At 35.5% G+C, this 72,089-nt stretch overlaps 3 protein-coding genes, 1 long non-coding RNA gene and 1 other non-coding gene across 6 annotated transcripts; 4 read left to right on the forward strand and 1 right to left on the reverse strand.

Annotated features, from left to right (window-relative positions):
• The first annotated feature begins 440 nt into the window (after positions 1-440).
• On the forward strand, positions 441-947 carry LOC129279313 (uncharacterized). The gene has a single exon (XM_054915405.2). It carries the CDS (start codon positions 441-443, stop codon positions 945-947), a length of 507 nt encoding a protein of 168 aa, XP_054771380.2.
• Positions 948-2,429: 1,482 nt separating this feature from the next.
• LOC129271610 (uncharacterized) lies at positions 2,430-11,068 on the forward strand. The gene is made up of 3 exons (XR_008585676.2): positions 2,430-3,029; positions 3,204-3,349; positions 7,776-11,068. It is a non-coding gene; the product is annotated as an uncharacterized LOC129271610 (long non-coding RNA).
• A 5,744-nt stretch (positions 11,069-16,812) lies between these two features.
• Positions 16,813-31,489, forward strand: LOC135153123 (uncharacterized). Its single transcript, XM_064094855.1, has 6 exons — positions 16,813-17,358; positions 22,042-22,119; positions 25,254-25,422; positions 25,873-25,940; positions 26,690-26,803; positions 28,091-31,489. The coding sequence occupies exons 1-6, from the start codon at positions 17,155-17,157 to the stop codon at positions 28,235-28,237; spliced, it is 780 nt and encodes a 259-aa protein (XP_063950925.1). The 5' UTR covers positions 16,813-17,154; the 3' UTR covers positions 28,238-31,489.
• On the forward strand, positions 30,088-30,158 carry TRNAA-AGC (transfer RNA alanine (anticodon AGC)). The gene has a single exon. It is a non-coding gene; the product is annotated as a tRNA-Ala (tRNA).
• Positions 31,490-34,698: 3,209 nt separating the features above from the next.
• LOC129254217 (protein NipSnap homolog 3A-like) lies at positions 34,699-51,805 on the reverse strand. Of its 2 annotated transcripts, none has more exons than XM_064094856.1 (6): positions 51,754-51,805; positions 48,745-49,027; positions 46,157-46,321; positions 45,071-45,220; positions 41,678-41,764; positions 34,699-37,639 (listed from the first exon to the last, which is right to left on the reverse strand). In XM_064094856.1, the coding sequence occupies exons 2-6, from the start codon at positions 48,920-48,922 to the stop codon at positions 37,566-37,568; spliced, it is 654 nt and encodes a 217-aa protein (XP_063950926.1). In that variant the 5' UTR covers positions 48,923-49,027; positions 51,754-51,805; the 3' UTR covers positions 34,699-37,565. The 2 variants fall into 2 exon arrangements, with proteins under 2 accessions (XP_063950926.1, XP_063950928.1); XM_064094858.1 differs by lacking the exon at positions 51,754-51,805 and adding an exon at positions 50,114-50,454.
• Positions 51,806-72,089: the final 20,284 nt, after the last annotated feature.

The following is a 72,089-nucleotide window of genomic DNA, read 5'->3' on the forward strand; positions in this document are numbered from 1 at the left end:
CTACTGTTTGCAACTAGAGATTCCCCTAATGAGTCCATGGGTTTCAGTCCATTTGAATTGGTCTATGGTCATGAGGTTAGGGGCCCCCTAAAGCTGATCAAAGAGAGGTTTATGGTTCAGGTTGATGATGTAAACCTTTTAGACTATGTGTCAAAGTTTAGAGAAAGGCTCTCAAAAGCTTGTGATGTGGCTAAGGAACACTTGAAAGTGTCGCAGGGAAAAATGAAAGCTCAAGCTGACAAAAATGCAAAAGAGCGAAGTTTCAAGCCTGGAGACAAAGTGTTAGTGTTGTTGCCTTTGCAAAGTGATCCCTTGAAAGCTAGGTTTAGTGGTCCCCACATAGTCAAAAACCCCACATAGTCAAAAAGAAACTGAATGACGTCAACTATGTGATCAGTACCCCTGATCGAAGAAATTCTCAAAGACTTTGTCATGTAAACATGTTGAAAGAATACTTTGAGCGAGAAGCTAGTCAGCCAATAGGTACAACACAGGTCAAAGAAGAAGAAAAGCATGTAGATGTTCATGAAGATGAATGCTATGGAAAGACAGATAATGAATTGTCTTATACAGATGTATCGAAGAACGAACCATGTGGTGTAAAGTTGTCTAACTCAGAGATGTTAAGAAATATGGACGAGGCATTAAAACACCTGCCTGAAGATCAGAGAAATGATATATCTGGCCTGTTAAAAGACTATGAAACTGTATGTAAAGACAAACCAGGTCGTACGCCTTTAACTGTACATGATGTAGACGTAGATGATGTACGACCTATCAAACAGAATCCTTGTAGGCTCAAGCCTAGCAAGTTGGAAATGGTGAATAAGGAAATACAGTTTATGTTAGATAATGACATAATCGAACCGAGTCATAGTAGTTGGAGTTCTCCTATTGTAATGGTTCCAAAGCCAGACGGCTCTCAGACATTTTGCATTGATTACTGAAATGTACATGCAGTAACTAAGACTGACTCGTATCCAATTCCTAGGTTAGAAGATTGTATTGATAGAGTTGGAAATTCTGCCTATATCACAAAGATAGACTTGCTTAAAGGATATTGGCAAGTGCTACTGACTGACCGAGCCAAAGAGATATCAGCCTTTGTCACACCTGAAGGCTTATTTCAATGCAAAGTCATGCCTTTTGGAATGAAAAATGCACCAGCAACCTTCCAAAGGTTAACAAATCAAGTGATTGCTGGGCTTGACAATTGTGTTGTATACATAGACGACATCCTAGTGTACAGTGATACTTGGAATGATCATCTGAATCATTTGAGAGCACTGTTTGACAGGCTGGATAAAGCCAACCTAGAAGTGAATCTGATGAAGAGTGAATTTGCCAAGGCAAAGGTCACATATCTTGGTCATGTGGTTGGTCAGGGGCAAGCGCTGCCAAGAGAAGCCAAGATACAAGCTATCTTAGACTTCCCAATTCCCACAACTAAGAAAGAATTGCTCAAATTTTAAGGTATGATTGGCTTCTACAGGAAATTTGTTCCAAATTACAGTACAGTGGTTAGCCCTCTGACAAACCTGCTGAGGGCAAAAGTGAAGTTTGTTTGGTCTGACGAATGTCAGAGATCATTTGAGAAATTAAAGGTTATTTTGGTGAATGAGCCTGTTTTGGCAGCTCCAAACTTCACAAAGCCGTTCAAAGTATCTATTGATGCATGTGATGTTGGAGTAGGAGCAGTATTGCTCCAAGAAGATGAAGAAGGCATCAAAAAGCAGTGTGCTACTTCTCTAAGAAACTCAATCGGATTCAGAAGAAGTATTCAACTATTGAAAAAGAGGCCCTGAGTGTCGAACTTGCCCTTCAGCAGTTTGAGGTGTATCTAACCAATGGAGAGATTACAGTCTATACAGACCACAATCCTTTTGTGTTTTTGGAGAAATTCAAAACAAAGTATTAACAACTATAAATAGAGCCTTGTGCTCCAACCATTCCCACTGAAAATTGTACACATAAAAGGAAAGAATAATGTAATTGCTGATGCTCTTTCAAGAGTATACAAAGTGAAATTATTCATGCTTTTGACCGAGTGTGTCATTAGAAGAAAATGTCTTTCATGTTCATTTATTCAAACATGTGTGTTAGTACTATACCTTTGCACACGATAATGTAAATGATTTATCAAGATGACTTTGAAAGAAACCTTTACTACGGTAAAGCTTTCTTTTCCCCAGTGGGGGAGGTGTTATATATAAGAATTGTAAGAGCAATTACATTCATTTGTTTAATTATTTTCTCTTTAAGGATATTCATAGCTTAGAATGATTAAGAATATTCCAGAATGTCTCGGTAAAGCTTTGTTAGGCATGTCTATTTAATAGGCTGAATAATTTTTGTTATTTCTGGAATGCACAAAGAGACAATAATAGACTACAACACAATAGACTAGTGGCAGTGAAAAGGACAATGGGATTAGCTATGTTGTTTACATTGTTAATTTCACTGAGGTCATTCAAGAGTCTTCTAAAATTAGACTGCTCTAGAAATTGGCAGAATGTTCTTTTTGTAGACAATACTTGCAGAAAAGTGAATACTAGAAGCTTCCAGAATAGTGAATAATTTATATATATAAGCTGGCAGTTTCTTCAAGGAGATCATCAGATCAGTACTTAGAGTTTCACACCAAACTTTAAGTCAGAGCATAGTTTATTTCCAACTGGAATACAATATTTATCTTCTGTGGAATTATTTGCACGCCATCAATGAACTGTTTGCAGTTTCTTTGAGAGAGGAATTCTCAGTTCTCATCGAGATAATCAAACTGTTTTAATAAACACTGTTCAAACCATGGATTGCTGAAATTGACTGTTAATCATTCTCAACATCGTCTTCATGGACATTTCAACTGGTTACAGTGACTCTTGTTATTCATCGTGCTTCAACATCAATTTCATCATCGCCATCATTGTGAACTTTAATTTAAGGAAACTTCGCCAACCAACTTGGATTTTATCTGGATTAAATACTGGACTATCATAACTTTGGATTGCACATCTGACACTTCAGGAGATGTAAGATTATTATTATTTTTTATTTATTTGTGTATGGTTAATTATTTCCTGTAAATAAAAAATAAAGGAAATCAAATTTAAAACTAAATTTTCATTGTTATTTGTTGCAGTATCGTAATAACATGTTTTATTATAAATTATATTAATGATTAAGTCATGCTGATTTTCTTTCAGAGTCTCAAGATCATTCTTTTGGCAGTGTCTCTGGGAAGCACAGAGAGTTTGGTAGAACACCCTGCTTCAATGACACACGGTAGTTATTACATGACAGAAGAAGAAAGATTGGCTGGAGGAATAACAGATGGACTCATTAGAATCAGGTATTAAGGGATATCAGAAGGAAGGGAGAAGGGGAAAAGAGAGACAAGGGGAGGGGTAAGCGAGAGGTATTGGTGTATGAGAGGGAGTGTGTGAAGTGAGAGAGAAGGTGAGAAAAGGGGATAAATACAGAGATGAAAGATGGCATATTGTAAGTCTTACAAAGAAGATATTGCGAGTAATAATTGAGCATGAATAATCTAACCGGTATGATTTTAGAGGCATATTCTTCCACAATGACGAGGTAGTGGGAAATAACCTACCTGAAACAACGTGATAGCTCAGGGGTTTCAAATTCTGGTGTTACTTGGCGTACTAGTGCCCTTTTTGTAAGACATTTTATCCCCTTTACCAGGTCCTTCCAAGAGGACCTTAACCCTAATTTAATGAGACTATTCTAGACTATTTCAGACTGACCCCCCCCCCCCCCCATCGGATCTTGGCTGCTGATCACACGATCGGTGTGAAAATTTGCATGCACGTAGAGCCGGATGTAAACTACAAGTCTGTGTTGTAAAATTTTCAAAAAGACTATTGTTTATATTTTTCAGTATAATTAAATGCAAGTTAGTGTATGAAATTTAGTTTTTACCTTTAACTCACTTTAAATAGCTGGTAGAATGCTTATGGTTGGTGAGAATATCAATTTTGAAATTTGTTACAAAAATCTACAAAAAATTTGGCAAAACATAATTGATTTCTTATGTATTTTATTGTTTTGCAAATTTCTTATTTATTTCTTTTTTTCTAACTTTTGTTTTTCATTGATTTTTCGATGAACTTTGTCTGGGACTCTTTTGCACTCATAAATAGCATAAAATAAATCGGTTTAATCCGGCAAAAATAAAAAATTCATACTTTTATGATTTTTGGTTGAAAACAATATTTGCATTGACTTTGTACATGTTTTTAGCAATTTTTTGGTCTGACATACACTTACAAACTTTTAAAAATTTCAGAACCACGTACTCGGGCATCGCAAATGTGATCTCAAAAGATGCGCAAGACTTGAAAGTAAAAATTCATTGAGCTCTGCGGTAAGAGAAATTGCATGGTGGCATTGTCACTAAATTCGTCGAGAGGGAGTCAAATTTGACCTCCAACCCCCACCCTTAAATTAGAGTTTAGCCTTTGGTCCTTTGCTTGCTTGCTTACAAGCATACATGCTTCCTTCGAAATCAGGTTTTAAAATACCATAATTAATCATTTCAAGAAACATTAAGGGATTATAGTTCGGAAATCCCTAGATTGTTGCATTAAATTATCAGATATTGTATAATGGATTGATAGGCTTTGAGTAGTAAACTACCGGTAGTAAAAAACACTTGACACCTCACAATTCCCATTTTAAGGAAAAAAATATGTCATGAACACATAATCATTATATACAGTATCTTCTCCCAATTAATTTGATACCATATTCATGTGGTATGTCTTCACGCTTAGATAATCAGTAGGTATTCTTTGCAGTGATGTAAATTTTGATTTGCGCCAAAGTAAGGCATGACTGCAATGAATGAATCCAGATGCAAATGATTTTATAATCCTACATGAGTTAGAAAACATATTTGGAAATCCCTTTTCAATGAAATTAACTCGAGAATCAATACTAAAAAGTGTTTATTTAACAATTATAATTTAAATTATTGAAAATGTGCTTTGAAATGGATGTTAATGCAATCGTAGTAGGATAATGACATTCAAATCTGGATTCATTCATTGCAGTCATACCTTACTCTGGCGCAAATCAAAATTTACATCACTGCAAAGAATACCTCCTGATGATCCAAGCGTTAACACATACCACATAAATATGGTATCAAATTATTTGGGAAAACATACTCTTTCCAGCCAAATATAATGATTAAGCGTTTATGACATATTTATTCCTTGAAATGGAGATTTGTGAGGAGTCAAGTTTTTTTTTACTCAGACGGTATAATACACAGTATATATAACACGCTTTTCCAAATGGTCCAAAGCGCTCACAATTTCAATTTACCTAATGTATATAAAAACAAATATATGTACACAATGACAAACATATGATAACAGTTGCCTAAAAACAAAAAAGTTTTTAGGGACTTCTTGAATTATTCAATTGTTGGGGATTGTCTTAATGTGAGAGGGAATTAGTTCCATTCCATTGAGGATGCAACAGTATTAAAAGTTTCTTTCTCAGGTCAGTTTTCGTTAGATATGTCAACTTAAGTGGGTCTTCACAGGATCTATTGTGGCAGCCCTCTGTCTTAGAACGGATGCTGGAGGGCCGACCTGTCCCTTGGCTCTATCACCTTCATCCAAGGATGAACTAACCATCCTTTATGCAAGCAGTTTCCTTATAGTTGTATACATGACATTAAGTAGAGACCCAGGCATGTTCCATTTTCCCAAAATACATGGGGGTGGAGAGTTAAGAGGTATAACTGTGAACAGGCGAATTATAGAATATGTAATTTCTATTGGAGCCAGGCGCGTAGCCAGGGTGGGGGCGAACTGTGAACAGGTGAATTATAGAATAAGTAATTTCTATTGGAGCCAGGCGCGTAGCCAGGTGGGGGCAGTTGCCCCCCCCAAAAAAAAAACCTCCCCAAAAAGAAAAAAAAAAGAAGGGAAAAAAGAGAGGAGAAAAGGAAAAGGGAAGGGAGGAAAGATAGCTTTGTGTTTTTTTTTTCTTTTTATTCTTTTTTTTTTCTCTAAAGAGAAACTCCTTCACTCTTGCTCTAAATTTATATATGAATTTTCCTTTGCTGCGCCCGGTTAAATGACAATATTGAAGTTCTCCATTGTTTCCCCCACCCTTTCTCTAACCCTGTTTTTCCACCTCAGCTATATGTGTTTCTTGCTATTTAAAGTTCAAATGTATATATATTAGGGCATGGAATTAGAGTTAGGTTGGGCCGAAGTATATGAAGTTATCTTCTTTTTTTTTTATTGATCGCGCAACTTCTGGTCAGGTTGGCTCCGGGCGGGTAAAATCTTCATATCAAATTTCACCTCCATAAAGTCAACTTCTCCCGCTTTTCAGCTCATTACTAAACAACCATAATTTTGGGGCAAACAGGTTCCTAATTTAAAAAGAGGAAGGTATAAAATTTGTGACGTATTAAATAAAAAGGTACAATATTTTTTATCAAATTCTATCAAGCTTCATGTCATGTCCCTGCACATTCATCTCCTGTCCTGTTTTGCGCCCTCAGTTTGAAATTTTGAATGACACTTAAGTTTCTTTATAATTCAAAATTAAGCACTTCAGGATAAGTCAAAGAAATTAGGCATCCTTTTTCATATAATTTCAATAAATCACAGAAGTTTCAACTATTTGCGCACTATTTTCCTTGTAATGAAGTTCAATAGTCTTAGAAAATCAATTGAATTAGAGCCGATGGGGTATTAGAGATATCTGCATTTGATGAAACGTCCGCCCTTTGAAATTTCAGAGTTTCATTGCTCTGCGCGGGGAGGAATATCATCCTCACGGCATATACACTTCTCCTCTGTTTTGCGAGTTAAAGATATGCACTGTCGCTAAATTGTTTGTAATCAAATCTGATCTTTCCAAGGGAAGTATTCAATATATCTCTGAGAATACCCTTTTCTCGGGACCCTTTTCATGGCAAAAAAATTTGATAAAACGCTTTAGCTTCTGCGCTTCAGGCAGGGTTATTTTAATTTCCTCCATTGTATTCCTTGTTTGTGCGTTCACAATCACTTTTGAAAACAAGGTTCAAAATCACAATATAGTCAACTGAATTGGAGCTGATATAGGTACTAGAGACAAGAGAGACGGCTCCTTTTCATTTTGATATATGAAACACCAAAAGCTTCGCGCGGGAGGGAAAAACTCCCCCTCCCTGCACCCACCCCCTAGGGAGCGCGCGAAGCGCGCTCCGCAAGTGTTGGCACGCTTTGCGTGCATTTACCGCCCCCTCCAAAATGAAATCCTGGCTACGCGGTTGATTGGAGCTGTATAAACTCTATGGGGTGGCTTATAGTGTAGTAGTCAATTGAGATTCTATTTATTACAGTTTGGAGCCAATGACTTAACAATTGTCATAGTTTAATTATAATATATATCGTCAGTCAACATCTCATTCAAATTGTCATAATTATAACCTACACCAATTATCTGAAATCATTTCTGCAGTAGAAATTAAGCAAGCAATATTGGATCCAATCCTTTTTGTGATTCAGTCCAGTTGGAGAGGAGCAGGGAGGTTGTCCTCCGAGTTTGACCTGAGCCAGCGTTGAAGTGACGATATCACAGAGAAACTCTGTATAATCTCCGAGAGCTGCCTTATGCAGTGTGTTGCGTCTGTAATTAAGCTCTTGTGCACCAAAAGCGCCCTCTGTGATTAATGCAAGATAACCAAAACCATAACAGGCTAGTTGGTTCACTATTCTATTTGATTTTCTATTACTTTTCAGTGTCGGAATTGAGAACATTGATGACATCATACAGGACATTGAGCAAGCATTGGCTAAGGTTTAAAGAACCAACTCAAAGAGGATCATGAAACAACCTTCGATGCTATTCAATTCTTAATTGAATTACTGAGAGATTGAACCAGTGACAGAAATACTGGGTATACAGGAATAGATGCTAAAAATCCACAATAATTTTGAATACTGCCAAACTATAATGCTGCAATAACTCAGAAAACTATGTTGTATTGTATGTAGCCTTGCTGCAATACAATATTGTTTTCTTATCAAAGACTTTAACTTTATTTGATTTCAGTTGTAAGTTAGGCAATTTTTTATAATGAAGAAAGGAGCAAAGCTACTTGATTATCCATGCACTACCGAGTATCAAATATAATTTTATTTCAAGTAATTTTGACTTTATATTTCATATTGCATTGTACATAGTAGAGCAATAGGGTATATCCTCGTGTAAACAAATTCCTTAGGAATAATGGCTTCTAACATAATGATTATGATTCATATAATTTTAAGCTTCTGAATACCTACATGTTGGGTATAGTATGCCCCCCCAAAAAAAAAAAATAATAATAATAATGAATAAATAGATATATAATAATGATAAATTTGATAAAATAGAAAAATATTATCCAAGTAGAAAACATATGTCAAATGCCTCTGGCAGTCTCGCCTGCATTATGTGAATCAATATGACAGCAGTGCTGACTTTAAAATAAACTTTTGAATAATTATTCACAAAAAAATGCATATTTCATTGTTCAGTGTTTTTATCAGTGATTAAATTATACAATTAGTAGTATTAAAATTAGTAACTGTTCCCTTTTGATAACTTAGAATATTTTAGTTGAAATATTTGTTTATTTATGTTACTAAGTATTATTATCTTTGACTTAGATTTTGACTTTATTTTCATGTATGATATGATGATTTATGTTGTTCTTTAAGTTTTCATCAGGTCATTGATGAAAAACAGTTTTGTGCTGATCTTTTGAACCTGAATAAATATGTTCTAATAAATAAATAAATAAATAAATATGATATTGATAATAAAATAGTATGTTCATTTACCAATAATGACCTTGATCATGCATTTGTCATATTCCATCACTAGGCTTGTTTTGTCATGGATCAAAAGTAACTTGGAAGATAAATGTGACTTCTTAGCATAGCCCATTACTTACCTTAGAAAAAAAGTTTGATCATTGTTTTAGTGCTTTGGACCAATTACAGTTCATCATTATACTATGCTTGAATAGTATTGCTTTGTGATCCATCTTGAATGAAATTATATATTTCACCATGATGTGCACCATGATTTCACTTTGTATCCTTTCATATTCATTGATATAAATGTATTGATTATCTTGATTATTATGGTATATTAGCCTTCTACGAATTTGGTTGCATGTCTGTTTGGTTAGAAATTACGTCTTTTTATGTCTCCGTTTAAGTAGGTGGTGCCAGGTTGCCCATCCTTCCATCTGTTCTGTTTTTGTGATAACTCAAAAAACCATTTGACAGATTGACTTAATATTTGGATAATTTATGCATGTGGGAGTGGACTGATTAGTTTTGGAAGTATGGAGGTCAGAGATTAAAGGTTACAGAGGTCATGTACATCTTAAATGCTTTGTTCTCTCAAGAACAAAGCATTCTCAAGAACCGATATACATATCAGCTTCATTATGTATTCATATTAGAGTGATCTTTTGCAGGTCGCAAGGTCAAGGTTCGAGGTCAATTTGGTATAAAGTATGCAATAAAATTCTGATCTGGCAATGACAGAAACTAAATTTTGAGCGTGTGCAATCGAGAATCCATGTAGTTTAAATTTGTTTCTTGAAATGCTTTCAGATTTTGTTAAAATTGCATGTACTATATTACCATAGCAATGTGGTACCATAGCAATGTCTATATTACCATGTCTATATTACCATAGCAATGTCTTTCATCAACCCTACTTTGAATGATAGCCTTGCATAATGGCAGTTTGGTTTGTCCCATTTCAGTAAGAGTTCATCACCATGATAAAACTGAATTCATGTAGACTAATATACATTATATTCAAGTTCAGTGTTTAATTGTGATATTTTTGTTCTACAAAGTAGAAAGTGAAAAAAGAATATTTGAAACTGAAATATCTTTTATAATTTCCTTTTTCAGTGTCCACATGCTGGAATTTGAAATCTTCACAAATTGAATGTTATTTCATGTTTTTTGTTCCTTGCAAGATCTCTGTTTAGCTTTCTTCATGCAATTGGGAATTAGTTTCAGATTGTTCTCTATATTCTAGTGATAAGACTAAAGTACATTAACTCTTTGCCAGCAACTGACAGGATCGCTCCGCCACATTAACCCGAAAAGGACTGGGCTATTTGAGATGTATCGAGGACTGGCGAGGACCTTCTGATCTCGGCCGTTGAAATTTTCATGCACATTCTTTACCACATAAACTACAAGCTAGTATAAAAAAAATTCTGAAAATAATTATTTTTTATTTATTATGAATAAAATATGTAAATTTATTCATGGAAAACTTTATTTGCCTAATAACACCAAATTTCACTGCAAATTATTATTCTTTTTTGCAGATGTTATCTTTGTAATCTAATATAAAGGTTTCCACATAGAAAAATTGCGAAAGCCAATGTTTCCTTATGTATTTCTTTGTTTTTAGAATTTATGTATTTCTTTGTTTTTTCATCTTTTGTTTTTCAATGTTTTTTTCAATGGAAAGTATTCCAGACCATTTAACAACTAAACTTGACCCTAAATTAATAAAGCAGACCAATTAGAACGAAAAATAACAGTCCGGCAGCCCAGGAGATTTATTCAACCGAAAGCAGGACAAGCAAATGACCCCATAGCTGGATGGCATGGACCCTGAAGTTTACAAAAATGCATTGCTGCCGGGTTTTATCCGTGGTCTTCATGCCGAAATGACGTAATCTATGTCGTCACTATAAAATGGCCCTATTTCACCATTTCTTGGGAATTAGTTTCAGATTGTTCTCTATATTCTAGTGATAAGACTAAAGTACATTAACTCTTTGCCAGCCACTGACAGGATCCCTCCGCCACATTAACCCGAAAAGGACTGGGCTATTTGAGATATATCGAGGACTGGCGAGGACCTTCTGATCTCGGCCGTTGAAATTTTCATGCACATTCTTTACCACATAAACTACAAGCTAGTATAAAAAAAATTCTGAAAATAATTATTTTTTATTTATTATGAATATAATATGTAAATTTATTCATGGAAAACTTTATTTGCCTAACAACACCAAATTTCACTGCAAATTATTATTCTTTTTTGCAGATGTTATCTTTGTAATCAAATATAAAGGTTTCCACATAGAAAAATTGCGAAAGCCAATTTTTCCTTATGTATTTCTTTGTTTTTAGAATTTATGTATTTCTTTGTTTTTTCATCTTTTGTTTTTCATTGTTTTTTTCAATGGAAAGTATTCCAGACCATTTAACAACTAAACTTGACCCTAAATTAATAAAGCAGACCAATTAGAACGAAAAATAACAGTCCGGCAGCCCAGGAGATTTATTCAACCGAAAGCCGGACAAGCAAATGACCCCATAGCTGGATGGCATGGACCCTGAAGTTTACAAAAATGCATTGCTGCCGGGTTTTATCCCTGGTCTTCCCGCCGAAAGGACGTAATCTATGTCGTCACTATAAAATGGCCCTATTTCACAATTTTTTAGGACATTCTACACATAACATGAAGTCAAGGGAGAATATCTCAGCCAAACCATGCTTGTTTTGTATGAAACTTTCAAAATTTATTGTTCAAGTAGTGCAATAAAAGACATGCAAAATTTCATGAACATAAATTATTGTTTACATATGCAAATTATGTCATGAAATTTGCATACCGTATCATTAGTTTGGGAGATTTCTTGCTTAGAAAATTGTCGAAAATCGATTTAGAAATTTATTTTCTTGTTTAGTGAACTTTCTTTTATATATTTCCTGTCAAGCATAATATCGTTCTCTTTATCTATATCTCTACTTTTAGAAAATATATGTCAGTAATTGAAAATGACATTATAGACTGTGAATTCAGCCCCCTTTTCAATATGGTACGTACATAGAAATTGTTGGTTTGGGCCTATTTTCACCATATAGCTGAGGTGTGCGAACGATATGCCTACTTTATTGATGTTTCCTGTATTTTACATGATATTAAATCTTCCAGACAGCATATTTTCATCTTCATTATGTCTCTACAGATAAATAAATTATTTCAGCAAAGATTATAGGGCAGTCTATAGGCTACATTTTCAGCCTAGTTTTCAACAATGAACCTATACCATGTATGACTGCATTATTGTAGCAGAGTCGGAAATGGGGGTTCCTGTGCACCATCAAAATATATTTTCAATCAACGTTTTTGTATTGCCTGAAGTGTCTAGTTAATGAATCTTGATGCTCCCTTTGCAAAATCGTGTCCCACGGGGTTCAAAATTGATATCTTCGGCGGCCCTCTTGGATTTTTTAAATGAATTTTTTTTGCACAGAGTCTGACAATGGGACAATTTTAAATGAATCCGCATTTCACTATAATTTGGATAGTAGAAATCGTTTTCTGGATAGTCCGGTTAATATATTTTGAAGAATTCATCCAAAAATTTTGGTCCAAAATGTCCATGTGCATTGACATCTATCTGTTTTATCTTGCATCGCCTTTGTTGATGTGCTTAACACGCAGAAATGCATGTAGCGATAGAAAGTTGTATATTGTATGAGGGTAAAAGGCGTTTTCTACACAAAGCAACTTTTATAATAATGAAACCTCTTGAAAAAGTTTGAGGATCGAGGCATTGCTCTGCATTTTCATTTTGCATGCAATTACTTTCGGGCACCAAAGCATAGTCCCACAAGAGCCTGTAGAAGGTACCCCACCCTTATCTGTAGCTTGACTATTAAGATATCATGCTTTTCGGAGCCCCCAATGTTGCAAAATGTTGTTTTGGGTATGTGTTTTTTTTTCTTTTAAATCACTTAGTCACAAAAGAGTAGGCTTTTCTCTATCAGCTACATATAAAGAAGTTAGGGCATGGCAAAGCCTACCCCCTCAGGGGGCTGCCAAAGTCACCCAATCCCTTTTTCGGATTTTGCCCATTTCTCTGAAAATTCACCATTTTCGAGAACCATTGAGGCAAAAGGTGTTTCTGCTTTGCAGTAAAGCCACTTTTATTGTTTTGTAACCACATGGAGATGACAAAGAAGGATCTTCTTTATCAGCTTCATATAAAGATGTGCTGGAACACCGAAGCCTTCCCCCTTCAGGGGCTCCCGAACTCTCCCCACCTTTTTTGCCTATGTTCCCTCTTTATTGAAAAAAATGCAGTGTTCGAGCCCCCATTCAGGCAAAAGGGCATTTCTGCTATATAGTAAAGCTAGCTTTGATTTTGGAAACCACTTGGAAATGAAAGAATAGGCTTTTTTTCTATCAGCTACATGTAAAAAAGTGCTGGCACATCGACTTCTACCCTCTTCAGAGGCTCCAAAATTGGCAGAATTTCCCATATATTGGAAAAATACGGAAAAGGGGTCGGTGACTTTGTGAACTCGCTGAGGGGGATAGGCTTTGCTGCGCAATGCCGCAAGCACTTATTAACATCAGATAAAGGAAAGTCTACTCCTTTGTCTCCTAGTAGTTTCAAAACAATAAAACTGGCTTTACTACATAGCAGAAACACTTTTTGCCTCAATGGGGGCTCCAAACTTGCATATTTTCCCATAAACAGGTAAAATATGGAATAGGGGTGGGTGATTTCGGCGATCCCCTAAGGGGGGGTATGCTTCAATATGCCAAGACACTTTATAATGTAGCAGATAGAGGAAACTACTCTTTTTGTCTTCACATAGTTTTAAAGCAAAAGTGGCTTTACTACAAAGCAGAAACACTTTTTGCCTCAATGGGGGCTCAAAAATGGCATATTTTTACATAAATAGGTAAAATACGTAAAAGGGGTGGGTAGCTTCGGCAGTCCCCAGAGGGGATAGGCTTTGCTGCACCAGCACTTCTTTATATGTAGCAGATAGAGGAAATTCAACTCTTTCGTCTCCATGTAGTTTCAAAACAATAAAAGTGGCTTTACTACATTGCAGAAACACATTTTGCCTCAAAGGGGGCTCGAAAATGGCATATTTTCACATAAATGGGTAAAATATGGAAAAGGGGTGGGGGATTTCGGCAGAAACGCTTTTTGCCTCAATGAGAGCTCCAAATTGCATATTTTGCCATAATTGGGTAAAATATGGAAAAGGGGTGGGTGATTTCGGCGACCCCCTAATGGGGTATACTTCAATATGCCAGCACTTCTTTATACGTAGCAGATAGAGGAAACTCTACTCTTTTGTATCCATATAGTTTCAAAACAATAAAAGTGGCTTTTCTACATAGCAGAAACGCTTTTTGCCTCAATGGGGGCTCCAAAATGGCATATTTTCCCATAAATAGGTAAAATACGTAAAAGGGGTGGGTAGCTTCGGCAGTCCCTAGAGGCTTTGATGTATCAGCACTACTTTATATGTAGCAGATAGAGGAAATTCTACTCTTTTGTATCCATATAGTTTCAAAACAATAAAAATGGCTTTTCTACATAGCAGAAACGCTTTTTGCCTCAATGGGGGCTCCAAAATGGCATATTTTCCCATAAATAGATAAAATACGTAAAAGGGGTGGGTAGCTTCGGCAGTCCCTAGAGGCTTTGATGTATCAGCACTACTTTATATGTAGCAGATAGAGGAAATTCTACTCTTTTGTATCCATATAGTTTCAAAACAATAAAAATGGCTTTTCTACATAGCAGAAACGCTTTTTGCCTCAATGGGAGCTCCAAATTGCATATTTTGCCATATTGGGTAAAATACGGAAAAGGGGTGGGTGATTTCGGCGACCCCCTAATGGGGTATACTTCAATATGCCAGCACTTCTTTATACGTAGCAGATAAAGGAAACTCTTTTGTATCCATATAGTTTCAAAACAATAAAAGTGGCTGTTCTACATAGCAGAAACGCTTTTTGCCTCAATGGGGGCTCCAAAATGGCATATTTTCCCATAAATAGGTAAAATACGTAAAAGGGGTGGGTAGCTTCGGCAGTCCCCAGAGGCTTTGATGTATCAGCACTTCTTTATATGTAGCAGATAGAGGAAATTCAACTCTTTCGTCTCCATGTAGTTTCAAAACAATAAGTGGCTTTACTACATAGCAGAAACACTTTTGCCTCAATGGGGGCTCCAAAATGGCATATTTTCACATAAATGGGTAAAATACATAAAAGGGGTGGGTAGCTTCGGCAGTCCCCAGAGGGGATAGGCTTTGCTGTACCAGCACTTCTTTATATGTAGCAGATAGAGGAAATTCAACTCTTTCGTCTCCATGTAGTTTCAAAACAATAAAAGTGGCTTTACTCGATGCAGAAACACATTTTGCCGCAATGGGGGTTCGAAAATGGCATATTTTCACATAAATGGGTAAAATATGGAAAAGGGGTGGATGATTTCGGCGACCCCTTCAGGGGGTATGCTTCAATATGCCAGCACTTCTTTATATTTAGCAGATAGAGAAAATAGTTTCAAAACAAAAGTGGCTTTTCTACATAGAAACGCTTTTTGCCTCAATGGGGGCTCCAAAATGGCATATTTTGCCATAAATGTGTAAAATACGTAAAAGGGGTGGGTAACTTCGGCAGTCCCCAGAGTGCTGTATCAGCACTTCTTTATATGTACCAGATATGAAACTCTACACTTTCGTCTCCATATAGTTTAACAAAATAAAAGTGGCCTTTAATACTACATAGCAAAAACGCTTTTTGCCTCAATGGGGGCTCCAAAATGGCATATTTTCCCATAAATAGGTAAAATACAAAAAAGGGTGACTTCTGCAGCACCCTGAGTGTTTAGGCTTCGCTGTGCCAGCACTTCCCTATATATAGCAGATAGAGGAAAGTCTACTTTGACATTTCAGTTTTATTTGCCCAAAAAATTCTTTCAGGAGCGGATGTGAAATGATTTGTATGTTGATATTCTTAGGGTACAATGAAAACCATTTTCATTTCTTTTTTTAAAGAAAATGACATTTCATTTTTATTTTTTATTACACCATATGTGGGAAAACTGCTCGCAAATGACGTCACCGTTAAAATGTAAAATTCTAGTAGCTTTTAAAATCTTTGATGGATTCCCTAAAACCCCCACCAATATCAGTTTAATTAGTTGCTGCAATTTCTACAATAAACTTTGTAAGTGTGAATTTCCCCTGTAATGAATTAAGTATAATACTTGGGATCTAAAATGTGCTTCAAATATGAATATTAGAAGAACGATTTAACATGAGAAGGCCGTGCATGTAAGTCCAGGAAAAAAATAAGAAATACCCCTTGTAAAAAAGTACTGCGATTACCGCGGTACTACTGCGGTACTACCACAGTACTACTGCGGTACAATTGAAGTACTTGTAGTACCGCGGTACTACCGCGGTACTACCGTGGTACTTATGCAGTAGTACCGCAGTACAATTGAAGTACTTGTAGAACCGTGGTACTATCGTGGTACTACCGTGGTACTTATGCAGTAGTACCGCAGTACAATTGAAGTACTTGTAGAACCGTGGTACTATCGTGGTACTACCGTGGTACTTCCGTGGTACTTATGCAGTAGTACCGCAGTACAATTGAAGTACTTGTAGAACCGTGGTACTATCGTGGTACTACCGTGGTACTCTTGCAATAGTACCGCGGTACAATTGAAGTACTTGTAGAACCGTGGTACTATCGTGGTACTACCGTGGTACTACCGTGGTACTCCTAATCACTAAATATGGCTCAGAATATGCTTATTATCTGTATCAACATCCATTTTTACTAAATAAACTGGTTTTTAACATTACAAATTGTGATAGCCAACAAATTCCTCATGTATTTCTTGGTTTTTAATTTCTTATGTATTTGTTTGATATTATATTTTTTTTGTTTTTCTTTTTATGGAAAAAATATTGAACATTATTCAACAACTTTTAGCCCCAAATCAAATGATTGCAGTGATGAAAAAGAAAAATAATGAGGGTTTTGACTATTCTTTGAAAAAAAAAACAATTCCCACAGGATTTGTACACAAATTTATATAGGCTAATTAATCTTTACATGCAATATGGACATTGAACAGTAAAATCATGCGATGTAATATGTACGCGATTGTTTGACAATCGTGATCACCTGAAGGACGCATGCGCGTATCTCGAAAAATCACGTGACGCGCGTGCACCTTTTTTATTGGATCGTAGAAAGGCGCGCGCGATCGTCTATTTTTCATTCAAGATCTCAGCTTCACTATGCCGCCACCAGCTTCAGACGAGTTCTTCTGTCTTTTTGAATTTGAAAGCGATGACAGCGTCGAAATTGGACCATTTTCTTGGATATTAGACACGGACAAGGATGTGGATCCTGAAAGCTATGTCGATCAAGCTGTTGAAGTTATGTGGGTCAGTGGCAGCAAAACGGAGAAGTATCGAGCAACAGTGTTGGCTGTAAATATAGTAAGTCCGTACGGTGTACCCTAGACCAAAAGCTTCGGTCTCTGTTATGTTGGTTGTTCAGCTGAACTCCGTTGGCTTCACTCACCAAATACAGAGACCGAAGTTCTAGCGCGATCTGTACAGGGGACTCAATGGCCATATGTTTATGTACTTAAGATCGGATAAAACGGGGAAGTGAATTTGCGCGACAGCCGAGGTAAGTCACTGTTTTTGTTCCTTTTAACTCGATTTTTCTCCGTTTCTTGGCAATTAATGCCAAGAGGGAATATCAATTTGCATTTTGGTCGCATTAATTTTCAAAATTTTTATTGATTAAAGACAAAAATTGAAGAGCCCCGACGGGGGGATTTTGCATTGCAAGTCCCCTAATGGTGGCTGCACGCTAGCGAGCCGTCTGTGTATGAGGAGAACTTAAAAAAAAAAATGTTAAAAAACTCCTCAAAACAGACGGCTGCCAGCTGTCTAGGTGTACCCATGCAACTCAGTCCCATGCATCATGCATGCATTACTGGTCATACATATTTACAATGACGTACATGTCAACGAATAATGTCAAAAATACATATTCTCGATCTGCATAAAATCAAATTGAAAATTATATGATCGGCTGCACAATCTCATAATGAACACATCTGATGTCATACAATATTTAAGTCTAAAGAATTTAACGTAGGCCTAGGCCCTACATATTTTTCTTCAAGTTCAAATCGACTTTCAAAATCAAATAGATCTAAACCTTCCAAAAAGAAACTGCGTCTGCGAAGCCGAAGACAAACGTGTGCATGGCCATGGGAATGTAACATTATTGTTGACATGCTCACTCACTGCCACCATTCCTAATCCTATATATTCTTGTCATATGTGTAAAACACCTTGTGTATGTTAGTAGATCTACTTGTGACTCATTAACCCATCAAGGACGAGAGCTATTTAAAGCCTAAAGGCTAAAGGCCAAATTGATCATTGTTTTCCTCTACAAATTGGCAACTCGTATTTGTCGTAAATTTTGTTGGCCATTATTCGTTAAAATATCACTACCATCCCACAAATATGCGGGGCTTAGCCTTAGGCACTGATGGGTTAACAGTCAATTGACATGGTCCATTGACTTGTACCACTACCAGTATTACAGTCAATGTACTATTAATTAGATCTATATTGATTCAAATTGTTATTTTGGTAAAAAAAGGTCTACAATTGCACACCCCCCTGGCATTTCAACAAATATTTGGCCGATTGAAATTTGCACAAATTGATGCTCTAACTAATAATGATTGATATGTGACAAAAATTTCAAAGAAATTAGAAGGCGGGAACTCACGATATCGCCTTATCGGTGTCAACATGGCAATGGCTGCGATTGCGATGCCGATGGAGAGTAGTTGTTGCCTCCGATCGTACAACCAATTGTGATGGATCACAAACAATTATAACGCTGTGAGTGTGATAACATTAACAAGACTTTTTACATTTTTTTCTGTTATTTTTTCCCTTATAATTTATATTCATAATGGAAAAAAGTTTATCACATGTTATGATCAGCGTTATTATTGTTTGGGATTGATCACAATTGGTTGTACGATCGGAGGCAACAACTACTCTCCATTGCGATCGCATTGGATGTCGATGCCGATATCGTAATGTATTAATCATTATTAGAGCATCAATTTGTGCAAATTTCATCTCAATCGGCCATACACTTTTGAAATGCCAGGGGGGTGTGCAATTGTAGACCTTTAGGCTTTACCGTTATTTTTGTTAACTGAATTTGACTTTGTATTTGAATGTTCTACTAGCTACTCTTCTATATTATAAACATTGTCTGTGATTTATGTTCTGATGTTCGTACATTGCCATGATGTTGGTATATTGCAGTGAGTGCGATGTAAACAGTGGCACTGACCACATGATCACGTAGTACTAGTAAATTTCCAAGACCAAGCCTCACAACCGGCTCACATGCATTATCAACATGTCTGTTATTAGCATGATCGGTTAAGGGTTAGCATTGAGGTGAAAAAAAATTTTAAAGGTATTTCTATCAAAATTGCTTTTAAATTAATCTTTGATATCTCAGGTTTCAAAGAACTTAGTTTCATGAAGATTGATGATTCCGAAAGTACTGGAATAGTCCATTTTATTCATGGGGGTGCTGTTACCTCTCATCACGGACGGACATTTTTACTCAAATTAAATTCACTCTAGTTTTGTTGTTTTTAAAGTTACTCTAATTTGGTTTGGATGTTCTTGCACTCTGAACATTAATCTATTATCAAACATAAATTAGTAGGAAAAAAATATTGGGAACTAATTTTTTTTGGTAGGTGTTAACATTTCCATTTTGAAATTTCCGTCCGTGATGAAAAAAAAAATGAAAAGTTTTTTTATTCTTTATCAGAATAGAAATAAAAAATAAAAAGGTGTAGAGGTATCTCACTAAACACTGTACATCATTTTATTTGAACATAGCTGAAATCCATACATTTTATCCATATCATAAACTCAATCCAAAATGATCACGGACGGACATTAATTTCATCACGGACGGACAAAGTAAATTTACTCAAATTCAATTCACTCTAGTTTTGTTGTTTTCAAAGTTAAGTCCAATTTGGTTTGGATTTTCTTGCACTCTTAACATTAATCTATCATCAAACATAAATTGGTAGAAAAAAAATAAAGGAAGTAAATTTTTCTGGTAGATGTGTCCGTGATGAAATTAATGTCCGTCCATGATCAGTTTTTGACGGATAATATGTATGGATTCAGCTTTTTATTCTTTATCAAAATAGATACAAACATAAAAGTGTGTAGAAGTATTTCACTAGACACTGTACATCATTTTATTTGAACATAGCTAAAATCCATACATTTTACGCATATCATGAATCAATAAGAAATGATCACGGACGGACAAGTGAGCAATATACGCAAATACTGCTAATACTGTGGAATGATCCATGCAAATGGGAAACTTTGCTGAGCAGATTATGAATTTGACTTTAGTTTCAATTTGCAGTGAAAAATGTCACTGAGAATTATTCAGAACTCAAATGGATGGAAACCTACAACTCTTTCACAATTCTTTTGTGGTATCTTTGTTTGGATGTTATTGGGGCTAAATTGTTGTCAGGAAAAATTGTTAAACATAATTGGAATGCAGATAGAGTTGGAAAGGTACATGTGTGTCAAAAAAGCAGGAAATAAAATATGGCAAGAACAAGTCCAAAGCTGTAGATTTAATCTATTCAAGCTTGCAGAAAGTGATGGAAAAGAAGAAAGTAGAATGCATAATCTAAATCATTAAAGTAGAAAAATCTTCAATTTTTCCATGTACAAACCTATGGATTCACAATGCTTCTAACAGAACATGACATCACGGTCATGAGGCTTGTGAAAAGGACAAGAATACCTTTTTTCGAAGTCCATTTTGGAGCTAACTTTATTAAAGCAAATTGCTTATCTGGTAAATTGTTAAAATGCATACTATTTTAAAGCTTGCACTGCAGTGTTTAGAAGCATAATAAGCTTTTGATTGGTATATGAATTATCAATTTCAATTTTGGATTCGGTCAGAGCCTAAATACATGAGGGCTGTTGATGTTATGGGGTGTCTCCACTTTAATATGGACAAAAGATGAATTTGAAGAGAGCCTCTGACAAGTGTTGTGGTCATACTTGATCCACCAAACAAGCATAAGGATCAGCAACCTTTGAATCTTTTGGATTTAGTTAATGAACCTAAAAACATCTTTGCTCTTGGAAAATTAATGCCTAAAAATTTATTAACATGTATCATCATGATATATCATAAAAATAGTTGTATCAATATGATCATTGATCAACTAGATGTTGATTTGGTACCTACTAGTATTCTATAATTTGAAAAGAAGACCATATGCATTAGGACATTCTTTACATTTGATTTTGACAAGAGCTGTGTTGAAAGCAATCATATGTCTAGATTATACTGTGCGTCTAGCATAGAAATCAAGTTGCTACAACTTAAATCAAGTTGTAGCAACTTGATTGTGCAACTAATACTGTTTAATCATATTAAAAAATGTACAAATCATCAATAAAATAGCATTTATTCCCCAAAAAAAGTAATAAGAACTTCTTACAAGGTACTTCCAATGTATTTTAATTGTGTCCGTCCGTGATGTCCGTCCGAGATGTCCGTCCTTGATGGAAAATATTTGCAATTCTCTCAGAAGTTTGATATTGGTTAAGAATTCAATATGCTGAACATAGAAGCTAACATACCTGAGTGTTAGTTGCATTAACAATCATTGGTCAATGTTAAGCTGTTTACAAACTCATCAACAAACATAGTCAATAAATCCTTTACAGTTTACAGAAATAACATTGTTGGCTTTGTTTCAATATTATGCAGCTCAATCATATTTATAAACAAATGTTCTGGTTAAAATGTATAAGGAGGGATATTTGTTTTCAATTTGTAGAAACAGAATAACATGTTTTTGCTCTTTTTTTAAATTTCTTGGGTGCTTAATACAGATGGTTCTAAGCGTCTACATATTGCTAAATTTTTCTTCATGAAGTAACTGCAATCGCCAATGGTTGTGTAACTTGTGTGCCTAGACAATTCCCAAGATGCTAAACAGTACTATTTAAAAAAAATCATTAAATTGTTTTTACTTCTATCTTTTCCTTTTTCAGAAATCAAAATCAAAAATTTCACAGTGCAATGAGATGGCCAGGGATCTCAGGAAGCAAATGTTTGGTGCCAATGAAACGGTATGTGCAGCTATTTAAACACCTTGGAATTGCAACTTGCAAGCGTGATTAATCTAAGGTACCTGTTGATGCATAGTAAGCTATAAGTTTGTTCACATATGCAAAGTGTCCTAAAATCACTGTTATATGACAATTAACTAAATGCTCAGTCCTGGGCAAGTCCAAGATAACGCGCGTGTTACGTATGGGACATTTCAGAGGCTTTTATTTCCAGAAAAATGGTGTAAAGGAACTTTGATTGCATTGAATTTAACCATGGTGATTGATATCCAGGAGAAGTGTATTCATGTAAAAAATTGTGAGAAATGACCTTGACAATGAGATTTTAGAAGAGAAAATGTGTGCTGTTACGTATGGGACCAGAAGAAAAGAGATTTTTTTAATTTCTTTTTCAAGTTGAAATTGCTCAGAAAGTATTTCATTTAAAACCTTGAAACTCACTGTGATAAAAGTCACAGCACTCAAGTTTACCAAGGATAAATTTCATGTAAAAAGGCAGAAAGCTCTAAGTACAGGCTCTGATTAAAGACAGATATGACGTGTTACGTATGGGACATTTTTTCCCCTATTCGTTTAGTGTGTGGAAAGCGTATATTGGATTTTTGGTCTGGTTACCAAAGTGAAATAAGCTGTAATTAATCAGATTTGTTTGCAAATTGTCAGGAAAATGAAATTCCAATAAAATTTACAACCATAATCATATTTGATTATATTTTTCATTTTTATCTATTTTGTTTCATACGGGCATGCTGCTAATCAACCACTAACTGATTTGAACATGTATTTACTAGTGCTAATTATTATAGAAGTTTTGATGATATTTTTTTGTTTTTTTTATTTGGGGGTGGGGGCAATTTTTATACATTCACTGGGCTTTTAAGTTGTATAATTAAACTGTGTGAAAATGCCTTTTCTATTGTTCAAGAAGAACCACTTGAGTAATACCAGCTATAGATCTACAAACAAGTATGATCATTCTGTGCGAATATAATGAACCACCGTGCACCGTTCTTGGTCTATATTAGTGTATTTTCCCTAAATATGAAATGCCATGAAACAGTTGCATGATTTCTAAAATGAAAGCATACACACCCTTGCTTTTATCAAATACATCTTTACTACCTGTAGATTTAATCTTGAACAGGGGGGCCACAATATGAAATAATACACAGTTAAAATTCTTGATGTTGTCACAGTTTCTAACAAAACTTTTCTGAAAGGCTATTTTTTATGGGCATCTTCTGCATCATCACATAATTTTTGTAAAATTTGTTCTTTTTTGTTTTTTTGTTATCCCTCTTCACTGTATTTATCTTACTCAGTAGCTACACTTTCCTCTGTAAAGATGTGAATTTCTTGATTGGTAGTAACTGGTGGAGGTAAAAAAAAAAAATCTGTCTCTGGTTCATTAGCAAAGCTGAACTTTGTTTTTCAAGACTTGTTTTCTTCCTCATGATTCCGAGGCTGACAGTAATGGCAACTGTCTGATTGTCATATATTTTCACCTTTCTTACAAATTAATAAATAAGAGGGTATTTTTTAATCAAATTATAGCATTCTTTCAATCTGAATCAGGTTCTTCTGGATGGCTTAATGTTGTTGCATTTCTTGAAGAACAAATGTGCTCCTTCATATTCAGATTGTTCTCAAATGAAGTGATGACTTCTGTATGGATTATGCTCTACCTAAATTAATATATTTTACACATTTCATGCTGATTTATTTTACCTACCTCTCCCCATTTAGAATGCAGCAGTCTAGTATTGTCTCAAGACAGTGGCTGCAAGATTGGGATGCATGCTGCAGGCTCATTGACCATTCATGTACTGAGAAACTATTGATGCCTGCTGCATGTACATTCGCATGCAATATATATGGGGATGTCCCATACGTAACACATTGTCACATACGTAACATTATTTCATTTGCTAATTAAAAATGGGTCTAATTGTTATTTCTTTTCTTTCTAACCAGTATCTAACTTCTTAACACAATAAATTAGAACTTCCCAGAATAGCACTGCAATAACTTTTACAAATTCAGAAATAAACTAAAAAAATGTCCTCAATTTGTTACGTATGGGACAATCGCTGATAGGACGCGACCTAATTTGCATAATTAATTGCGTCGTGCATAAATTTTCATACCAAATTAAAATAGATGAACCTCTTAGGTCCACATATTAATAAAATTTCAATTGTGTTCCTTTAAAGGTGTAGATCAGTAGTGGTTTAGGAACTCGAAATGTATTTGAAATCAGGTTAATGGGTATTTATATAAAGAAAACATCATTAAAGAACTATCGTGGAATTTTGGACACCTAATTTTACTTCTGTGTGATTTTATGAATGAAAAAAGGTTGATCTTGTATCCATCGAAGAGCGAAAATTCGTTCGTAAAATTCAAATATCAATACACACGGCCGTTATCGACTTTTGTACGTGGGCCACGTACAAAAGTAAATATCTGTTTTCTTTGATATTTCAGCCATTTCTGAACCGATTTTGATCAAATAAACGTGACATTTGTTTAAAATTAATGATCTTACTTCAGTATTTTTAGTTATTTTCATTCCAGCTCCCAAAATAGTTAAATGGTTCCAACGCCCTCTCGCCCACTACTGATCTTCCTCTTTAAATAATAATGATTTTTTATATTTGTCCCATACGTAACACAGCATTTCTAATTTATGCAAATTAAGTCACTGAAATTTGCATAAATTTGCATGATACAATTTATTCCTTCACAGAATTTTAAATTTCAACTATCATGCTTCAAAATGACACCAAACATTTCAATGTTGAGCAAAGATGAAATTTTGTCTTCTCAGGGGACCTTATCTTGGACTTGCCCTCCTATTGATTGCTACAATTTTAACACATTTGAATGAATCCTTTAAAATTTTCATTGAACATATTTAGCTAAGTAATTAAACATTATAAATGTACAAAGTCAATATATTTAGTTAGATAAGTATGCTAATTGCCATGTAAAATCTTACAAATCCTAATTCACAGTGAAACCTTGTTATTGGTCAAAATTAACTAAATCCTGTTATGACGAGGTTTTTGCGCTGGTTCACATTCATAAACCATACTTTTTAACTAGTGTCCGATTTGTTATCATTCTGACAGAAAAAATCAAATGGACGTACGGCAACGGGAAGTGGAACAAGTGGTGAGATAATTGACCTGAAAAAGCAGTTGGAGAAATCAAGGAGAGAGACTGAGGATCTGCAGGTGAAGCTGACTAAGGAGAAGGCAGTTAGGGAAAAGATACAGCAACAGCTGTTGTTTTTGCAAGGTACAGTATTTCCTCCCATTATTTAGTATTCAAATGCTTGGACAATACCTCATAGTCATATACCTCACATATTCGTTAAACAAACCTTTAGTTTATGGTGCCCTTTTGAGCCCATTTAAATAATTCATGTTGAATAGTTGGTAAAAAAAAAAGTTGGAATGAGGGGACTTGTTCCATATGTTAACAACTCTGTATAAGCCTTCTGAACTTTGTGAAATTCATGGAGTGGCTTCTTTTTCTGAGGTATCCCAATCTCTCAAAGAAGTTTTCTACTTTTTTTTATCTGTGTCATGATCTTATGTTTGTATTAAATCTCCAGCTCTCTTCTCCATTCTAGAGTATTCAGCTTCGGTTTGGCAAATTTTTCTTCATATAATACCTTCATAGTTTTAAATAGTTCAATTTTTAGTGGTATGAATAAATATCTATGTTATTTTGTTTTTGTTCAAGGAGTGCCTAAATTCATCGAAACCTTTAAAGGGTTCATAGTGGATATGGAGGAGATGTCGAGACTCAAGGTATGTTGTGAATCTTAAGGGGTGGTCACACTGGACATGACTATACCCACGAATTTGCTGTATGCATGTGGTACGAACTAGTGCTCTATGTCTACTGTTCACATATTTGCCAATGCCATGAGAAAGCAGTAAGAATCCGATAACACTTCCATCAAGAATGGAGAAGAACCAGTACGATGTCTTGCGAACTCAGTATGATTGCAGTAAGAATGGTGGACAATACCTATGACATTCTTACTGCAATTGTACCAAGTGTGTAACCCTCGTACTGGTTCTTCTTTCTTGATGGAAGAGTATCGCATATTTACTGCTGTCTCACTGCATTCTTGTGGCATTCGCAAATATGCATACAGTATGCATTGAGCATATGTAGGTATGGTCGATACATGGCGAACTACGATCGTACAGGTTAATACCGCAGGCAAATGTGTACAGCATTTGTGGGTATAGTCATGACTGTGTGATCACTCCTTTAGGCAAAGCGATTCCAGGCCAGCGTGCATTTGTGTTTATGATGAATTACTCTGGATGGATCGTTATATTGTATAGGTCTATGAAAACTGAATCAGTGGGAATTAGTAACTATTTAGAAGTCATTTTTTAGAGGAGGAAACATGCATGCAAATCTCTTATGCTATTTGCTATTTTCTGTTTGCTTTTGTTTCCTTTGATTGCTTGACCTACTTTGCAGTAAAATCTTGGTAAATATTTGATGGTATGAAATATGGATTTTTCGTTTTCATTGGCAGGCTGATCATGAAGAGATGCACTGTCCATCAGGAGGGTCATCTACATCATCCTCGCCCGCTCGTTCCTCCACCCAGTCCTCCACCCAATCCTCGCCATCATCAGCACGACCACAGGTAATTACTTCATGTATAAATATTTTAGTTCGACTAAGTGGCCCAGATTCAAAAAGAAAATTTGTACATAACCATGATTAACATTGATTACTGCTCGTATACAAGATAACAATTTCTAATTATATGATGGTTCGAGCTTGCAAATCGGCAAAATATTTCAGAAACATTTATTTGTTGCATTAAGTGTGTACTGTCAATATTGTTAACAGTATTTAGTCCTCACCAGGCCAGGTTAGTCTATAGCCCGCACCCCCCCCCCCCACAAGAAATCTCGGCCCCTTATAACGAGGTGTTTGGGACCATCGATTTTACCTTGTCATAAGCGGTATCTCGTTATAAACGGCAGATTCAATAACACATATAGAAACACATTTACAATTGGGACCAAAGGATTCTCCTCGTTATAAGCGGTACAGGGAAACCCCGTTATAACGAACTCGCTTATAACGAGGGGAATCCTTTGGTCCCGATCGTAAATCTGTGTTTTATATGTATTATTAAATCTGCCGTTTATAACGAAGTACCGCTTAATATAACGAGGTAAATTTGATGGTCCCGACCACCTTGTTAAAACAGGGTTACCTGTACTTCATTATAAGCGAGCTCGTTATAACAGGGTTTCCCAATATCATGATCACTTCTGACAGATGTACCCGTCCATTATGTAATTTTTACTCAGATTACAAAGCTACCAGCAATTTTGATTTGATAATATTTTCTTCATTCATTGTTCGTTTATAGTGGAAAATGTGTGCCATCATGGACATTACATATTTGGGCAAATTATGTAATGGATCCTGATGGTACACATTTTATGAAATAGCTGAACATTTGATGAGCCAAATGTTTGTAAACTTGTAGTGTATAAACTTGTTCATAGCTTTGTATTCAAAGTACAAGTTACATCCTTTAAATTGTGCGATAGCGGAAGCAGGATTTTTTATAGTTCGCAATCGAAGATCCATCTAGTTCATATTTGTAATGTCTTTGACTCTGGAATAGCCCGTATCAGCCTACTTATTATAAAAAGATATCACTGCCCAATCTATGCAGGGCTAGTGCTTAGCTTTTTATTTACAGGTGAACATAACACATTAAATATATTTGATCATAGACTTGTGTGTTGTAGAACCTAACAAGTTTGTGGCTAATACAGAGCTTCTTTCTTATTTCTAGTGGCCAAATAAAATTTCAAGTGGCCATTGGCACCCAAGTCGTGCTATGATTCTCATTTACCTACCTTGACTATAATCTTTTTTTTGTTGTTTTTTACGTGTTCCTTTGCAGGTCATGTCAAGTCAAAGTTCCCAGGAGTGTCATCATCGGAAATCCGCATCGTTATGCGGAACAAAGTTGGCAACGAAATTAAGTTGGCCAAACGTAGATCTCAACCGAAAGAGAACCAAGCCAAAGAAAACCAAGCCAAAGAATTAAACCAAGAACCACAAGATGAGACCGAATGAAGCACTTTGTCAAGATGACTAATTAATTAATAATGAGCTAAGTCTTGTTACTTACTAATTATCCCCTGTTCACTGTCCAGAGGAGGCAAATTTCCGCGACCTGCCACATTCTTCGCACCATTCAGTGACGAGGTCAGTAACATGGGCCTGCCGAACACTGCCAGCATCAGAGGACTTAACAAGCACATGCATATTCTGTTCCAAATATAATTTAGTATGATCATCATGATGCGACCTATCCGAGTATGCCATGTTTGGTACGTTTCTGGCACTTCTGAATCGCCCGTCGCTCCTGTGTATTTTTTTGGTTGATTGGAATATGTTTTAGACCACAGGCATTGCTATAATGCTTGCTACAGACCAACATTAAAAAAAATAATAATAATGTTTTAATAGGGGCCAGAATTATCCTTATCTGATATATTAAAGGTGCTCCTGCATCGTTTATCATACACACAGTGCCATCTTGCGCACAAACTAGCCTAGTTCAAAATGGCGATCTGTAGCGTAGCATCCCAACGCTTGATGATCTTTAACATTTCACCTGTTTCTAAAGCTATTTTGATAAAAAGCTCTTCATGGGCCATCACATCAATTCTAGGCATGTATTGTGTTTTCCGTCCAGCTGGTACTAATATATTAAATTTTATGTTTTGGCATGTGGATATCAAATGACAGTGCGCACGCATCAATCAGTGTTCTTTGTTGGCACCCTTCTAAACAAATAAGTGTCAAGAACTTTCTTGTTGAGTAAATTTTGATCTGATAAGGAAACAATTTGAGATTTTTTTGTGCAAAAAATGGCATTTATATATGATCTACGGATAAAAGCCCAAATTCACCTTGAAGAATGGAATCAAATCAGACTAACAAGAAACTACGTCTCTTGGAAGACATCAAAATTTATATGGGGAACCTAAATTGCCTCAAACATGCATTAAAATTTGAGACATTTGGTATTGTTAATCTGGTCTTTAAACAAAAGCGAATGGAATTAAAATTGCTTTTGTTATGATTTTGAATGACGGGAATATACCAAATTATTTCATGTTCCTGATTGTTCCGTACTCTATTTGCCAAAGATATTGCTGAAATGTATTCATTGTGTGCTGAAAAATAACTTTGATAATGTGTATGCGTTTGACGCCATTTATTTAAGTGGCAAATTTCCTCTCGTCCTTTAAAAACTTTGCCTTGTGCCAAATAACAAAGTATGCTCATGTAACATTTTAAAGGCATTGTCTTCTATATGTGTACACAATATATTTACCCTACTTATTTGTTGTGTAAGGTCACATTGATAAAGTGCTGTAACAAATATTGTTATATTATTGATAGATTATCTGTAGTAGTTATAAAAAAGTACTAAAGTAGAGATGTTAGATATCTTCATGTTTTTGTTGCAACTCAGTACAGATGTTTTTAACTACAGTTTTGAGATATTATTGATAGATTATCTGCTACAATTTCTACATATATGATTCATTTATTTATTTATGATTCATTATTTTAAATAATCATATTTTACTTCTATTTACTTACCTTGTCAAAGATTTTCTTTGCTCTTCATTACCTATAATATATATTTATGTTCAGTTTAATTCTCCACTCAATTCAATCTTTATTTGGAAATAAAGATTGAATTGACTGTATTATTCGTGTTAATTATATATTCAAAAAGCTGCATCACTTCGCCGTGATCCCTCGCATAGGCCTATAAAGTTGATTCTATCCTTTGGGTTTATGTCAGGTTTCTATAGCTTCTGACCATACGAGCATTGAAAGTTAAGGGGTTTATGGGACGAATTATCGACTAGGGCCGTCCATAGCTCAGTCGGTAGAGCACCGGGCTAGCAATCCGGAGGTCTCGGGTTCGAATCCCGATGGAACCCCATTTTCTTTGCTCTTTATTACCTATAATATATATTTATGGTCAGTTTAATTCTCCGCTCAATTCAATCTTTATTTGGAAATAAAGATTGAATTGACTGTATTATTCGTGTTACTTGTCAAAGATTGGAAGGAACTTGATTGATATATGTTTTTGTTCCAACTTGGATACAAGTACGTGTTTTACAACTCAACAGTTCTTGAAAATTTTATAGACTTTATATGAAGCGTAATCTCAACTTGCCTTTACCATAAACATTGTGCTCGAACCTAAAACTCGTTAGTCATAGTAGTTATAAAAAAGTACTAAAGTAGAGATGTTAGATATCTACATGTTTTTGTTGCAACTCAGTAGAGATGTTTTTAACTACAGTTTTGAGATATTATTGATAGATTATCTGCTGCAATTTCTACATATATGATGCATGTGTTTAGTTTTAATGGTTTTAAATAATCATGTTTTACTTCTATTTACTTACCTTGTCAAAGATTGGAAGATTTATGTTTTTGTTGCAACTTTGATACAAGTACGTGGACAGTGTTTTACAACTCAACAGTTCTTGGAAATTGTATAGACTTTTTATATGAAGCGTAATCTCAACTTGCCTTCACCACAAACATTGTGCGTGAACCTAAAACTCGTTAGTCATAGTTGTTATAAAAGTACTAAAGTAGAGATGTTAGATATCTACATGTTTTTGTTGCAACTCAGTAGAGATGTTTTTAACTACAGTTTTGAGATATTATTGATAGATTATCTGCTGCAATTTCTACATATATGATGCATGTGTTTAGTTTTAATGGTTTTAAATAATCATGTTTTACTTCTATTTACTTACCTTGTCAAAGATTGGAAGATTTATGTTTTTGTTGCAACTTTGATACAAGTACGTGGACAGTGTTTTACAACTCAACAGTTCTTGGAAATTGTATAGACTTTTTATATGAAGCGTAATCTCAACTTGCCTTCACCACAAACATTGTGCGTGAACCTAAAACTCGTTAGTCATAGTTGTTATAAAAGTACTAAAGTAGAGATGTTAGATATCTTTGTTTTTGTTGCAACTCGAGTACAGATGATTTTCACTACAGTTTTTATCATGTAAAATATTAAGCATATAACTTTAACTTGCCTTTACTTCAACCAACCATTCAGCCATTGTGTGTGCTAAAACTTCAGGAATCCCGTTACCTCAACCAACCATTTAGCCATTGTGTGTGCCAAAACTTAGTCATGTTAGTAAGAAAGTACATGATTACAGATGTTAAAACATATATATATATATATATATATATATATACATATCTCAAAATAAACTTTTTATAATATTAATACTTTTGTAATTTTCTTATTACTGTGATTAAGCTAAATGAAATTGTGATCATTTTCATAAAGGTGTGCAAGTACCGCAGTAGCACCAGGGTAGTACCATGGTACAGGTACCACGGTACTATCGCAGTACAGGTTTACAGGTACAGCGGTACTACTGCGGTAGTACCGCAGTATAGGTACCGCGGTACTACCGCAGTACAGGTACTGCGGTACTACCGCAGTATAGGTACCGCGGTACTACCGCAGTACAGGTACTGCGGTACTACCGCAGTACTACTGCGGTACTACCGCAGTACAGGTACCGCGGTACTACCGCAGTACAGGTACCGCGGTACTACCGCAGTACAGGTACCGCGGTACTACCGCAGTACCTGTACTGCGGTACTACCGCAGTATAGGTACCGCGGTACTACGGCAGTACTACTGCGGTACTACCGCAGTACAGGTACCGCGGTACTACCGCAGTACAGGTACCGCGGTACTACGGCAGTACTACCGCGGTACTACCGCAGTACAGGTACCGCGGTACTACCGCAGTACCTGTACTGCGGTACTACCGCAGTATAGGTACCGCGGTACTACTGCAGTACTACTGCGGTACTACCGCAGTATAGGTACCGCGGTACTACCGCAGTACAGGTACTGCGGTACTACCGCAGTACCTGTACTGCGGTACTACTGCAGTACTACCGCAGTATAGGTACCGCGGTACTACCGCAGTACAGGTACTGCGGTACTACCGCAGTAGTACCGACCAATTTACCACGAGTACTACCGCAGTACTTGTACTGCGGTAGTACTGCGGTACTTGTACCGCAGTACTACCGCAGTACTTTTTTACAAGGGACCAACTCAAGTGTTATCAATTTGGTGCAGAAGATCTACAGTATCATTTAAAAATGTTTCCCTTTCCATCTAATGTCAAACATTATAATTCCAATTCTCTTCTCAGAACCTTTATTTAATCTACTGTATGCATCTTCTGGATTTTTTGGCATGGGGGTTTAAGACTGACCATTTATACCTCTGTCATTTTTACTTCTGCCATTATTACCGCTGTCATTTTTACCTTTGCCATTTTTACCTTTACCATTTTTACCTTTACCATTTTTACCGTTGCCATTTTTACCTCTGCCATTTTTACACCGAGCCATCCTTTTAGGGTTAATTTCAAGGCACAAACTGAAGATGGGTTTTGCATGGATTAGCGTTCAAACTCGACGCTCCGTTTTGTTGACGATCAGCCATGCATTAAGTCTTTTGTTAAACCGTTTTGTTTTGGGAAACCGGTGAAAACACGTTATTTAATCAAATTATGGAAATACAAGCATTGTTTCGAGGGACCATAACTTTTTTATTTCTTGACCATTTTTTGTGATTAAGGTATCAAATAAAAGAGCAGATATTGAACTTTTTAGGCATGTGATTTTCTTTTTGAAATTCAGATACCCCCCGCCAAATGAGTTTTTGGTATCCTTTCTCCAAATTGTTTTTGCTCACTCATGCGTGGATGAGGAACAATCTAAGTAATATCAGCTGAAAGAGGAGATTCTGAGCTTTAAAATGGTAGGTCATTTGTCTATTGTATTTATGATTAAGTTATGATAAATCATTGATAAATCTCGGTTTCGTTTTTTGTGGGACGCACTGTATAAATAATGACCTGTGGCGCGGATCCAGGATTTTTCAGAAAAGGGGGTGCTATATTTATACGCCCGTCCTAAGGGACGTATTATGGTATTATGCTCGATGTCTGTCCGTCCTTTAACTTTTCCTTGTAAACTGACATGTTTTCATCGTACCCTTCTGAAGTCTTCGTAAACGTGATGAAAATATGTCACTGACCTTAACTTTTGACCTTAAAATCAATAGGCTTCCTGGGATCCATGCTGGTAACATACATACCAAAGTATCACGTTTACAAGGACAGCAAAAGGGTAAGATGAAAATATGTCACTGTGACCTTGAACTTTGACCTCAAAATCGATAGGCTTCCTGGGATCCATGCTAGTATCATACATACCAAATTATATGAGCCTAGGTTAGGTTAAACTGAAGTTATCACGTTTACAAGGACTGCAGAAGGGTAAGATGAAAATATGTCACTGTGACCTTAACTTTTGACCTTAAAATCAATAGGCTTCCTGGGATCCATGCTGGTATCATACATACCAAAGTATCACGTTTACAAGGACAGCAAAAGGGTAAGATGAAAATATGTCACTGTGACCTTGAACTTTGACCTCAAAATCGATAGGCTTCCTGGGATCCATGCTAGTATCATACATACCAAAGTATATGAGCCAACGTTAAGTTAAACTAAGTTATCACGTTTACAAGGATAGCAAAAGGGTAAGATGAAAATATGTCACTGTGACCTTGACCTTTGACCTCAAAATCGATAGGCTTCCTGGGATCCATGCTAGTATATTGTATTTGTGAATAAGTTATGATAAATCATCGTTTAATCTCGGCTTCGTTTTTTCTGGGACGCACTGTACTTGTTATTTGATTGCTGAATGCTATATTTCCCAGTCTTCAAAGTGCATTGCTTCGTTGGTGTAGCAGAGGAACCATCATGGTAAAAGAAATTAAGTTTGCTCTCCTCTTCCCTGGCCACCAACTGATGCACTAGGTAGAATTGGAATTTTAGCTTTTGGAATTTCATTTATATAATCACTGTCATTTTTTTTTTTAATCAATGTATTCCTACCCAACTCAAGTACATGATTTTCATATTTCCCCAGTGTGTACTGTTATTGCTCTCAAAACATTTACTTATACTGGGCCTTCTTTTTGGAACAATTTAGACAGCGACATAATTACTCAAGTGACAATCATGTAGACCTCTATTATGCTGTATTTATATTTCTTCATTTTGATTCATCTTTCTTCATTGCGTTTCTTTCTGGGAACCTACAATTACCTGATGATTACAAGCTACTCATATTTCACCTTTAATCAATTCAATTGAATGTAATTAGTTTCATTATGTTATTATTTGTTCAAGATGTATGTATTTTGGTGGAATGTGAAACATATCGAATGAATCAAAATGATTATTCTTATTAGTTTTGAAGAGTTAAATGATGAATGATTTAAATTACATATTCAGATTGTGACAATTAAAATGATAAATTAAAGGGTATCCTTGACTGACAGAAATGGAAAATTCGAATATTGAAAAATGCTGCAAACCAATCACCAAATTTGTATTTGTGCTAAGCACCATTTAATTGTGGAAGACGAAACATAAATGACAAGTTAAGGCAAACATTGATCAAGGAATGTACATAATCATAATTACGTTGTCTTAATCATGAATATACAGTGCATCCCACAAAAAAGGAAACCCATTTTGAGAGATGAATTTCGCAATTATTAGATATTATTTTGCTATAAATTTGACACTTATGGTAAGTATGGAGACTCTTCTTTAATGTGAGACCAAAAGCTTAGCAAATCATTCACGCATGGCACATAAACAATAAATATTGAGGCACATCCTAAATGATTTACACAGAAACTTGTGTGAATCCACTCTTATTTTAGAGGTCAGTGACAAAAACTTGACAGCATACATTTAGAAATTCTAATGAACATTGGTTAAATAAGCATGGTTATAATCTTGTAATGAAATGGAAAAGTTGAATAAACTTTTGGTGGGATATACCCAAACACAAGATAGGCTTCAAGTCAGTGACAGAAACTCGACAGAATACATTAAGATATTCTAATGAACAATGGTTAAATAAGCATGGTTATAATCTAGTAATGAAATGGAAAAGTTGAATAAACTTTTGGAGGGATATACCCAAACAAAAGATAGGTTTCAAACAGACATGTCAGTCAACTGTTCCCTTTTTAGATTATTTGTTCCTCTTTTTTTTCTATAAATACGCCAATACTTTTTTTGTATGATTTGTTACTTTTTTTTAAATTTTGAATCATGGAGTATGTATAATACACAGCGCGTGACATTAGCGCCGGTCCGACGGTCCCAGACCAGTAAAAATCATTGTCAGGCCAATAACTTGTTGCATGAAAGAACAAGTAGATTCTTGCCTACGAGCACGTGTTTAAATTGGTGAATTATCATGTTTTCAAGTAGAGTCATTTCACATGTTTTTTCACCGATATCACAACAGGTTGGCGATTATTACATCAAGACAAAAAATTACTTTTTTTTTCCTTCTAAGAATACTTTTTTTGTCGTAGAAGGTTGGCAGGTTTGCTTCAAACCACTTCAATAATAAATGTAAGTTGTCTTTAGGAAAATCTTTCGGGACATCAGAAACTGATCGACTATGACACATTTTGGATGATAGGCAGACTAGACAAAGCTACAGAAAGTTTAATTCCTGGGGGAAATCTTCTGAAGAGAGGATGCAAAAGATACCACAGCTGATTCTTTTTGGATGTACACTAAACCATTAATCACTTCTGTTTTCAGTTAGGTAGATTCACAATATGGTGCACCATCTATCGGATGCAGTGAACAGGCCAAATTTCTAACTTTGGGGTCGACATCGCGCGCGGGCAGCGCACAGTGCTAGTGTACTGTAATGTGACTGAGATGCTTAAAAAATGAAAACGATTTGGCAAACGCGGAGGAAGAACTCACAGAAAACGGTCTAAATTTCGCAAAGAAATATGCGGTAAATTTCTCTCCCACCTCCTGGACCCTAGTAAACCGGTCAAGTCGCATTGGCCAGCACAGCATAATCGCATGCATGCACTAGCATGCAACCGATGTCAACTTTTTCCCATAAGGCATTGCAAATTTCGGCCTGTCTGCTGCAAACTATAGATGGTGCACCATATTGTGAATCCACCAAATTTTGTAGTTCCATCTTTATAAACAATACATGATCTTTGTTACATGAAGATTGTAAATTAATATGCAGTCAAAACAAACAGTCTGATTCCAACTTGTCACAATGTATACTCATTGCAAGAGGTGAATTCAAGGCAGGGATTCCAAATCATGAGGCATCTGGAGAAGACTTTCCTCGTAGACTTTGCATATATTCGACTCTACCCAAAGCGAGACCAAAATGTAGCCTCAAGGGCTGACCATGACTTCATCCCTATGAAATGCAACCATTTCTTTTTTACAAAATCTGTGAAGATGAACCAAAGACCCTTAAATATGCAAAGTCTGAAGGCAGTGGTCACTTTAAAAACTTGAATTTAAAAACTTATGACAGGATACTTTGACTTGCAATTTCAAGTGAAATTTGCTGCCAAAATGTAGCCTCAAGCGCTGACCATGACTTCATCCTTTGTAGATGCAACCATTTTTTTCAAAATCTGTTAAGATGAACCAAAGATCCTTTTAAAGGACAAGTCCACCCCAACAAAAAGTTGATTTGAATAATAAGAGAAAAATCAAACAAGCATAACACTGAAAATTTCATCAAAATCGGATGTTAAATAAGAAAGTTATGACATTTTAAAGTTTCGCTTAATTTCACAAAACAGTTATATGCACATCCTTGGCTGGTATGCAAATGAGGAGACTATGACGTCATCCACTCACTATTTCTTTTTTATTTTATTATATGAAATATGAAATATTCTAATTTTCTCCTTATTGTCAAGTGATACAATTAATTCTTCCCTGAACATTTGGAATTAGCATTGTTTAATATATGGTTCAATCAAGTTAGTCCTTATTGTCAAATCTATAAAAAAATGAAATATTGTATAATTCAAACAATAAAAAAAACAAAAGAAATAGTGAGTGATGGACATCATCGACTGACTCACCTAGTTGTGCATATCACTGTTTTGTGAAAAATAAGCGAAACTTTAAAATGTCATAACTTTCTTATTTTACATCCGATTTTGATAAAATTTTCAGCACTATGCTATTTTGATTTTTCTCTATTTATTCAAGTCAGCATTTTCCTGGGATGGACTTGACCTTTAAATATGCAAAGTCTGAAAGCAGTGATCGCTTTAAAAACTTACTGCAGGATACTTCGACTTGCAAATTCAGCTTGTATTGACACCCTAAATTCATAAAACCCTGGAAAGTTATATTACTATTAAAGACTGACTGTATGTGACTTCATTTGAGTGGTGAGAAAGGATTTGCTGTCATTATCTTTGAACGCATCTCTGTCGTCAGGAACTCATTTGGAGCTGTATCAAACAGTAAAGGCAGAAGAAGAGCATTAAATACTGATCAATAGTTATAATGATGATAGTTGTAATTTTCATTATATTAGTGATAATGAACAATCATTGATAATAATGATATCAATAGTTATAATGATGATAGTTGTAATTTTCATTATATTAGTGATAATGAACAATCATTTTATTGAATATCATTATTATCAATTTTTATCACTATTATGACCATCATTTTCACCACTGAAATTCAATATTATTCATATATATCATATCATTATCTTCATTATTTTAACTATTCAATTATCATTATTTCTTCATGGGTTATTTTCTTTGAGCTCGTCAATGATGCACTTTTCTTCAAAAACAAATACCAGTGTAGTAGTGTCTTAACCCTAAGAAGACTGGGGGGGGCTGATTCACCCCCCCCTCGACATTTTTCGCGATAAATCCGCCGCGCGAAATTTTTTGACTCCGTCACTCACTGACTTTTTACCTTTAAGTCTCGCGCAGCTTTTGAGACCAAAATTTTGACCCCCGGGTACGCGGTTCCGAAATTACGCAACATTTCGTAAGTGCATGCAGACCCAAAATTGCTCAAAAACGTGAATTTGTGTACAAATCCAATGCAAATAGTGTTTTTAGCCAAAATTCATAAAATGTATCACATTTTTTCTTTTACTGCTTAACCCTAACTAGGCCGGGCTTTTTTGGCTGTTCTGTGGCCGGGGGGGGGGGTTGATTCAACCCCCCCCCTGAGATCTCGGCCGCCGATCTCGCGAGCGCCGCAAAAATTTGCACGCTGGTAGTGTGCGATGTAATCTACAAGGCTGTATGGTAAAATTTTCCAAAATAATGAGATTTTATTTTATATGAATTAATTATGCTAATTTATGCATAAATCATACTTTTTGCTCTAATTCACTAAATAAAGCTCCTAGAATGCTAATTTTTGGTGAAAATATTCTTTGTAGCATTCTTAACAATGGCAATTGAAAAAAACTTCGGTTTGGAAATCAATTTCTTATGTATTTTATTGTTTTATGAATTTCTTATGTATTTCTTTGTTTTTCAACCTTTTGTTTTTCTTTGTTTTTTTCACCACATTTATTGCACAACCTTTTTGAAGCATAATTATGCTAAAATCAATTGCTTTCAGCTGTTTAAAGTAAAAATAATCATATCTTTATGAATAAGATGAGAAAACTCAATTTGCATTGACTTTGTACACAAAATCACGTTTTGGAACAATTTTTGGTCTGACATGCACTTACATAATGTTGCGTAATTTCGGAACCGCGTACCCAGGCATCGTAAATTTGGTCTCAAAAGATGCGCGAGACTTGAAAGTATAAACTCTGCGAGTGGCGCGGTCAAAAAATTTCGCACGGCGGAATGATCGCAGAAAATGTTGAGGGGGGGGGTTGATTCAACCCCCCCCCGGCCATTTTAGGGTTAAAATCAATTTGATTTTTTTTTTATAGTCAAAATAAAGTCTCTGACAATTTCCATTGAAAAAACAATAAAAAACAAAAAGTCGAAAAACAAGGAAATACATAAGAAATTTAGAAAACAATAAAATACATTAAAAAATAAATGTGATGTTGACATGTTTTTTAAATAGATTTAATCAGGTGCCTATAAAGAGTATGTGAAACGAAAACTAGCATTTTGGGGCATTATTTTCTTAATTATAGCAAACATGATTTTACGCATAAATTAACATAATTAATGAGCAATGAGATTTTTTGCAGAATTTGATAATATAGGTTTGTAGATAATGCCATGGGTAACGCGCGTGTCAATTTTCGTCGCGATCGACGGCCGAGATCATAAGGGGGGGCTGAATCAGCCCCCCCCCCCCCCAGTCTTCTTAGGCGTCCAAATAGCCCTGTCTATTTAGGGTTAATGCTCAGCCTTGGCCTTGGTCATGTGACCTGAAACTTGCACAGGATGTTCAGGGATACTCAATTGCTCTTATGTCTAGAGCTAAGTTTCATGAACTAGATCCATAAAATGTCAAAGTTATGATGACAATTCCACAAATACCCCCAACATGGTCAAAGTTTGTTGACCCTAAGTGACCTTTGACCAATCGACCTGAAACTCAGGCAGGATCTTCAGTGATACACTCACCCTTATGTCCAAGTTTCATGAACTAGGTCCATATACTTAAGTTATGACATTTCAAAAACTTAACCTTGGTTTAGATTTCGTTTTGATTCCCCCAACATAATCTAAGACCCTAATCATTGACCCTAAATGACCTTGGTCATGTGACCTGAAACTCACTAATGATGTTCAGTGATACTTGATTACTCTTAAGGCCAAGTTTCATGAACCAGATCCATAAACTTTCAAAGTTATGATGGAAATCAACAAATACCCCTAACATGGCCAGAGTTCACTGACCCTAAATAACCTTTGACCTTGGTCATGTGACCTGAAATTCAGGCAAAGTGTTCAGTAATACTTGGTTACCCTTATGACCAAGTTTCATGAACTAGGCCCATAAACTTTTTAAGTTATGATGATATTTCAAAGATTAAACCTTCGATTAAGATTTGATGTTGACGACGACACCCCCATCGGAAAAGCAGGGCCTATAGTCCGGGTTGGGGGGGGGGGGAAGGGGGCACTCAAATTATTTTTGATGGGGGTGTGCCTCACGAAACCCTGAAATAAGGGTCTAAGGAACTGACCACAAGGGCAAAATACGGGGTCTTGGGCGGTGTGAAAAGCAGGGTCTACGAAACGGGATCACGGTCCAGTTGGTACGTGCACGCTAGCGCTGAGCATGTATATGTGGGTGCTAGCGGAGGGAGTTGTGAAGTCGTGTGTGCAGTTCTCGCATGCGGTGCTCACGCTGGACAATTTTGGCAGGGCAAGAGAACTGAGATGTTTCATAACGGAGGTCTTGCGGGCTGAGCGGCTTCTGAATGGAATTTTTGTCATTTGAAGTATCTAGAGAACTGAAAATTAGGTCTGAAAAAGGGGGTCATCAAAGCGGCACGTCCCTGTACCACCAATATATGTGAGTCCCCCCCCCCCCCCCGGCTATAGTCTCGCTCTGCTTTGCAGGTGAGACTAAAACAACACATCTCACTAAATAGCACTAGGCCTTGATACGGACAGCGCCATCTATCATGTTTGAGCCTACAGTCTAACATTGGCTGACTTTGCAAAGCTGCGATGCCCTCCGCGATGGTCTAATTTTCAAATTTAGTTTCGAGTCATTCTCTTTCTTTCAAGGTATGCTCAATGTATTCCTCAATCATTTCAGCAGGTAAATTATCCAAGACTTTTGGCAACCTATCGATTTCATTTCCGTTAATAAAAAAAACGCCTATAATTTGCACTGACACTGCAGTGCTGTGTACGGCCGCTACAATAGATTATGTGTTGCTACCATTGGGGAGGCGCAGCTGCGTATTTAATATTGGGTCTCCCATCAGGATAAATCCCTTATCCGGATTGGTGCTGGTCCCAACGTGTCCGAATGAGAGAGGTTGGACTGTATCAACAAGAGATAATTAAATATTAAAGGTTAATTCCAGTTCTGGTACCGATCTCAAAATGACTTTTTACAGAAACTAATATAATGACCACCCAAGTGTCTGTTTGTATGAATAAAAAATATGTGCCAAAGGATTCTGGAAGAAATTGTGTAATTGCTGAGAAATAAGCAAAATAAGCGAGGATTCGGTCACTTCCGTCGGGTCTTTATTCCAGCAATAATAATACACTGTCCCACGTGTGCCTATCTGTGTTGGCGATCTTCAGTGTGATCGTATTTCAGCTTAGATTTTATGATTTCACAAAGTTCAGTTTATGTAACTGTACCAGATCTAGATCCACGATGATATAGTCATACTTAACCTTGGTTTTACAGACTTTCTCACGAAATCAGTGTTTACTGCAACTACTGGCATTTCTCTTTAAACAGCTGCATATCAAGTATCATAATTTTGTCTATGTGTGTGAAAGATTACAATGATTTATTGAGTTTTAATGTTGGTTACGGTAAATAACTACATGTATACTTACAGAGACTTTTGCACACATCAGATTGTAGGAAGTCAGTTCTTGCTTCAAGTCTTTTATCAGCACTAACAAAGTTCCACAGAGAATAGACTGTTGAAGAATTATACAAGTGTTCATTAATGTTAACAAGTGGAACGCCTCTGGCAGTCTAGCCTGCATTACGCGATTTAATATAGCAGCAGTGCTAACTTTGAAAACTACTATAAAATAATCATTCACAAAAACACCATTCATATAATGACATAATACCACATTCATTGACCATAAATTACATTTGAACGGTGACTTAAGACTTGTCAACTACACCCATGTCCACATTTCATTCACTCTATCCATAAACTTTGATGGCAATTCAACAATTACCCCAACATGGCCTAAGTTTATTGACCTTAACTGACCTTTGACCTTGGTTTTGTGACCTGAAACTCACAGGGGATGTTCAGTGATACTTGATTACTCTTGTATCCCAAGTTTTATGAACTAGATCCATAAACTTTCATAGTTAGGATGGTAATTCAACAAATACCCCCAACATGGCCAAAGTTCATTGACCTTAAATGACCATTGACCATGGTCATGTGACCTGAAACTCGCACAGGATATTCAGTGGTACTTGATTAACCTAATGTCCAAGTTTCATGAACTAGATCCATAAATTTTCAAAGTTATGATGGTAATTCAACAAATACCCCCAACTTGGCCAAAGTTCATTGACCCTAAATGACCTTTGACCTTGGTCATGTGACCTGAAACTCAGGCAGGATGTTCACTAATACTTGATTAACCTTATGTCCAAGTTTCATGAACTAGATCCTAAATTCTCAAAGTTATGATAGTAATTCAACAAATACCCCCAACTTGACCAAAGTTCATTGACCCTAAATGACCTTTGACCTTGGTCATGTGACCTGAAACTCGAGCAGGATGTTCACTAATACTTGATTAACCTTATGCCCAAGTTTCATGAACTAGGTCCATATACTTTCTAAGTTATGATGTCATTTCAAAAACTTAACCTTCGGTTAAGATTTTGAAAAAAATTCTCCCAACATGGTCTAAGTTCATTGACCCTAAATGACCTTTGACCTTAATCATAGGTTAAGATTTGATGTTGACGCCGCCGTCGGAAAAGCGGCGCCTATAGTCTCGCTCTGCTATGCAGGCGAGACAAAAATGGTCATAGAAAATATCAAGAATAAACATACATTTTAGATGTTGACATTGCTGGCTTTCCATAGTTGTGGTTGATCGGATCAGTCGCAACTCTTTGTAAGATGGGGCCCAGATTTACAACCATATGTATGATACAAAGTATCTGTGAATCACTCAAATGGGGATTGCTCGCTATATAAGTTATTCACTAATCTTCTATTTGACAATTTTAGTTTAAAAAAGGTGCGACCATAAACCTCCACAATTTGCTGAGTGTATCTCACAATATTCAGAGATACGATTCGTATTCTTAGGATAACCATGATGTTCAACAATCTCTACAAAAATTGTCATATATTTAAAAAAAAATGTTTCACACTGATTGGATGTATTTGGGCAAATACAATCATATTTCTTCACATTTGGCAAATAGATCTCTAAAAATGTAATGGAATATGATTTATATTATTGACAGTCTTGTAACAACTTCTGCAGAGACTAATACCATGGACCTTGGACATTCAACGAATCCCCTCCTTTGGGCCCAAGACCGTCGCCGCTAATCCTTTTATAAACAGAGCGCTGGTAGCTGACGCCCATCAAGCCGATCGTAAAGCAAGCCGTCACTGGTGGACAGCAGAAATCAATATTGCGCCGCTCCTACACATTGCGATGTTGTTCGTTCACTTTCAAAAGCAGTACACACAGCAGCGAACGTTAGCGCTATGAAAATTATCGCAAAAACAAGAAAACAGGCGTGCATGAACAAATTTTTTACGTACATCGCTAACAACCGCTCACAAATTGCAGTGACATCATCGTGCAGATCAGAATATCTACAGCAAAAAAGCAGTAAAAATTAGATGGAGAAATGAGCAGAAAGACCTTAAGAATGCATCTTTTTAGGACAATATTGATGTCGAAAGTCGCACTTACCTTCGGTCAGAAGTTGATTTTCATTTGGGCATAAAATTCCAGAGGATTGTCGAAATTTAATAGGATTTTTACTGATGATCAGACAACAATTGCACAATATTAACAGCGTGAAGTAATGTATTGAAAACCGGAATAAAGTGCGCAATGCATTGTAGGTAATGTAGGGACTTTCCCTATTAGCAATCGGGGTTAAAACATGACCGTCTTTGGTCGAAAGAGGGCCAGTGATCGATCGGTGACCGTCATAGGCCAAACGGAGCTTGTGTAAACAATCGCCCCAGCGGTCTTCGTTAGAACAGCGTAAAGAGAAAGTTAAGTGTATAACAGCAATTTTGACAGCTACCTGTAGAAACAGGTGGTGGTCATAAAATGCTCTCGTTGAATGTCCAGTTGTAGTAGGTCCATGCAATCGCAAAAATGTGAGTCTTTGCGTAATCACGCAAAGACTCACATTTTTGAAGTAATTAAAATTTACATCATTACATAATTAGATGTATTTGGAAATGGAACCAATATCTTAATATGATAGTCATGATTAAACGATAACGGCAGATATCGTCACTTTTCATGTAAAAGATAGGGACCGTCTCAGGTAACCGCATGTATATACCTTCACCCCTACCTAAATCTCACAATGTATCATTCAATCATTCAAATGTGGATTGTTTACTAGAATTTATATGATAGTTATCACGCAAAAATATGTGTGCAATAAATTTGAGGGCAAGTCATGAAACATGAACTGGCAAAATAGATGGATACATCACGATTATTGAAGTAAATTATTATTCCATAATATATATATTTTTGTATTTCAAATATTTGAATCTCTTATTGTCATAATCTGTTGGTTTACCTCCCTTTTTTCTATTACTCTGTGAGTGTATTGTGTCGGTTCATGGTTTAGTTGGCATGCCTACAAAACTGTTTGCGCACTTCAATCGTATGCGCGTATCGAGTGGCCCTTCCTAATAGCAACACTGTTGTGTGTTTAGCAACACTGCTGTGTGTCGCTGCCCTCTATGTTCGTTGGCTATAACTTTATTACATCACTGATTGTATCATATTAACTGTATACTTTTAATTTATCTGTAAGATATACATATATTGTTGTTGCTTTCTTTTAAGTGAAATACATTTCAAACGAAAGATACATGTATGAACCCCAAACTTCTATGTGTATACAAATATCAAGCTTATAAAAAGAGGCATGATATGGTACAAATACGTTTTGTCACGAAACAACGTTGCAGTGTCCACAGTAGATCCGAAAGTAAAATAAAAGGTAGAAATTTAAAGAGGACTCACACATATTGACATGTCCAATGTCACCCATCCAAGCTCCTATCAACTTGCCACAGCCATTAGAGGAATAGAACTCATCTCTCATCATGATACGTGTCTTCATGTTGTCTAAACCACCTGGCTTTATGACATAAGATCTCAACTCATAGATTCCTTCAGAGAATAGGCACAAGAAATTAAATATAAGAGTATTAACATCCGACAGATTACACTATAAAGCACTGTATTTCTTGTCATATTTAATGAACACTATTCTTTAGAGGCTGCAGTACTTCCTCTGATAATCAAAAGTTTGCAACATTAAAAATTTGAATTTTCCTTATCAACATTATATTCTTCATCATTTTCTTTATCATTATCAAAAGAGGCATTGAATTGATTGACAGATCAAGCAGAGCTTTCAAAGGGCTCTGCCCTCTAGCAAAGATTCTTTTGGAATCTTATTAACAAACCCTAATTTAAGGTGGTATTCAAATAATTAAACATAGGTTTATACCGAGTCTCAACTAGAATTTTAACCACACTCCTACGGAGTGCTTAACTTCATAATATTTCTTTGTGGCAATAATAATGAATCAATTCATTGACATTTTTGTGTTTTCCCATTCTTCTAACTTCCGACTCAATTAAATTTTTCAAAACTTTTTTTTCAGCAGAATAAGAATTACTATTAATAATTACTATTAATGTAAAATCAGTTGTTTATCATCAGTGTAAATAACTGTTGAGCTAAGAATTTCATATTTTACATCTGATTTAATTTCAAGTTTCAATTATGTTTGTTGGATTTTTCTTTATTTATTCTAATCCCATTTATGGTTTACATAGCCTTTAACTGCCATCATTATGAATAAGGAAATTCATTGCAGTTAGTTCATCAATAATTTGGGAAGTGTACAAGGTCTTCTCAATCAGAAACAAAGTAATATGAGTCACATATCAAGCAGTATCTACGACCAAAATACATCCCCATAGTGAATGCTAACTGAAAAGTTTATCATAAATTTGCACAAATTTGCACTCAATGAATTACATGTAGTTTCTAAAAAAGCAGAATCTGGATTTGATGATTCTCCCTAGAAAGTTTACCTCCTTCCTTCAGTGGTTTATCTTGAAGGGGTTTCCATGGTAACAGCATTCCAGAAGCATTATCCTGAGCATCCATCATACGAACTGCTTTAGAGAAATATGAAGATTGCCAGATGTCATCCTTGGCTAATGCTGCACGTACACCAGTCCGATGAGCAAAACAATCTGAAAATTGGGAAAAGGGACTGGTATCAATCACAACTTGAAAATCAGAGTTAATGTTTATTATCGATTATATTTAGTACAATAAAAATAATGCAACTACTCAATTCATCAATGTTCAGAGAGCCAGGAGTTAAATGTAGGTAGGTATGAAGGAATCTATTCATTTTTAACATCAAACTGGTCTCCTCATTGCATACAATGTAAACCATGGATTTTTGTTTTCTTAATACTGACAAGGACAAGACTGTGTTTCTGGAATATGTAACTACATAACATGTACAGTCATGTAGGCACATAAAGAAAAAAGATTGAATCGTACTACACAAAAATCTAGATGACAATGAAAACGATTATATTTCTTTGACAGCCCCTCCTGGGGGCATAGAAGAAATATAACAACTTATAAAAATGGTAATAATAGGCATAAGAAAAATACAAAGGTAACAACAACAAAAAAGAATAAAAAGATGATGAAAATAAAGTTATGTACAATACAAGAGCAATAATAGTGACTGGCACAAATTGAGCCACCCACCCCAGAGAGTAGCAAAAGCTAAAACACTGTATTTTGATCTCCTCAATCCGGAGACCGGCACAAAGACAGGCGCAATCCAACAAAATCTGAAATCATGCCCTTATACGAGACAGTAACCAAGACAGCAGCTACATTTAAGATGACATCAAAATTTTGACATAATTTACAAAACCTTGTCAGTTTTTTCTTCTGCTAGGTAGGTGATAAATAATGTATTTTGAAAGTCAAAATGGTGCTACAGGCCCTAACGCTATTATGTACAATGTGAATGGGAACAGATAATTTTAACAGAATTTGGCTTTGCTTGACTAAATGGTGTTGCATGTATGAGTGAAACATTGTCTGAAGATATGATTTCTAACGAAATAGATAATTTCTTATGTTATTTAGGTGATAAATGCTATATTTTAACATTCAAAATGGCTGCAATATGCCCTTTTGTGGAAATTATCTTTCCCAATTCAAACGTTACATAATATGATAAGGGCCTATGGCGGCCATTTTCAATTTCACAATGCAGCATTCATTACCTTTATGACACAAGACATATGTTTTGTTAAAAATCATGGGTTTAGACAATACTTTACACCTACATCAAAATTAAGCAATTTTTATAGTCAAACAAACCAAAATTCTGTCAAAATTATCTGTCCGCTACAATGTACATCAAACTTTAGGGGCCTATGGCAGCCATTTTGAATTTCAAAGTAAGGCATTTATCACCTTCATGACTTTAAATATGTGACGTATTTAGTTAGAAATCATGTTCAAGACAATATTTTACTTATACATTACAATTACGTGCATTTTGGTTCTTATTATTGTGAAAATTAGTTTCCGTATACGCATGTTTTATTATTTACTTAGAGCTTGAAGCGGCCATTTTTTGAAAGTCAAAATACAGTATTTATCACCTACATGGGAGAGGAAATGCTATATTTCATAAAAATCATGTTTTTAGACAATATTTCACTCGTAGATTACAGTTACATTCATTTATGGTTTTTACTCTTGTGAAAATGAGTTTCTTCATTTATGGCAGCCATTTTGAGTGTCAAAATACAGCATTATTACCGAAATGGCAAAGGAAATGATATGTCTCATTAGGAATCATGTTTTCAGACATTTTTATACCAATATTTTGCATCTATTGGCATTTTATAGTCAAGCAAATCCAAATTATGTGAAAATTATTTGTCCCAGCTATGGGTCTATGACATCCATTTTGAATATCATAATATAGCATTTATCACATTACATATTATACAAATGACATATTTTTGTTAATAATCATGTTTTCAGACAGTAGTCCACTGTTAAATCACAATCACATGCAATAATAGTACTCATGAGTCATGTTTTAAAATTATCTTTCCCCATTCATATTCCACAGGGACCTATGGCAGCCATTTTGAATATCAATAAAATAAATATTTTTTTCAATTATCGTATTTCCAGATAGTATTTCACTCCTGCAACACAACTACATGCATTTTATAGTCAATGTGTGGGCAATTTTATGATTTTTATGGGTAATTTGCATATTTTGGTGGCCATATTGGATTTTGCCAATTTGCGGAAAATGCTCAAGGTTACAAGAGTAGCATCATTCAGATTCAGAATCAGCACCCTCGAATTGACAAGAAACCATAAAAAAACATTATATATCTAAAAAATCAAGGTTCGACCCCTTCTATATGGGGGCTATCCTGGACTATTAGAGAGGAGAGGAAAACAGAAGAAAAGGAAGAGAAGATCAAGAAGGAGAGAAGAAAGAGGAAGAAGAATAAGGAGATAGAAGAAGGAATAAAAAGAAGAGGACATCATCGTATTACATTTGAGTTGTACATATATGTATAGAATTCGGAATAAAGGAAGAAAATCTCACCATATTTCCAGATATGAAAGACTTCATTGAGACCTCCTATATCAGTAGTCCAGAAGCCAATCAACTTGGAGTGCTCTAGTCTAGGATGAATATTTTCATTTGTTAGTTTTAAAAATGCTGGGAAGCTTGATGGTATGATTTTATATGTCCTCAGCTCATAGAACTCATTATCTGTCATCTCTAATGCGGTATTTTGATCATGATGATGTCTCGTGATTGCGGATTGGAGTGAGCTGGCTTGGGTGCTTATAGGTTTAAGCCAGGAGAAAGTTTTCTGAGACACCTACATGTATAAAAGAATAAAAATTATAATAAGAATCAATATGTATATACATATTGTACAATATGTATATACACATGTACCTCAATGAATTAGTAACAGATTTACATTCAACTAAATCAGTTTATGAAATTTAAATTATTTGTACAATGTTCACACATTATTCATACTGATGATATAAAAACAAGTGGAGCGCCTCTGGCAGTCTCACTTGCATTACGCGATTCACTATAGCAGCAGTGCTGACTTGAAAACTACTATGAAATAATTATTAAAAAAAACACCATTCACATAATGATACAATACTACATTCATTTACCCTAAATGACATTTGACCTCGATCGTGTGACCTAAGGCTTGTCAGTGATACTTGATTACCCCTATGTCTACATTTCATACACTACAGTGCATCCCCCAAAAATATACACTTTTGAAATGGCTGCCAAATAAAAAAATACCCGGTATATCACTTTTGGGGAAAAAACTTACATATACGGAAGCCAATAAAGTAAACTTTCAAATGACACCAAAAAGTTGGAAAACTATTCATGCTTGAGCGAGCACTGCCCACTGAAACAAAGGGTATGAAAATTCAACTTTATCATGTGGATCTCAGCAATGTGTTCATGGGAGTCGGGAGAATAGGGGGCGAGTAAAGTTGATGGAATAGGGGTCAACAGAACATTTAGCCCCCCCCCCCCCTACCGTTGAGAGACTGATAGTTTTTGTACGCGTGAAGTCCATGGTGGCATCAATTTTTTTCCTATCAATCATTTAATCAACAACTTATCAATAAATCAACTCATTCAATGTGCAATGTGATCAATCATACATTCATTTTTGTTAATAAATCATTTTTCATAAATCATCATAATCAGTCAATTTCTTGGTAATCATTCAATGAAAAAAAAACCCTGACCATCAGCCACCAGTCACTTGGCAGTTAAGTTTTGAATAGGCTACAATCCAGGAAGTGAGACAGAGAGAGGAGCCAGGGAAATGGAGGTGGAGGGGGGTACATACATGTATGACTTTTAATTTGTAAAAGGACACAGAGAAGAGGATCATGCCCTTTTTACCAAGTCTTACCATATCTCGCCCTCTTGCTTGTACAAAACAAAATCACACACTACTGCCATTGAAAGAGTCCAAAAGAGAGTGCTTAAATTGATCCTAGGACATTCTTATCAATCTTCTGAAAGCCACTCCAGCAAACCAACCTCGAGACTGTAGAGATAAGGCGCAATGAAACCTGTCTCAAATTTGGCGAATCCCTCTTGAAGTCTGACACTTTCCGCCATTGGCTTCTTAAGGAAAGAGGGGAGACTAGATGGAATTTGCGGAATAACAATAGTAATATGCTGATGCAATTCAAATGTCGCACTGAAAGATATAGATCAAGTCCAATTCCTTTCCTTGTGTCAATGCTGAATGAAAATAAAATGAACTGGATTGTAAAACAGAGGGGTTGACTTTCAAACATAATGTATTTATTAGTACAGAATATGTTGATCATCGTTGTAGTATAGAATCGGTAAAGGAAATAATCTGTTGTCTCACGATCTGTTGTCTAAGTTTGCCACATCGTGAGACAACAGACTATTTCCTTTACCGAATGTATTTATTGTACTCGATTGACCCACCTCCTTTTGAATCCTAATATTCTGCTTAATTGTATTTATATTTTGTGTTATTTGTTTGCATTTTATCAACTGAACATGCTGAATATAAAAGTCAATGTTTACTACTATTTTCTTTACTATAAACTCCCTGGGAAGTTTAAAATAAATGCATCCCAACATTTCTCGATTCTTTTAATGTTCTCATTCACTCACTCGTCAATGGGATCTTTTTTTTTTTTTAAACAATCCACTTAAGCATAAGTTAACTCATCCAGTGGACAATGGTGGACATGTATATTATACCAGATATCATATTACATTGTATTGTATTACCAGTTGTGCTTCCCTCGCTTTCTTATCTTCCTATACCTTGTATAGCTCTGACTATCCTTTCTTGTTCCTATTTTTTTATTTCCCCCTGCTCTCTCACACTATCTCTTCAGACTCCACCTTGTTTTATCTCTCCTGACTACCACACTTTCTCTCTTCTATTAATTTTCTCCCAACTCTCTTTCTCGGCCATTCCTTTGTTTTCCCCTCTCTATTTATTTTTCTTTTGTAAGTGCACATTCCATTGATACTTTTTAATATTTAATTATAATACGTTTTTGGAATTTGTTACAGGCCACCTATTGTGTAAACATTGTTACTACAATTCAGAATTTCTGCTATCGTAATAATGTTTTGTATTTTAATCATTTTATATAGTACTCTGTAAATCATTATGTATCCGCTTACTTGAGATTAGGATGAATAAATACCATTATTATTATTATAATTGTAACAGGTACCATCACATTACTCTGACTCTCACGAACACACTGCTGAGGTCCACAAGATGAATATGCTACACTAAAATTACAATTCCATTGAATTCCTGTTCACTCATGCATTAAATTTCAATTTAGTAACTCATGAAATTTGCCTCAGAAACCAAAACTTATCTCACTCATAACACCCTTAGCTTTGCAAGTTCCAAAGGACTAACCTCTCAAAAAACTGTAAGGCTGATTCCTGCCCAGCCTAGCCAAGCTTAGTCTCTCAGGAGGAGAGAAGGGGGGGGGGTAGAGAAGGATGGAGGGAGAGATTGCTAAAAGTTCTGTTTACCTTTATCCAAGGGCAGAAATCTGTCTCCTAAGGTAGGGGGGACCAGGGGCTGGAAAATTTGACAAGCAAAAAAAAAAGGTTACATTTATCACCCCAAATGTGAGATCATTTCAACCAAAATAAAATTGACAAGCAAAAAAAAAAAAAAAGGTTATCACCCAATAAGTAAGGTCATCTCATCCAAAATACATGTTTTATTTCAATTTCTTTCTTTCCATCATAAAAGACCGAAAATAGAAGGGGGGACATTTTATATTGTGTCCCCTACTATATTGGGTAAGGGGGACACGTCCCCCCTGGGATTTCTGTTCATGCCTTTATCCCATCAACGTACTTCACCTACTTATGTCCTATCTTACCCCCTATTCTCCTGACTCTCATGAACACATTGCTGAGATCCACATGATAAAGTCAAAATGCTGCACTAAAAATTGCAATTCATGATCACTCATGCAATTTAATAACTCATGAAATTTCCTCAAACAACAAACTGATCACAATTGATCATTAATTCATCACAAAACCCTCAACATTGCAAGTTCCAAAAAAAAAAAAAACCCTGAAAGAAATTGGAAGGCTAATTCCGGCCCAGCCTAATTTTCATACCCTTTGTTTCAGTGGGCAGTGCTCGCTCAACCATGAAAAGTTTTCCAACTTTTTGGTGTCATTTGAAAGTTGACTTTATTGGCTTTCCATATATAAATACAAGTCTTTCCCCCAAAGTGATATATTTTTTATTTGGCAGCCATTTCAAAAGTGTTTAGTTTTTTTATGGGACGCACTGTATATCCATAAACTTTGAAAGTTATAACAGCAATTTGATAATTATCTCCAACATGGCCAAAGTTCATTGACCTTAAATGACCACTGGCTTTGGTCATGTGACCTAAAACTTGCGCGAGATGTTCAGTGATTCTTGATTACTCTGTTATCCAAGTTTTATGAACTAGATCCTTACACATTCAAAGTTATGATGGTAATTCAATAATACCCCCAACTTGGCAAAATTTCATTGACCCTAAATTACCTTTGACCTTAGTCATGTGACTTGAAACTCAGGCAGGATGTTTGGTACTATTTGATTACTCTTATGGCCAAGTTTCATGATTTAGGTCCATATACTTTCAAAGTTATAATGACATTTCAAAAACAATAACCTTAGGTTAAGATTTGGATGCTGATTCTCCCAACATGGTCTAAGTTAATTGACCCTAAATTACCTTTGACCTTGGTCATGTGACCTGAAACTCAAGCAGGATGTTCAGTAATACTTGATTAACCTTATGTCCAAGTTTCATGAACTTTCTTAGTTACGCTGTCATTTCAAAAACTTAAAAGATTTGATGTTGACGCCGGCGCCTATAGTCTCACTCTGCTATGCAGTTGAGACAAAAACAATTAATGGTTAGTCATTATTACTCTTTTTAAAGGTCAAGTCCACCACAGAAAAAATGTTGATTTGAATAAATAGAGAAAAATCCCATACTATTTTCAAGTGACCCAAATATTTCACATGCGAATTGGGGTCTAATTGGAAGCTTTAAAGTTATAACGTGAAAAATAAAAACGATTTTGGCAATTTTTTTACATAGACTCTGTCGAGTACAGGATTAAGTTTTTAGTAATTGCTTAATTTTTATGACTTTCTTTGTTTCATCTTGTAAATCGATTTTATTAGATTTGAATTTACCGACTGAGGGCGTACTGCTATTTTTGTCTGATCATGGGAAGCGTGTCGCCTTTCCATAATTGCTGTTTAATGTGTTCGTGATACAAGCCCAATGACGTGAGTATTGGTTGTTTATCTTAAAGTGTATTAGTTATGTTATCAGATAAGCCGAGTGGCATGCTGAAATATGGTTCTTAAGTAATGAAATTAATGTGTCAAAGTTATGTAAGCAGAGTGAATTTATAGTTCACATGATTGAAAACGCTGCATACGTGTACATGCATGCTGCATTGCGTAATAGAGAGTGTACAGTCGTACGGTGGCGTGGTTGTGCATAGGAAAGAAACTTGAATTTGGCGCCCTCGGGCGCGTGATGAATGCATTATCATAAACCATGTAAACATAAAGAGGTAAACAGAAACACAGTTAAAGTAGTAGTTGATTTCAATTATAATGAAGGTTGTTTTACAAACAAGGTGAATTTAGGGTTCATTAATCAATACATGACATGACTTTTACAGTATGCTAATACTTGATATGACCTTGAAGCATGTCAAGGTCATTTTTGGCTGTTGAATATTTTAATACGCACTTGTATATATATATATATATCATGATGACGGTGTATATACATGTAGGGCATACACATATCAGTCAGACCGCAGGTCCCTATGCTAATGAGCAAAAAGGCCAGATTCATCCAAATCATCTCGTGGCTGAATCCTCCTCCTTACAAAATCTCGTGATTCGTGAGATTTTCTTTCTCTAAGAATTTACCTGTTTTAACCTCAAGTTAAATGAAATATTATTGCACCCTCAGATAGAGTAAATGTTACTCTTTCATATTGGTCATTTATTTTGTACACAATATTTTGTTAAATAAGTAAATTTCTGGCCTGAAAATGTGCCTCAAAACTGCATTTTCTTCCTCTGTTTTCTTTTGCAAATTGTGCAAAACTTTTTATTTTGAGCCTCAATGATATCTATATCACCATAAAGCTGAACTTCTGTACTTTCTCACAATGCCACTCTTGATATGCGGCACCTTTTAATCGGGTCAAGATCACACTTTTCCCACCAAGGTACAAGACGAGATTTCTGAAATTTTGTACTTGCATGAAATCCAGAGTTCTGATTGGCTGGATAAGGTTCACAGAACAACAGGTGCGGGGTATTTGAGGAGATTACCACATGGGAAGTGTGACCTTCCCATGAACCCAGGCACTGGAACCGTTGGAATTTGCCAGTGTGTGGTCTCTTTGACCAATCAGGGTGCAGTATTCTTGTTTTCAAGTTGCTTTATGTACTTGGCAAATGAAAAGTGTGATCTTGACCCAATTAAACCAATTCTTATTTTGAAACCTATATCATTTTAGAGGAAACATATTCAGCTTTATCATGATCTAAAAATCATTTGGGCTCAAACAAAAATAAAGTGTGAAAATAGCAGTTTTTGTCAGGTAAAAATTATTATTTTGTAGCATATTTTAGATCAAAATTTTAACCTATATTACAAGATCTTTGAATAAATTCAAACACATGACCTGAAAGAATGATTCTTATTCTTTACAATGATACCAAATTCATGAAATTCGATGTACAATTAGAGCAGCAATGACCGAATGAAAAGAGGTGTTTTGGTCCGCATCAAGCTCATTAAATATGCAAAACATCTCAAGTCATGAATATCACTAGGATGAAAGAAGCCACTTTCTTGGGACCTGCCGTCTGACTGATATGGTACATGTTATACATATGTATAAATCTCTTGTCATTGTGTAATATTTTAACTTGCATACCTTAAAATGGTCATAAAGGAGTATTTGTGAAAAGTTGAAAAGAAACAAAAAAGAAAAAAAAAATCTCATGTTCACCCTTGGGTTCGAACCGTGGACCCTAAGGACGCGAGTCTGATGCCTTACCAATTGAGCTGCACTGTTTCCCATAGACTTTACAATTAAGCAAATTAAGAGGATCTCAAATCCAATTTTGCAAGAGAAATACGGGCATGATCCCAGCATCTGATCGGAAAATGGAGACCACCTTGCGAAAGCTTAAAATCTCAGCTACAACATACTCCAAGCTCAGAGAAAACCAACAAAGAAAAAAGATATGGCACGCGAAATAGAGGAATGTAAAATCCAGTTTTGAGAAAAAGTCTTTCCCATAGAGATTGCACACAAAATGAGCGAAAATTACATGCCTCTATAACTTGCCATTTTTCGGGATGATCCGTTCCTTTAAATGTGAATATAGCCGTCACATTAGAAAGAGTTTGTCCTCAGCTACAACATATTGAAAACTGAGCGAAAATTGGCCAATATTTACGGAGTTAGAGTCAAATTTGCATAACTATGATGACGTCATAAGTAACAAAGTGGAAATTTTGAGTTCCGACGCCATTTTGATGACATCATGATGAAATTTCGGGTCAAATGTGGAATGAAATCATATCTCCCATCCATACTCTATTCGAATATGAAAAAAAAATTGGGGGTCAATGGACTACGTGAAGAGCTATAATGAATTTTGTATAGGCATGTTTTTGCACATATATTGTCTATGGTTTAGTGTGCGCGCGCGCGTGCTGTAAACTTTGATGGAGGCTAATTCCGCTATTACTTGTCGTAGAAGGTTGATCAAGGTATCAAATTACACAGAATTATATTATCAATGCATTGATATAAAGAAAATGGCGATCCTATGCTCTATAGTGCGATTACGCGCGAGAACGCGTGCGTAACGGTGCGCGCGATCAAATTTTCGAAATGCTTAAAATGACCTGATTCGTACTCTACTTTGGTCAAAAAGTGATTTTGGGCATTTTAAAATTTTGACGCGCGCGTACGCGCACGTCGTGACCTTTGATGACATGGACAGTAGACCCTTGTCCTGAAGTTAATGTGATGTAAATATTGTTAATTTTTTATAATTGATAATGAAGATATGATTGATGTGTTTTACAAAATGGCGTCTAGATGACGTCATGATGACCTTTTGACCTTGAACTTGCTTTATACACATCACATGATAAGTCCCCATATCTGATGATATTTTGAAGATAATTTATGATGTAGATTTGGAGATTTTGTGCTAACAAGAAAAGGGCGGAAAATAAAAATAAATAATAAATCAATAAATAAATAAATAAAAAAGAAAATTTGTACGAAATTAATAGTTGATCTGTCGATTGACAGATCACCTAACTAGAACTTTAATTCCCCATGAGGACGAATTAGGTGACCTGTCTCTGATTTTCATAATCACGAATACAATCACCATGTTTATTGATATCAATACGATGATCATATTGAAAACTGAACTTTTATTACAAAGAGAACATGTTGAATACCCTTGAAAAGAGGAAAATGAAAAGTTTTGTGAAATACAATGTAAGTGTAGGTGATACACATGGTACATGTACATGTTATATTAAAAGGGTTTTTAAACTATTTTATTGTGCAATATTTTAAATTATATACCTTGTAATGGTCATAAAGGACCATTAGTGAAATGTTGAAAAGAAACAAAAACGAAAAAAAAAATTATCATGTTCAGCCCTGGGCTCGAACCCTGGACCCTAAGGACGCAAGTCTGATGCCTTATCAACTGAGCTACACTATTTCCCATAGACTTTACACATAAGCACTATTTCCAATAGACTTTAAACATAAGCAAATTGAGAGGATCTCAAATCCAATTTTGCAAGAGAAATACGGGCATGATCCTGGCATCTGATCAGAATATGAAGACCACATTTACGATAGCTTAGAGTCTCAGCTACAACATACTCTAAGCTCAGAGAAAACCAACAAAAAGAAACTTTGATGGAGGCTAATTTCGTTATTACTTGTCGTAGAAGGTTGATCAAGGTATCAAATTACTCAGAATTATGTTATCGATGCAATGATATGAAAAAAAAGGCGATTCTTAGTTGTATAGTGCCGTTACGCGCGAGATAAGTCCCCATATCTGATGATATTTTGAAGATAATTGATGATGTAGATTTTGAGATTTTACGGTAACAAGAAAAGGGTGGAAAAATAAAAATTAAGAAATAAATAATAAAGAAAAAAGAAAATTAGAACGAGATTAATAGTTGATCTGTCGATTGACAGATCACCTAACTAGAACTTTAATTCGTCATGAGGACGAATTAGGTGATCTGTCTGTGAATCTCATCATCACGATCACGATCTATTTTCTGTTATAATGATCACCATGTTAATGCAGATCAATATGACCATCATGATAATAAGCATAGTTTTATTAATGAAAGGACATGTTGAATACTGTTGAAAGACATTGAAAGAAAAGGTTGTATAAAAAGATCTTGTTTTTCTAAAGAATGTCAATTCCAATTTAGCAAGTGATGACACAAAATAGTGAGCATAGTGTTGACGAAAGCAAGAATCTAGAATCCAGTTTTGAAAAATTTAAATCAGGATCCATAGACCAGTTTTCAGTTACCTCATGAGCAATTTTGACCAAATGACCTTTGATTTCTTACATTACGATAGGTAGATTTCATTGCAAGATATTATGCAAACATGCCTTACATAGCTGGATGGAGAAATTGCATTGACCAGGTGAATAGAATAGCAAAGCAATGAACGCTGATGGAGGTATTTGTTGCATTTCTTCTTGGAATGCGTTAGCATGTTCTTATAACAATACTTGGCCAACTGTGAAATACCAGTTGCTAGTGCACGCATTGTTGTTTGTATGGATGTAATGAAACACACAATTCAAAAGAATAATCGAGACATCAAGGTTGGTGCTAATATCTCGTTAAATATTAAACCACCATGTCACTTTAGTACGAATGAACTTCTTCTTATTATGCGCAGAATGGAACTCCGAACAGGCTTATAGGAGTTACACGCAAAATGAGACAAAAAATAATAAATAAAAAAATAGATCCTGTTGGGTTCCGAACCAGGGACCCTCGCATTACAAGGCAGATGCACTAACCATTAGACCATAGTAATTGTCATACACTTACAAGGCAACAATAAAACATAACCTCAAAGTGATTTTTTCAAGTGCAAGTTTAACATAATGATATACTTCTATACATTGTTAATATTTGTGATGATCTCTTTCTTAAAATGATAAGAAAATAACTCAATTAGTAAGAATATAAAACTAGCTACAATATGTCGAAAAAAGACCAATAATTACGGAGTTATAGTCATATTTGCAAAATTATTAAAACGTCATAACACAAAAATTGAAAGTTTTAGTTCCGACGCCATTTTGATAACGTCATGGTAAAATTTAGGGTCAAATGTGACATGAAATTACATCTACAATTTATACTTCATCCAAATAGAAAAGAAAATTTAAGGGTCAACGGACTATCTGAAGAGTTATTTCGAATTTTGGAAAGGCATGTTTTTCCACATTTTTGGCCTATTGTGAACGTGCGCTTGCGCGCCTAATGCAAACTTTGACGGAGGCTAATTCCTTTATTACTGGTCGTCGAAGGTCGGTCAAGGTATCAAATTATTTAGAATTTCATAATAAATGCATTGGCGTAAAGGAAAGTGCGATTCTACCTTGCGTAAGAAAGTTACGCGCGTGAACGCGCGCGAAAACCTGTGAACGTGCAAATTCCTGAAATGCTTTAAATGACCTGAAACGTACTCTACTTTGATCAAAAGTGATTTTGAGCATTTTAAAATTTTGACGCGCTCGTACATGCGCGTCGTGGCGTGTACATGACCTTTGATGACATGGACAGTTGACCCTTGATCTGAAGTTAATTTGATGATATTGTTCATTTTTTATGATTGATGATGAAGATATTGTTGATGTGATTTTACAAAATGGCGCGTAGATGACGTCACGATGACCATTTGACATTGAACTTGTTTCGTACACATTGTATGATAATTGTGCATAATTGATAATATTTTGATGAAAATTGACAGAATAGTTTTGCTGATTTTGGTGGAACAAGAAAAGCGTGGAAAAAGAAGAATAAATTAAAATAAATAAATAAATAAAAAAGAAAATTCTTAGAAACATAAGAGGTGATCTGTCAACAGATAGATCACCTAATAAAAAAGAAAATTGGTACGAAATTAATAGTTGATCTGTCGATTGACAGATCACCTAATAATAAATAAATGAAAAAGAAAATTCGTACGAAATTAATAGTTGATCTGTCGATTGACAGATCACCTAATGAATAAATAAGTAAATAAAAAAGAAAATTCGTACAAAATTAAAAGTTGATCTGTCGATTGACAGATCACCCAATTCAGTCAGTCCGCAAGCCGTGAAAAATGCGTCTAGTTTATCCAAGTCTTCGTCGAGGTGACCTCGATTTGACCTCAGAGGTCGTGATTGAAGACCCGTTTTTTAACGCTCGTTACTCCGTCATAAAACATTATTTTTGAATGATTTTTTTTTTATTCGATAGTAGGAATTTCAAACCACGGAAATATTATTTTTTTTAAATTTTAATTCCATAAAATAATTCTGCAAATTCACGGCAAAATAATGGTTTAAAAGCCAAAAATTTGGCTTCGGATTTTATGTTAAAGCACCAATAAATACTCGTTAGGCACCAAGCATATCTCCAAATTAAGAAAGAGAAAGTAATCAGCTTTTATTTGATGGTAAAATTATATTTTAGCGACTTCTAGATGGGTCAGCAGCCAGGAATAAACATACCCATGTCAATTTATTTTCAGACTGAAATTTTGCGCATCTAGCTCACGTTCGATCACCCCGAATCTATTACCCTTTTTACACAGGATTTTCTTAGCCCCGGACTATCGCTAACCCCGTACTATCCTTAACCCCGTACTATTTTTTTTTCCTTTTTACACATGCCAAATTGTTATTGCTAACCCCGGATAAGGAATCCTTGCTTTTCACACACGAAACTCGCTAACCCCGGACTAGTGGTTTTTGTCGATCATTCGTAGTACAAGTACTTCACTCGTACCTTTTTACACACGCTACAATTTCCTTAACCCCGTACTATAGGTGGGGCCAAATTGCCATTTAGCCCCACCTATAGTACGGGGTTAAGCTTAGCCCACTTTCGTTTTACACTAGCGATCTTAACCCCGTACTATCGCTCTTAGCACCGCAATTGCTGGGATAACCCTGCTTTTTTGCAGGGCCAAATAATCCCGTACTAAAGGTGGGGTTAGCCCACTTTGCAAAAATGCTGTGTAAAAAGAAAGTGGGCTAAGCTTAACCCCGTACTATAGGTGGGGCTAAATTGCCATTTAGCCCCACCTATAGTACAGGGTTAAGGAAATTTTAGCGTGTGTAAAAAGGGTATATGAGTATGACGTCATCGCTCGTTTTTTGAGCGGCGTAATTTTAGCCCATAACGGCTAATTTTCTCTAAAATTAACATAAAATTTACGTCCAAATACCAATTAAATAGTCTTGGAAATATAATAGTAAGAAACGGTATGAAAAAAATATGACTATTCCCTACCTTTCTTCGTTTAAAAATATACTGTTGTCCCACGTATAGAAATCCATGTTTGAAATATCCCTGCGTTTGCGTGACTCTGTGACTGAGCTCTAGCTCTCTCACTCGGCTCATCCACCTCTCTCTCGTATTCTTCTCCAACTTACTCCTCTTATTTTCTCTCTTATATTTTTTTATACACCCTTTGTCCTGGGGCCTGTTTTAGAAAGAGTTGCGATCAAACGTAACTCAAAAAATCTTGCGCAACTTAATTTTCAGCCAATGAAGCACCCGTATTCAGGACTTAGGCTTGATATTTTGACTTGCGTTTAAATGCAACTCTTTCTGCAACAGACCCCAGCCTGCTATCATATCCTCACTCTTCCTCAGAATCCCCCACCCTTCCCGATTTATTTTCAGTGTTGATTACCCTGGCGCCTGTTATCCTTTCTCTTGCTTGATATGATTAATATCCATATATTTATCATCCTCAAAGTCAAGTTAAAAATGAATTAGACCGCCACACATCTACAATTATTCCCATCACTTTTTGTGCATATATGTGTTCATTTTAGATTAAAAAAAACCTTCACATCCCATCCAAAAGCAAATAAACACAGCAAACATTCATTTTTAAAAAGAACAATCAAATCAGTTTATTATGCAAACATCATCATGTCTCGAATGAAAAAGGAAAGAGTGATAATTCCTTCAAAACTTTGATTTAGCCCATAGAAGACAAAAATATGAGGGCTAACATTTTCTGCGTAAGTCCATCTTGTTTACAGAATGCATAAAAATCATAACAAGCTTACATGAGCTTAAACTGTCTTCTCGAAATTCATAACAGTGCATTTATTGCTCCACCTATGTTTGTTTATTTCCTTTCTTATTTTGATTTTTTTGCATCACACATGCAAATACTAATGTTAAAGATTTGGAGATCCTTATACAGCTGATACTGTACAAGCGCAAGACATGTGTTCAATAAATAAATCTTTAATATATATATATATTATAATATAACACAAGATGAAAACCTGTGCAATTCATACCTGAGTCTTATAAATTTTAGTAAATGGTCTTGATTGCGATGACACACTTCATATTTTGTATATTATCACTTTGGCAAGGTTTCACAAAAGTACACATAGACAGTAGATAATCATGTTGGTTCATCCACTGAAATTGGGGAAAAGGCTTAAGTACAGGTTTTTAGATACACTGAATACTCAAACAAAAGGTAAGTTCAGCATTTGCCATTGTATAACATATAAAACATTTACTGTTTACGCGGCAAATACAGTAATCACTCAAGGCATATTGTATGGTTCTTTGGCAATGTTTCACACACATGGCAAAATGGAAGGTAAGAGAGCTGCAATCAATATATATGCAAAAGATGGGTACTCATGTCCCAAATGAAAGGAAAGAGTGTGACAAGCCTTTAAAACTGCATTAAAAACAGAAGCTAAAACTGTCTTCTCAGAATTCATAACAGTGCATTTATGGCTCCACCTATGTTCGTTTATTTTCTTTATTTCTTTGCAACACAAATACAAAATCTAAAGTTAGAGATTTGAAGATCCTTATAGAGCATATACATGAGTTCAATAAAACAATCTCAAACAAAGTAAAATATAATATAGTACAAGATGAAAACCTGTGCATTCATAGGCTGAGTCTCATAACTATGAATAATTATGGTCATTACTTGATTGTGATGACACACTTCATATCTTATTATTTTGGCAAGGTTTCACAAAAGCATGCATACATGTAATGTGATAAATAAGCATGTTGGTTCACTCCCTGAAATTTGGAAAAAGGCTGCTTTAAGTACATTTTTTCCAGATCCACTGAATACTCAAACAAAAAGGTAATTTCAGCATTTGGCAAGGTTTCAAACAAGATAAAACATTCATATTTACGATTTCCGCAGAAAATACAAGAATATACATTAAACACTAAAGGCATATGGTTCTTTGGAAATGTTTCACACACGATAAGAATAAATGAGGTAACCTTTAACTATATAAAGCAAAACACCTGAAGTTCATATCGACAGCTGCATACAAATGAATGTTAGTGTACATGTATCATATAAAAACAATATAAACATATAATATGGGGCAAACTATTACAAAAATATGAAGGTGAAGATCTAATCTAAGTCATGAACATATACATGTACATGTATGACAAAATCAATGCTACCCTGTAAAGAAACACTATTGATCATTTTCAAACATTACAAATGTATTCTTGAAAAGTTAATAACCCTGAGTTGCAAAGAATTTCTGAGAGCTACACAAATGCTAAAAAGCTCATATTCATGTAAATTCTTCAGCAAATTCTAAATCTGATAATTCTTCATCAGAGGAGTCTGAGAGAACACACTGAAGTTCATGATTTATATTACTGATAACTTCTTCATCTTCCTCTTCTGAAGAACTATAAGGTTCACTATCACTAGAACTTTCACTTGGTACAGATGCTGACGTGGGTCTTTCTGCTACATTCAAACATCCATTGCATCTGCAGCCTGGACCACATAACTTACCATCTTTTTTACATTTACATTGTTTATTTGCACATTTATTCTTTTTACATGCACATCCCCTTGTTAAATAAGCAACATTATTTCTAATTTCAGTCATATTTTCTTCTGAATCCCAATTTATTTCTACAATTGGATGGTTGTTCTCACTCTCAAACATCACAATATAGCCATGTGCAGCTAAATCAGGGTATTTGAAGTGAGAAATTGTACAAGAACTCCACACAGTAGAAACCCAGCAAGATCGGAGCCAGTGGTAATGCAGAGCAGTATTTGAAGGGAGCAACTCATCTTCATATGACCCGAGCCATGATGCTTTTCTTACTTTATCAAGTGCATTTTCATGTTGTTCCCTCACTGTCTCTCCGCTAACACTGGCAAACAACTGTACTGGAGAATCATACTGGTGAAGACTAGCTCTCTTTGCCTTAAAATATACACATAAAATAAGTCTGTAGAAAGAGAGAAGGCCTGAGTCACTATTTTCCTCAACATTACTGTGTGTCAAATTACCAATAGTAAATGGAGAATCTTCTCCTGAAATAAAAGATGCATATTGAAAAAATATATTCATAAATTTAGTCTTTCCCAAGTGAGCAAAATATGATACGAAATCGCATCCAGAACATATGTATAACATTTGTATACATTTTAATACATTAATATTTTTAGAAATGATTGCAGACAAATCAGGGTCTGCCTTTATAGCATCTTGTAAGGCATTTACATTTAAAAATCTTTCTTCCCCAACTTTAGCTTTATACTGTATACATTCTTATCCAAAAAATTCAATGGCAAACTAATTATCCCAACATCCCTATCAATTGAATAGATCAATACATTACTACAAGGTGTATCATATACATGTAAAAATATTTGAGTATCGCTCTCTTCATGATTATGAACAAGCGAATGATGTTCAACCCCCTTGCTGGTAACAATAACCCCCGACCACTCTGATGTTGACTGTAATCCAACATGAAAGCCACCAGATGTGATAAAAACTTGATCATGTTCCAATTTACTTTTGATAATATCGACCATCTTCCTAGAAAGATATCTAATGAGTGCATGTTTGTTTTTTCTTATATGTAAAAAGTTTGACCAGTTTGGAGGTAGAAGAGTTTCGTCATCTACCTCATCCACAGCAATATCAGAGTCTTCAGCCCCTTTATCCCTTCTTGATCTTTCAATGTATTTTGGTGATATCCCTTGAGTATCAAACTGGTCAAATAAAATTCTGATATCTCTGAAACCCTTTTTGAAACGATTCAAAATCCAGACATCAACAATAAAGGATGCATATTCTAAAAACCTTCGATAATGTTTAAGGGGTGATGTATATATGATGTTCATTCCTTCAGCGATTAGACAGGCCCCTTTTTGATTGATGCTAGGATTACCAGATACTATGTTATATTTACTTCCATATCTTTTATCAAAAATGTCATACATTACATATTTGGCACCTTTTTGCGGCAGATTGTCACGATCACAGATAGCTCGAGGTTTTTCAATAAACTGACAGAGATTATTAATATGTTGTTTTCTTTCTTGGGAGGAAGCTATTAAGCGCTTACAACAGAGAGTAACCGTATTCATCTCCTTCTGATAACTTGAAATCTTTCTACGGGTAACTTTAGGTTTTGCAAATGTTTTCAAATGATGCTTTCTTAAAACTGGTTTTTCTACACTACTATCTTGCAGGATTTGGAATTTACAGAAGTACGAGTAAGCATCCTCACCTATCTGTCTATATGAAAGCAAACTAGTTTCTTGTTCCTTAGAAGCAGGGACTTTAGTAAATACATGATACAATCCTGGTTCCTGATCTGGTAAGAACATGCGGCTCTCAAAAAGTTTGCCAAAATACAACTTCACATTAGAAAATTCAGACTTGATTACAGAATGCGAGAGATCTCTATGACGGACAGATTTTGATGGATTATACACTTCTAATTGTTCCTGTAAATTATTTATTAACTGGGCTTGGTACTGTATTGTACCAGCTATCTTTTCCATATTTTTAGGAAGGCTTCTTGAGAGGGCCATTTTGCAATGTTTGTTGATCAACATCTCATGAGCCTCATCTAAAGCAATGGATGAAAAGTTGATCCCCTTTATATTGGATACAAATGCACCATTCCTAAAATGTGCAAGAACATGTTCAGGCAAACCTTCCATCATACTCAAATGGACTGGAATCATTTTGGAATAATTTTGTCGATCACAAGCATGAAACGATGGGACAATTTCTTTAAGAGCTGCATTTCTCAATTCCCAGTTGCCAGATCGTATAGCAAGATACAAATGGATGTATGACATACAGTCCTTATGAACGAAATCATTCCAATATTTGAAAGTGTGAAGTTTTTCAGACATTTCAGCAAAATGATAAGAATTCTTCCTTCATAGATATATACATATCTGAGTTACAGAAATCTTCTTGTAATTTTACAAATCCACTGATATCAAAAGTATCACCTTCTATTTTAACTGAAGAGATTACAGATAAAACTCCTTCTAAGAATACTTCGTTTGAAAAGGTATCATTTGTTTTGCCATCTCTGTAATTCAGAAAACAGTTAAATTGAAACATAAATAGTGCTTCATGAACTTGTAACAGGAATTTATGGGTTCTTTTAAAGTTTGAACAATGTGAAAGGCTATTGAGAGTCATGCTTTTGTGTGTAATTTTTGCTAGGTCCTTCAAACCCCCATCCCAAAATATCTTCATAAGTACGTCCTGATAGTTCTTGAGAAGATGCCAGTCACCAATATATGGAATCATCCAATCAAGAGCTTCACCGTATTCACGTTTTATATTGAGTAGAATTTTAAAAGTTGCACCATCACCGGAAATTACTAAATGATTGATCTGCTTGGTGATTTGGAAAAGATCATACAAGAGTTGAATTGACATCTGAAGAGTTTGTTTGGAATCGGCTGGCTGGTCTAATATATACAGATAAGAAAATTGAGACTTTTCAGTTTTGTCATGTTTACTATCGATGAGCAGCTTACATTTAAAACTGGGTAATAATGGAATTGATTGCTCCTCATTTCTTGCAGGTAAATACCTCTCCAAGACATAAAGAAACATGTCATTGTTGATTGTTTGTATCATCTTTTTCTCTGTATCTGAAAGAATAAAAGTTTCCCAGGACACCTGTGATCTTAGATATGTTTTGAAATGAGTAACTTGGAAATATTCTTTTGTAGGAGCATCAAGAGAGTGAGTGAGTTTGATCTTTTTTCGAACAGATGGTTTTCTTTTTGGAACGTGTGCAGTTGAGCTGGTACTTGGATTGGAAAGCCTTTCAAAACGACTTTCTAAAGTTTCAGTGGAAGGTTTTGGTTGCTGTGCCATGATTGATGTACCATGCCAGCTCCTTTCTTTGTCTGCAAACACAGCGGCATGTGATGCCAGAACATCAATGTTATCAATAGTAAGTAGTGTAAGAGCATTAGTATTAAGAGTTGACAAGGACCCATTTACATCTCTGACATCCTTAACATGTTGTAAAAACCTCTCAAGGGTACATTCAGAACATGACAATCCTAACTTGTTCATTATTTTTAGTAGCTTTGAAGAGTGAGACATTCTCTTGACAACATTAGCAATAATAATATGAAAGGGGTATGTGCATGTATCACTCAATAAAAATTGCAAAATGAAAACTACAACCACCCTTCTGATTTTTCTTTGTATGCCAGATGATGAACTCTCGTTTGGAAAACATATATGGTCTTTTGTAATGCAAAGAGAAGATTATTTGAAAAAATGCTTTTCTTCTGAATTTGAAGTAAGCAAACAGACAATATTCCAAATAATGGGATCAAACAATGCTACAGCATCGAGAAGACTAAATTCAGCTACTGAAAGTGGATCAGATACAAAAATATCATTTATACTCTTAGCCTGACTCTTAAGACGTTTATTCCCATCATCTAAAAGTGAAAATAGAGAGCCTTCCACATGAACAGACTTTGTACTATCTTGATCAAAAGACACATCTTCAAACTGATCGTCTTCCCTCTTTACTAAATGTCGGATCTTTGAGTGAGCATCATGTAAACTTATAAGTAGTTGATCAGGTGAAATGTTTTTTACATATATCAAAATTCCCTTCTTTTTGGATGTTCTGTGAACCGAAAAAAGATTTTCAAAAGTACTCAAAATTTTGGTCATCAGCCAGGGACATGTTCGATAACAATCCTGATATGCTTCAGAATCAGGAGGAAATGATTTTTCTAGTTCTTGGAGAAAGAAATCATATGCATTAGTCAACAAAAATGCATAATCTGTTTTAGTCCATACACATACCTGTTTCAAAGTAGTATGACATACTGTACTTGTTCTAATTTTTTCAGATAATTTATCTTCATCTATGGCTATTACACTATCCATGATTTCTAAATTTACTTCAGATTGAACTCGACCTTTAAATGAAAATCTATAACATTCCTTGCATAACGCATCCCTTTCACTCTCAAGGAAATCAGAATTGATTATTGTCAGTTTGTCTATATCAATGTTTTCATTATCGCGCAAGTTGTATTTCTTTTGTGGTAATTTAACTACATAACCACATACAGCACATTTACAATTCTGGAGTATCTGATAATTTGACATTTGTGCCCTATGTTTTTGACAAAACTCAATAGATTCTGGAATTTCCTGTAAATTGAGAGAAAAAGCAGAATTGAATTCATTTAATGATATACCTGATGTCTCCACTGTTGAAATACCTGCACATTTTGACATATGTGACAAAATACAAATACCCCTTTCTCCTTTTAGCCTTGTTTTTTTAGGAGTGTGCTATATTTTTGTCTACATGCATTACAGATACAGTCTGTGTCACTGACATGCTTAAAATGTTCACATATTTTATCAATCAGATCTTGAGAACTTATTCCACTAATGTGACAGTACCTCGTTGATTGTCTATTACAGAGTGTGCAGGGACCACATTTGCATGGGTGTCGATCACGGGGGGGGGATGGGGGGGATATATCCCCCCCAATATTTCAAGTGGGGGGGATGGCCTGTATTATTATCCCCCCCAATAATTTAGGGTAGAAAAATTATAATGATGATGAAAAAATGAAAAGTTTGATCATGATGATTATAGTGATGATTATGCCATCAATCAGTTTGTTTCCCTCGCAATTTGTGTATATTGTTATTAAATAAAAACATTCATTTTCAGGACTATTAAACAGATGGGTGGAGGTTCAAGATGAAAAAGAGTGAAATGTTTTTGTATATGATATTTTTTAACACATGACATAAAAGGACCCCAACGAAAAACAACTTTTGTTGATAGAGCGTTCCATCCCACCAGTGGTGAATAAATTAATTTTAATACATCAATTAATTCAAAAGGGTGGACAATAAACGGGAGGTAAAGGGTGGCAAGATAAATCGTCTAAGGAATGACCATATAGCTATTACAGTAATAGCTCTATGGAATGACGGTAAGCCCGATGGCGCACGAGAAGCCACACAGTTTGTAATTTATGCTAGTCTTAATTGGTCCGAATCTGCATGTTATCATCATGCATTAAGAAAAAAGATTTTGCCAGTCGGGTTAGATTTAAGAGAGAAGTTGTATACACAGAGGCGTCGATCCGGGGGGAATGAAAATATTTGGGGGAACATATCGTTTTGCCCCCTCCCAATAATTCCGCATGTGCAACTAACAAATAAAATAAGATTGTAATGCTACACTGAAACCAGCAAGCGAGATTGACATTCCAACTCGATTTTGATTTAAAATCGTGCTCAAAATGTCTGCTTTTCAGATTGGAATATAAAAATTTTCAGCTCGCGCTTCGCGCTCGCATCATTTCTGTACCAAAACCCCATACTCTTCATGATTAAATAGGTGAATAGAATGTCCCGTTTTCAGTTCTATATACCTCAAAAGAACTCCCGCTTCGATTTGCAATATTCTTTTGTTGGATATATATCTTATTCTTTATCAAAAGCGTCCATTAAACTGTCCTTTTTTCCAGATCGAAATATCAAAATTTTCAGGTGGCGCTTTGCGCTCGCATCTATTGTTCTTCTAGATACCCATCTTAATTATTGGTACCAAAAATGCTTAGAATATCAAGCTTTCACGTCAGAATATAAAGAAATTTTAGCTCGCTCTTTAGTGAGAGACATGTATTTATGCTCCTCATGATTTACTACAAACAAACCCAAACAGGTACATTTTTCCTGTTTTCATATCATACTAAAAAATTTCAGCTCGCGCTTCGCGCTCACTTTGTTGGTGAGGGTGAGATAGGTGTCTCTTTCTCATGAGTTTTATATATATATATAATATAGGCCTATGTGTGTGGGGGGTGTAGGGGTGTGTGGGTGAGTTTGTTCGTTTTGTATGATCGAGCACCTTTGGAACGTTGATTCATGATTCCCCCCCATCAATCATGCTCAATAAACAGATCACTATGTACATGGTCCAGACAATTTTTGTCATTTTTTCTTTCGTATGAGTTTAGAATAGGCTTATTTGTAACACAAATTGAATTTAAAAAAAAAATTATATAAGTACAGTACACTACAACAATGAAGGAATTTCCAAGAACACCATGCATATCAATTACTCCAAAATGTCCTAACCTGTGATTTTAGTGGGGGTAATGTTGAAAGATCTCCATCCACAAGAACTTTTGTGACAATCATCCCCCCAACCAAGAATACCGATCGACACCCATGCACATTTGTCTTTTCCACATGGCTTCACCGCAACTGGCCTCACCCCAACAGAAGACTATGGCAGCAATAGCTTGAGTAGAAAAGGTCCATCTGGAATGAACAATAAAAAGACAAATAGGGAAGTAAAGATTAAAGAATTGCATTATCGCCAAATTAGAAATATCTTGAAGGAATAACTGTATCTGTTTTCAATACTACTTAAATCTTCATCACTTCACAATGGTGGGAACATTAAAAAAAAAATCAGAAAAGATTTTGTTTTAATTCTGCAATTTTTGGTATTATAGTATCTTGATAAATATTAATATGTGAATTCCGATAATCTGAAACTATCTGTACTTTGTGCGATACTCCATCTGCAACTAGAAGATAATCAGTTATGAATTTGAAGAAAACATTAAATATAAAAAAAAAATTACCTTTCTTCTATCTCTCTTTCGTTTACTTGATCTCATTCGACCTTTCTTCAACCGGAGATGAATCTTGGTACGAACATATCCAGAATGAGGTCTGGGAAGGTCTTCAAAACTGTATGAAATCTTTGGAGACAAAGGAAATCGCACATAGGGGATGAACTACAGCATGGTTGTATTTGGCCTGTGTTGGTTAGGTGGAAGTGGGGGATAATCTGGTTGCTTGGCTGGGTATTTTGGGAAGATATATCCATTCTCGATGCGCGGCAATTTCTTCCTCTTACGTTTCTTTCGATTCTTTGATGAACGGTGAAAGGACTTGGGAGATGATGTTTGAGAGTTATTAGACTGGCAAGAGGATGGCATGGCAGTAAGACAATTCTGGCTAGGTGATGTTGCGTGTGAAGACTGGGACTCGCGAGATGATGGAGGGGACATTGGTAGATGGGATAGCATTGGGACAGACTCATCCCGGTGAGATGGCGGAGGAGGTGTACTTTCCTTTGTCTTCCGACATGATGGCAGTGACTCGTTCTGCTGGATAGGTGGAAAAATAAAAAAGAAAGGTCATGGTTACAGGTCAATCGAATGCTTGATTCTGATTATAATTTTTTTTTACATGGAAACACTTGTATAACTATTAAACATAATTGTATTTTAAGATGAAGTGCAATGGATCTATCATCTACTAAACGATAGACAGAAAAATTTTGTTAACAAAGGGGGCAAATTTGAGATTAGAGTATGGAATTTTCATTAGGTACATGTAGCGAACTAGAAATACATACATACATGTACATTTTCATCAAAATTTTAAAACAAACACAATTCTTTATCAATAACATAGAAGAGCAAAATTGGACAAATCATTCATTACATGTACAAAAATGTTTACCTTCTTTTTCCTCAGAGGGCGAGGTGTCCACAGTTTCTTTAATTCGGGGGGTACATACTTTCTTCCTGTACGAGGTTGTGTTGACTTCACTATCCCCCTTTTTACCTCTTCTGAGAAGATCCTCTTCCCCAAAAAGTTCAAATGAAGTCCATCATAGGCAAAAAGATCGTCATAAATACAAAAGGGCGAAGAAAAATCCAAGAAATGACAGTTCCAGAAAGAAGTAGAAAGACAATGGAGATGCAGATTGTAGAATAGACTGGCCTCATACAACAGCTCACAATCCCAACGGGGAAGAATAGCACTAAAAATTATCTTAGATGAGGGATACCTCTCCCGAACAGTTGTATATAATTTTGTGTACGATTTTTTGTCCCAATCCCAGACACTGTTTGACAAATTGTTGGTTCCAATATGCAACAAAACGACTTCCACGTCTTCAACGTCAAAAATATCTTTGTCTCTAATGAATGTCCTTAAAGATGAAACCGTGCCGCCAGGCAAAACAAAAACTTTACAATTAAAATCTAGCCTTTCTAAGTTGTCTTGCAGATCCCGAACAATAGAGTCACCATAGATATGTACTTGGCCTTGAAGCGATGCCTGCTGATAATGGGGATAC

The sequence above is a fragment of the Lytechinus pictus genome, chromosome 2, assembly GCF_037042905.1.
Source record: "Lytechinus pictus isolate F3 Inbred chromosome 2, Lp3.0, whole genome shotgun sequence".
NCBI classification, from domain to species: Eukaryota; Metazoa; Echinodermata; class Echinoidea; order Temnopleuroida; family Toxopneustidae; genus Lytechinus; species Lytechinus pictus.

Excerpts from the sequence above, each read along its gene's own strand:
- LOC135153123 (XM_064094855.1), top strand. The coding sequence starts at position 17,155 with ATGCCGCCACCAGCTTCAGACGAGTTCTTCTGTCTTTTTGAATTTGAA. Across the intron at positions 17,359-22,041 it reads CAGTGTTGGCTGTAAATATA|AAATCAAAATCAAAAATTTC; the intron begins GTAAGTCCGTAC and ends TTCCTTTTTCAG. Across the intron at positions 22,120-25,253 it reads TGTTTGGTGCCAATGAAACG|AAAAAATCAAATGGACGTAC; the intron begins GTATGTGCAGCT and ends TCATTCTGACAG.
- LOC129279313 (XM_054915405.2), top strand. The coding sequence starts at position 441 with ATGTTGAAAGAATACTTTGAGCGAGAAGCTAGTCAGCCAATAGGTACA.
- LOC129254217 (XM_064094858.1), bottom strand. Across the intron at positions 45,221-46,156 it reads TAAACCACTGAAGGAAGGAG|GAATCTATGAGTTGAGATCT; the intron begins GTAAACTTTCTA and ends TATTCTCTGAAG. Across the intron at positions 41,765-45,070 it reads CATTGGACATGTCAATATGT|TCTATTCTCTGTGGAACTTT; the intron begins GTGAGTCCTCTT and ends ATTCTTCAACAG.